The following is a 72089-nucleotide window of genomic DNA, read 5'->3' on the forward strand; positions in this document are numbered from 1 at the left end:
AGAAACAGTCTGAAACTGGAAAAATATATTAATATTATGGATAGCCAAAATACAAGCTCAGAAGTCAGCAATATAAAATAAAAAATGTGTGAAGCCTCAAAGGAAAATGTATACATATTTTAAGCTCAAAATGAACCCCTGGAAAAGGTCCAGAAAAGGATAGCAAAACAAATAACAACAAATTTTAAAGAAAAATTAGAACCCAAATAATAGAAAATACTCAATTGATTAGAACAAGCTTACTGAAGAAAACAGTTCCCTAAAAAATGATACATAATATCTCAAACAGGAAAATAACTCCTCAAAAAGGAAATATAAGGCCTCAAAGAAGAAAATGGATCCCCCAAAATTAGAATTGGACAAATGGATGTTAACAACTTAATGAGATAGCAGGAAACAATACAATTCAAAAGAAGGAAAAAATAAAGGAAATTTAAAAATCTCTCTTAAAAGGAAAAAACTCACCTAGAAAATAGATACAAGATAGATAATCTCAGAATTATTGAATTGCCTGAATGTCATGCTAAAAACAAACAAAGAAACAAACAAAAACCCTAGACATCATATTAAAAGAAATTATAAAGGAAAAAAAATCCTGATGTTCTTGAAACAGAGGAGAAAACAGAGATTGAAAGAAAGGACTATAATAGCCATATTCCAGAGATTCGGGTCGAATAGAAAATACTGTAATTAGACAGGAAAAAAATGTAAACGTTATAGAACTACAATCATTGCAGGATTTAGCAGCTTATATATCAAAGGACTAGAAGGCATTGAATATGATATTCCACAAGGCAAAGGATCCAGGTCTACAAAAAAATAAATCACCTATCCAGTGAAACTGAGCATAATACTCCAGGGGGAAAAAAATGGATATTAAATGAAATAGAGGAATTTGAGGCCTTCCTGATGAAATAGTCAGAGCCAGAAAGGAAATTCAGAGATCAAATTCAATATTCAAAAGAAGCATTAAAAAGTAAACTGAAAAAACCTCAAGGGAATCATAGAGTTAAACTAATCACATCCTTGCATAGATAAGTTGTAACTATGATTCTTGAGATTTTTGTAGTACCAGAGATATCTAAAGTACTTAATATGTTTAAAGCAATCAAGGGAAATAATGGGGTTAAACTGATTACATTACTAGTAAGAAGGTGATAAATCAGATGCTTAAGATATATATATATATATATATATATATAATATGTATATATATATATGATACTCAAAGTACTTAACATAGCTGAAGTACTTAGTATGCTTAATGTACTAAAGATATTTAAAAACTTTCTCACTATTAGGGCAATGAATGGATTAGGCAAAGAGCAGGGAGTGAGTTGAATAAAATGGAATATATAGGTATAGATATATTTAAATCAAGGGACAAGAATGAGTAATACAGTGTGACAAATGAAAAGGAGAGAATGTCAAATATAAATTATCACATATGAGGAGGAATAAAAGACTCAACATATAGGAAGAGAAGATTAGGGAGTGGAAGACAATGTTTGAACCTTAATTTCATTAAAATAGGCACAAAATGGAAATAACATCCACACTTGTTAGATATAGAAATCTATCTACCCAATATTCAAGTAAGAAAGATGGAATAAAACAAGTGGGGCTCAGACAGAAAAAGAGAGGGAAATTATAGAGGGGAGTAGAGAGCAACAAAAAATAATTTGAACAGGGAAAGACTGAAAAGAAAAAAAAGGATAAATGGAAAAAAATAAGATGCAAAGATCAGAAATAAGGGGAAAGGATCTGCTTAGGCAAAAATATTTTAGCAGCTCTTTTTGCATTGCCAAGAATTGGAAATAAAGCAGATGTCCATCATTTGGAGAATGACTGAACAATCTGCAATATATGGTTGTAGCAGAAAACTATTGTGTAATAAGAATGATGAACACAGTGAGTTCAGAAAAAGCTGGAAAGATTTATATGAACTAATGCAAAGTGAAGTGAGCAAAAACTGGAGTATTTGTAAACAGAAATAATACATGATGATTAAATACTCTGAAGGACCAAACTATTATCAGGAAAGCAAAGTTGCAAGATAATCCCAAGGGATTCATGACTAAAAAATTCACAAACCACAGCCAAAGAAGAAACTGTTGAAATCTAATTGTAGATTTAAGCATATCATTCTTTACTTTATTTCTTTCATTAGTTTTTTAAAATTTAATTTTATATATGATATATGTCTTCAGGAATGACATGGGGAATATGGAAATATGAAATGTATGAAGGCATGGATATAGCTTCTATTAGACTATTTACTTACCTTAAAAAGGTTTGGTTAGGGAGGGAGAGAATCTGAGTTGTAAAATGTAAAAAACAATTTTCAAATACTTTATGTGTAATTTAAGCAAAAGAAATTCAAAATTCCAAAAAACAAAATAAAAAAAAAACAAAATGAGGGTCTAGGTTAAATTATTAGTAATAATAGATAATAATAACATTATTCACATATGCATTCTTAACTCAGTTCTTAACTCAGCATGCAGTTGTGTCCTTGAATATAGAGGCAGAATGGAATAATGGAATAACATGTAGTACTAATCTCATTTTCAAAAAAATCCCAACATTTTCTAAAAGGATAATGAGGTTCTCAGACCAGGAATTAAAACTTACCAAATCAGATCATCTATAGCATGGAGTACTAAAAGATTTCTTCTATGTTTTGTCTTTAATTTTCATTACAAAATCATTATATAACACATTCATTTACATCATTCCCAAATATGATTAACACAAGAAGCGTTGGACCGTAATTATTTCTATGCTAATTCATGTTTTCTAGTTCTTGGGCATAAAATTGCTGCTTAATTAAGTAGGTCATATCAAGACTATATCAGCATGAGGAGAGATTCACATTAGAAAGCTCACTAATTTGATTTTATACCATAGCTAGAATAGTGATTCTCCATCTTTATGAATGTGAAGAAATGTGCTTTTTAATAAAAACCACATCAAGATAGAATGTATGTCACTTTCAATGATACATTAGATATTACTTTAAAAAAAGATGGCCTTAATAATATATATGGGATTATTATATGTACCATCTATATAGTATGATTTTCTGAGGCCCAGAAACACACTCTTCTATAAAATACCTCCTGTTCTATAACTACATCTTAAATTAGAAATATTTTTAGAATGCTTTTTTTGGGTTGATGCTTCTTTCCTAGTTTTATGCTAATATCAAATAAATCACGAGTTAATTTGATAAATAATGATATCTTCAATATTGAATCTCCCTCTTTTATATTTATTAAAAATAGATAAATAACTCAATGGGCCTTACCCTACCACTGATAGGCACAAAGGATTTGACCTGCTGTCTAGTGGCTTCTTACTTGAAAAGGATTACCATATTATTGCCAGATTTAATGTAGTTTCCTGATCAACTTTAGCTTAAAAATTCTAAATCCAAACAATCTATCTCAGATTTGCCAATAGCAAGTATAACAAGCCTGCTACACCACACTCATCAATTGCTATCAGTTATGCCAATAAAACTTGATTTTTTTCTGTAATTTTTTCCAAGGAAAACATTCATTCTAATAAGACTTTTAAAAATGATTGAAGAGCAATCAAGATGGCAGAAGAGAGGAAGCACTCAGCCAAGTTCTCTTAAAATTCCCCTCCAAGTAACTTTAAATAATTCTTCCAATCAATTTCTAAACTGTCCGAATCAACAAAAGGCCAGAGTGAGACAACTTGGGACTTTAGAAAGAGAGATCTATGAGAGAAGAGAATTTCCCCATTCCAAAGTCAGGGGAGGTAAAAAAAAGTAATAGGACTAGGTAGTGGTTACAGAAGCAGAAGGAGCTATAGGAACTCAGAAGTGAAATATGATAAGGAAACCTAGCAACCAGTTAGGAAGAAATCATATGACACTCCTGTGCTATCACTAGAGTATTTGACAATTTAACTGCCTATACTTTACTTCTGTATTACAATTCAAGGGAAGAAAGGAGAACTTTTGGTCAAGAAAAAGCAAGACCTCTGAAAAGTGTTACTTCTGGCTCTAAGGGAAGAGGGACTCTAAGGAGCAGTATCAATTACAGCCTTAAGGAATCAGGGGCCTGTTCTAGGTAAAGACTTGGTGAAGACATATGCGAGGAGAACAATGACTCTCCTAAGATCACACCACTTTGGAAACAATGAAAATTTCCAAATTCCTAAAAACAGCTGTGAAAACAACAATGCAAAAAAGACTTCAACCTGAGACAATGTCATTCACCCCTGTTTCAAAGGAGTAATGAATATTTAATGTGATAGGAGACTTTCAAATATTCTTGATCAAAATACCAGAGGTGAATAGAAAATTTGGCATGCAAATGTAAGACTCAAGGAAAGCATAAAAATGTAAGCATGAAAGAAAAACCATAAGTAACTCAATAAGATGAAATTATTTACAGTGATACATAAGAATTCCTAAGAACTTTATCATTAGTGAAGTAATTAAAATGAGTCAGCAAAGAGAAAGGGTGCATGTATAAGATAGTTATGTTGGACCTCCAAAATAATTAGGGACTGAAAAAGAGAAGGTGTAAAGGAAAAGTAGAATGGAGAAACTTTCTCATATAAAGAGGCTTGCAAGGAAGACCTTTTACAGTAGAAGATAAATTAAGGATTGTGAGCAATGTTTGAATTTTACTCTCATTGGAATGAGTCAAAGCACTCACTGCCTCTCTCTCTCTCTCTCTCTTTCTCTCTCTCTTTCTCTCTCTCTCTCTTTCTCTCTCTCTCTTTCTCTCTCTCTTTCTCTCTCTCTCTCTCTTTCTCTCTCTCTCTTTCTCTCTCTCTCTTTCTCTCTCTCTCTCTTTCTCTCTCTCTCTTTTTCTCTCTCTTTCTCTCTCTCTTTCTCTCTCTCTCTCTCTTTCTCTCTCTCTCTCTCTCTCTCTTTCTCTCTCTCTCTCTCTCTCTCTCACACACACACACACATGCACACATAGAATCAGTTGGGTATAGAAATCCATTTTACCCAATAAGGAAATAGCAGGGAAGAATGGCAGGGGGGAAAAGGAGTAAGAGGATAAAATGGAAAAACTAATTAAGGAAGGTGGTGGCTAGGAGCAAAAATAGGCTTTTTAGAAGGGAAAACATAAAACTAGAGAGAGATGAAGAAACAAATGAAAAGGGGGTAGAGAGAAATACACATTTAGTGATCACAACTGTAAATGTAAATGGGAGGAACTCACTCATAAAATAGAAGCAAACAGAATTGAATAGCATGTTATTTATAATAAATAAACTGGAGACAGAAAGACATATACAGGGATTTTTTAAAAAGGGATGAAGTAGAATTTATTATACTTTAGATGAAGTAAAAAAATACAGAAATAGTTGTTATGGAGGCAGAGTCAAGATGGCCTCTTAGAAATAGCAAAAGTTGAGTCCTCTGTGAAAAGCTTTCCACACCAATCAAAAACAAAGTGCTTCAAGGGGAAAAGAAAACCAAATACTATAGCAGGACAGAGCTAGGGACCCTCTTGCTGGATTCAATTTAAAAGGTACATTGAGAAAGCTGAATTCTCAGGATTAAGGAAATGATAGAAGGAAGGTTCCAGGACCCCTCACACACTGTGCTGAGCCTTGGGTGTTCAGTGGGATCTTAGGGCAAGGGCTCTAGCCTGGAAGGAGTGCCTTGCTACCAATTTATGTGAAGCTTAGGGCTCTGACCACTGCTGGAAGGGAGGCAGCTAGAGGAGAGGGGCAGAGAGGAGGGCAGTCTGTGTTGGAAGAAAGTAAGGGATACCTAAAGCTTGGGGTTGTTCCTAGGAATACCTAGAGTCCCAGATGACCAAACCCTTGGATTTAGTTTAACCAACTTGATTTCTGATAGATGGATCTCAGGCAGATGGTCTCTGTACTTCAGGGAAAAAGCAGTCCACTCCAAGGCAAATTCTCAAACCCAGAAATCATTAACCTTTGCACAAGATTAGGATTTTCAAGAGAAAAAATGCCAGAGCAAAGATTTTCCTTCTAGCTCAGCCAAAGCCAAATCCAGATTGAGTGACAGTTAACGCCAGTAAAAACTCCCAAGATTCTTTTCTCCTTGTCAGAATCTTCTCTGAGGTCTTGTATCCAAATTCTCCTCCTTTCCTCTTAAAGCCAATCCATGAAATTTACTCTATCCCTTACTTACTTCTTAAACCTGCTCAAAGCCTTCAGTCACCATTCCTCCATCTTGGGCCTCTGCCTGGGGAGGTTTTGTTCTCAGGGCACATCCAGCTCTTCAGATCAGATCAGCCAGGCTTAATCCAGTATGTCAATAGAGGAGATAAGAAACCTTCAGTGGGCAGGGAAGTTCAATATCCAACACCTCTCCCCCATCCACTTTACTGAGACCCAAGATAAGAACCCCGCTGACTAGAATCCTAGGGCTAAGGCTGCAACTGTGACAGAGTATCTTGATACTACCACAGGAAGTGCAGGGCTCTGATCAGGCAGCTGGCAGGGAGGTGGCTGGCAGAAAGGAGTAGAGAGTCATATAAAGGTAACTATGTTTAGACTCCACACCTTCTCTTTCACCTTCAGCTTTTGCTGGCAGCTGGGAAAGATCTGCCCTCATGGCTCATTAAGACAACAGGTCAGCTCTATTGGCCCAATCTAGTTAATCAGCAGAGCAGAGAAGAAGCCCCTTAAGGACAGAATAGCCCAAAGCCAAAGATTCAGCAAATAAACAGAGGAGCAAATTTACAGACAATGACAGGTGGGAAAGAAGTAAAAAAAAAAATGTGAGTAAACAACAGAATAAGAAAATATGAAATTAGGATCAAGAACTTCTATCCAGGTAATGAACAAAGAACAAATGGAAAAGAGGAGATCCAAGGAATACCAAGCCAAAACTCAGGAACTCCAGTGAATTGGACATAGGCTTTGGAAGAACTCAAAATACACTTAAAAAAAAACAATTAAGAGAGGCTAAAGATAATTGGAGAAAGAACTTAAAAAGCAAAATAGGTCATCTGGAAAGAGAGGCGCATGAAATAAAACAAGAAAATAGTGTCTTGAAAGCCAGAATTGACCAGTATGAAAATGAGGCAAAGAAAGTGAAAGATGACTTACAAAGAAAAACAAACCAAAGGAAAAGGATGACTAAACAGCAAGGATGAAATTCAATCTTTAAAAATTAGAATCCAAAACCTAGAAGCAAATGACTTCACAATGCAGCAAGAGTCTATAAAACAAAATCAGAAGATTGAAGAAATTGAGTAAAATATGAAATACCACTTTGATAAAACACAAGACATGAAAAATAGAGCCAGAAGAGACAATTTACAAATTATTGGACTACCTGAAAATCATGACAAAAGAAAAAACCTGAACATCATTCTATAGGAAATTATACAAGAAAACTGCCCTGACATTCTTGAACAAGAGGGTAAAGTGGAGATTGAAAGAATCTACAGATTACCTCCTGCGATAAATCCGCAATTGACAATGCCCAGGAATGCTATAGTCAAGTTCAAGTACTAAGGAAAAGATACCATAAACTGCTAAAAAGAAACCACTCAGATATCTTGGAGCCACAACTAGGATACCACAGGACATAGGTACATCCATATTGAAGGACCAGAAAGCATGGAATATGTATTCTGGGAATTAAGGGAACTGGGTAGACAATCCAGCAAAATTGACTATATTCTTGCAGGGTAAATCATGGTCATTTAATAAAATAGAAGACTTCCAAGCATTCCTAAAGAAAAGACTTGATTTAAACAGAAAATTTGATGCCCAAGCACAGAATTCAAGAGAATCAACAAAACGTAATTAAGAAAGGGGAAAAACAAACCCAATAAGGTACCCAATAAGTTCAAATGATTTGTATTTCTATAAGAAAATATGATATTGGTAAAACTTAAAATTGTTATTATTATCATGGTAGCTAGAAGAAGTATACTTTTTGAGGATACAGTGACAAACTTTATAGGATGATATATATATATATATATATATATATATATGTAATGATGTAAAAAAGACAATAATAAGAGTAAAGGGAAAAGAGACAAAATATGGTAATTTTATATTCCATAAGGAAGTGCACGGGGGAAGGAGGAGAGAAGACCAATACAATGGAAGGGGAAAAGAGGTTGGAGACAGATAATACTTAAATCTTACTTGCATTGAAATTGACTCAGAGAGGGAAGAAAAATAAAAATCATTAGGGCAGAGAATTGTATCATGCCCTATAGAAGGTAATAAACAGACTGGTGAGGAGGGGAGAAATACAATGAAGGGAGAGGTTGGGGGAGTTTTTTAAAAGACACTATAGTAAGAGGGGAAGGGGTGTGAAGGGCAGTAACATTAGGGAGGGCAATGGAGAGGGGATGAGTAAAAGCAAAAAGTTGGAGGGGAAAGTAAGAGGGATAAAAGAAAAGGCAGAATCAAAGGAGTAAGTCAAAATGGAGGGGAATACATAGACAATAATCATAACTCTGAATGTGAATGGGATGAACTCACCAATAAAAAGGAAGCAGATAGTAGAATGGATGAAAAACCAGAACTATACCTTATGTTGTATACAACAAACACAAGTGAGGCAGCTAAACATACACAGGGTAAAGGTAAGAGGGTGTAGCAGAATTTCCAGGACTGCAACTGAAACAAAGAAGGCAGGAGTAGCTATTATGATCTCAGACAAAACTAAAGCAAAAATAGATCTCATTGAAAGAGATAAGGAAAATAATTGCAACAGATTAAAATAGATCTCATTGAAAGAGATAAGGAAAATAATTGCATCAGATTAAAGGTAGTATAAATAATGAAGAAATATCAATACTCAACATATATGCACCAAATGGTACAGAATTCAGATTTCTAAAGGAGGAACTTAAAGATCTTAAGGAGGAAATAGTGTGGAAAGGAAACTAGACTAATAGTTGGTGGGGGAAGGGGCAACTGGGAGTGGCAGTTGGATCTTGTGACTAGTACTTCCTTCATGCTGGGAGTGGCAGTTGGGTTTTATGACTAGCACTTCCTTCCTGCTGGGGTTGAACTTCCTTCCTGGTGTTGGAGGAGAGGGGAGCTTGTTCAGCCTAGTTTGGTGTGGTGTGCCGCCTCTTCTTGGTTCAGCCCAAAGATTCATGCCCAATCACTTCTGAAGATTAGACGTGTTCTTGTTTGCTTTCTATCTACTGCTAATATTCTGAATTAGACAAAGCAGGACTGATATGGAGTAGACGGGAGTGGGAGAATCCCTATGCCAACCTCTGGGCCTGGCCTCAACTCTGAAGCTGAGGAAAAACTCCAATCCCAACTGGTTATGAAACGTTATATTATTTGAATTCACAATCAGATAAGTGGACTATCTTTATGGATGGAGAAGGAGCTGAACTTCAGTCCAGTCATTCCAGGACAAACAGTCCTTATCCGACCCCTGCTGCTTCCTCTCAGCAGGGGGCATCTCCCTCCTTTGCTTCACTGATAAATATTCCCTCTCTCACTTCAGCTCCTCTATACACCCATACAAACCTCCCATTATTCCCCAGGTTTTTCCTACCCCCCATTTCCTTTCCCAATAAATATTACAATAGTAAAAACATACTAGTGGGGGACCTTAACATTCCTCTATCAGAATTAGATAAATCAAACCAAAAAATAAATAAGAAAGACGTAAAGGAAGTGAATGAAATGTTAGAAAAATTAGAGTTAATAAATATCTTGAAAAAAATGAATAGGGATAAAAAGGAATATACCTTTTTTTCAGCAGCACATGACACATATACAAAGATTGACCATGTACTATGGTATAAAAACATTGCAAACAAATTTAGGGAATCAGAAATAATAAATGCAATTTTTTAAAATCACAATGCAATAAAAATCATGATCAAGGGGACTTCCAGGTAAGCATTGCAACTTGCATCCCCTCCTCAGATTCAATGATAGAGACGACCTCAAAAGACCCCCAAAAAACCGTCCTCATAAGAACGGAGGAACTCCACAGTAGGGTCTGGCTCTGCAGGTATGTGGGATTTGGGCATTTCCACAATATAAGGGAACTAAAAAGCTCTCACCCAAAACTGAGCTGACCTACCCTCCCCCACCACACCTACAGAGCCAGAGTTAAAGTCAATGTGTGCTAGAATCAACAAGTGAAGGAGGGGCACCCTAGGACTGAGCAACTGGCAGCCCTAGGTCTGGGGAGCTAACTAAGGCCAAAAAGGACCTACCCCTGTGAGCAGTAACACCCAAAACACCTGCAGGTGTGCAAGGGGAGCTCAGATCTTGGGTACTCAGAACTAGTACACCATAATCAATGAATGCAAGAAGGGATCCCCTGAAGTAAGCAAGGGGCACCCACAGGTCTTCGGAGTTAGCTAAGACCACCAAGGACTTACCCCTGAGAGCAGTAACACCCAAAACCCAGGCAGGCAGGGGAGGGCATACCCTGGACTCCCCTCAGAAGACAGCACAGTTGTGGAGAATCAAGAATTGACCTGAGGCAAAAGCCTTGATCATTAGACCCATACACAGAGAGCCAGACCTCCTCACTCAGATTTCTGATTGGAAAGGAGATATAAAAACCATAGAGATGGCAAACAGTGCCCAGGAACACTGTCCTAACAACAAGAAAAGCAAGAAGAAGGGGTTGACTTTGGATACATTTTATGGAGGAAAAATACAGAATACAGAGAAAATAGGAGAAGAGGAAACCCAAAAAAATGCTCCAAAACCTTCCAAAAGAAATGGAAATTCTCCACAAGCTCTTGAAGAATTTGAATTGGAGGTTATCAAAAAGATAGAATCCTTCTGGCAGGAAAAATGGAAAATAATGCAAAGGGATTTCAACAATCTGAGGGACAAAAACACTCAATTAGAGAAACAACTGGAAGCCTCAAAAAGCAGGGCAGACCAAAATGAAAAGGAAAATCAGACTTTAAAGGGCAGAATTAGGCAACTGGAAGGCAATGATCTTGCAAAAGAGCAAGAATTAATAAAGCAAAGTCAAAAGACTAAGAAATTAGAATCTAACATAAAATATCTCACTGACAAAGTGACAAACCTGGAAAACAGAGGAAGAAGAGACAATTTGAGAATCATTGGTCTACCCGAAAATCCAGAAATAAACAGAAATCTTGATATCATAAAACAAGATATCATCCAAGAAAACTGCCTGAGGTTCTAGAACAAGGGGGAAAAATAGGCATTGAAAGAGTTCATAGAACACCCTCTACACTAAATCCCCAAAAGACAAGTCCCAGGAATGTAATTGCCAAATTCCAAAGCTTTCAAGCAAAAGGAAAAAATCTTACAAGAAGCCAAAAAGAGACAATTTAAATATAAAGGAGTTCCAATCAGGATCACACAAGACCTTGCAACTTCCACACTGAGTGACTGCAAGGCCTGGAACATGATATTCAGAAAGGCAAGAGACCTGGGTCTTCAACCAAGAATCAGCTATCCATCAAAACTGACTATATACTTCCAGGGGAAAGTATGGGCATTCAACAAAATAGAAGATGTCCAAGTATTTGTAAAGAAAAGACTAGCACTCTGTGGAAAGTTTGACATCCAAAAACAAGGAGCAAGAGAAACATGAACAGGTAAATATGAAGGAAAGGGAAAGGGAGAAAAATGTTATCTTTCTCTTTTATTCAAACACTCTTCTATAAGGACTACATTTATATATATGAATATGTGGGGAAAATGTAAAGTGTAACTCTCAAAAATTGTATGCATTATTAGAGTAATTAGGAGAATCATTCATAGGGAAATATTGGGGCATTAAGGCAATATGTAGAAAGGGAGAAAAAAAAGAAAGAAAAAAGGGAGGGGAAAATCATTGATGGTACTAAGATATACTTGAAGAAATAGAAAAATAAATTAAATAGAATAACTTTTCTCACACAAAGATACACGTGGGAAGGGGAGGGGAATAATTCTCCTATAAGGAGAGGAAGAGAGTGATAATTGGTATTACTTAAATCTTACTCTCAGTGAAATCAACTCTGAGAGGGAAGAGCATCTAGATCTATTGGGATCTTGAATTCTATCTTATCTAAAAGGGTAAGAGAAAAGGAAAAATTAATGGCGGGGAGTGCAGAGGGAGTATAAAAAGGGATGGAAGGAGAGGGAGGGAGGGAAGTTAACAGACCCTTAAAACAAACAAACAAACAAACAAGAAGGGAACAAAATGGGAGGGGCTAGTAAGGGAAGCAAATCAAGGGTGGGGACTAGGGGGACTTATTTAAAGTAAATCACTTGTTTAAAAGGTTATAGCAAAAGAAAAAAGGTCATAATTAGGAGAGGATATCAAAATGCCAGGGAATTCACAAGTGACAATCATAACTATGAACATGAAGGGGATGAATTCATCCATAAAACATAGACGAATAGTAGCATGGATTAGAATCCAAAACTCTATCATATGTTGTCTTCAAGAAACACACATGAGGTGGGTAGATACTCACATGGTCAGAATTAAAGGTTGGAGTAAGACTTTTTGGGCTTCTACTGATAGAAAGAAGGCAGGAGTTGCAATCATGATATATGACAAAGCCAAAACAAAAATAGACCTGATTAAAAGGGATAGGGAGTGTGAATACATCCTATTAAAAGGTAATATAGACAATGAGGAAACAAAATAGATAAAGTACTGGCCAATCTAATTAAAAAAGAGAGAGAAGAAAAACAAATTAACAGTATCATAGATGAAAAGGGGGACCTTACCTCCAATGAAGAAGAAATTAAGGCAATCATTAAAAATTTCTTTGCCCAATTATATGGCAATAAATATGTGAATCTAGGTGGCATGGATGAATATTTACAAAAATATAAATTGCCATGACTAACAGAAGAAGAAATAGAATTCTTAAATAATCCCATATCAGAAAAAGAAATCCAACAGGTCATCAAAGAACTCCCTAAGAAAAAAAATCCAAAGGGCCTGATGTATTTACTAGTGAATTCTATCAAACATTCAAATAACAGCTAACCCCAATACTATACAAAATATTTGACATAATAAACAAAGATGGAGTGCTACCAAACTCCTTTTATGACACAAATACAGTACTGATTCCAATGCCAGGTAGATAAAAAATGGAGAAAGAAATCTATAGACCAATCTCCCTAATGAACATAGATGCAAAAATTTTAAACAGGATACTAGCAAAAAGACTTCAGCAAGTGATCAGTAGGGTCATTCAATATGATTAAGTAGGATTCATACCAGGGATGCAGGGCTTGTTCAATATTAGGAAAACAATCCACATAATTGACCATATCAACAAGCAAACCAACAAAAACCACATGATTATTTCAATAGATACAGAAAAATCCTTTGATAAAATACAACACCCATTCCTATTAAAAACAATAGAATGTATAGGAATAGAAGGGTCTTTCCTAAAATTAATAAACAGTATATATCTAAAACCATCAGCTAACATCATCTGCAATGGGGATAAACTAGGTGCATTCCCAATAAGATCAGGAGTGAAACAAGGATGCCCATTATCACCACTGTTATTTAACATTGTACTAGAAACACTAGCAATAGCAATTAGAGAAGAAAAAGAAATTGAAGGTATTAAAATTGGCAATGGAGAGACCAAGCTATCACTCTTTGCAGATGATATGATGGTCTACTTAAAAAATCCTAGAGAATCAACTAAAAAGCTAATGGAAATAATCAACAGCTTTAGCAAAGTAACAGGATACAAAATAAACCCACATAATTAATCAACATTTCTATATATCTCCAACACATCACAACAGCAGAAAATTAAAAGAGAAATCTCATTCAAATTACCTTAGACAATATAAAATACTTGGGAATCTATTTGCTGAGACAAACACAGGAACTATATGAACACAACGACAAAACACTCTCCACACAACTAAAACTATATCTGAGCAATTGGAAAAACATTAACTGCTCATGAGTGGGATGAGCTAACATAATAAAAATGACCATCCTACCCAAACTTATATATTTATTTAGTACCATATCCATCAAACTCCCAAAAAACTTCTTTACGGTCTTAGAAAAAAACCATAACACAGTTCATTTGGAAGAACAAAAGATCAAGGATATCCAGGGAAATAATGAAAAAAAATGTGAAGGAAGGCGGCCTTGCAATCTTAGATATAAAACTATACTATAAAACAGTGGTCATCAAAACAATTTGGTACTGGCTAAAAGACAGAAAGGAGGATCAGTGGAATAGACTTGGGGACCTCATCAAAACAGTCTATGACAAATCTAAAGACACCAGCTTTTGGGAGAAAAATCCACTATTTGAAAAAAATTGCTGGGAAAATTGTAAGATAGTGTGGGAGAGATTAGACTTGGACCAACATCTGTAATATTTATTGGGAAAGGAATTGGGGGGATTGGAAAAATGGGAGATAATGGGAGGTACAATCAAAGGTAATGGACTTCTCCACTGGTGGTAATGCAATGACCCTGAACAACCTAAAGGGGTACAGGAGAAAAAACACTATCCACATCCAGAGGAAATCTGTGGGAGTAAAAACATTAAAGAAAAACTACAGCTTAATGACATGGGTAGAAGGAGATATGAATGGGGAAATAGACTCCAAATGAACACCCTATTGCAAATACCAACAACATGGAAAGAGGTTCTGATCAAGAACACAGGCGATACCCAGTCAAACTGCGCATCAGCTATGGGAGTGGTCGGGGAGGGAAGGGAGGGAAATAAAATTATTTTTGTAACCAAGGAACAATGTATGAAATTTAAAAAAAAATTTTAAATCATAATCAATAAGGACTTCTGGAAAGGCAGATATAACATTAATCAGAAATTTAAAAATCTACTTCTTCAAAAGTTGTGGGCCAAAAAACAAATGAAAGAAGCAATGATTTCATTGAAGAGAAGGACAATGAGGAAACAACTTATTAAAAATATGTGGGATGCAGCCAAAGCATTACTCAGGGGAACTTTTATATCCCTGAGTGCATATATCAATAAATCAGAGAGGGCAAAGGTCAATGAATTGGGCGTGCAAATTAAAAAAACTAGTAAGAGAGAAAATTAAAATTCCTCAGTTGAAAACTAAATTGAAAATCCTCAAAATCAAAGGACAAATTAATAAAACTTAAAGTAAAAGAACTATTTAACTAATAAACAACACTAGGAGCAGGTACTTTGAAAAACCAAACAAAATAAAGTACTGGTAAATCTAATTTAAAAAAAAAAGAAAGAAGAAAATCATATTGACAGTATTAAAGATGAAAAGGTCAGCCTAATAATTAGGAACTATTTTGCCAACTATATGGCAATAAATATGACAATCTAGGTGAAATAGGTGAATATCAACCAAAATATAAATTGCCTAGATTAACAAAGAAGAAATAGAATACTTAAACAATCCCATCTCAGAAAAAATTAAAAAGTCTCTAGTGCCAGATGGATTCACAAATGAATTCTATCAATCATTTAAAGAACAACTAATATCAATACTATACAAAATGTACTACAAAATAAGCAAAGAAGGAGTTTTACCAAATTCATTTCATGACACAAATTCATATTTCAGGCAGACCAAAAACAGAGAAAAGAAACTACAGACCTATCTCCTTAATGAACATAGATGCAAAAATGTTAAATAGAATACTAGCAAAAATACATCATCAAATTATCACAAGGATTATTTACTATGATTAGGTGAGATCTATACCAGGAACTCAAGGAAGTCTTAATATTAGGAAAACCATCTATATAATTGACCATATCAACAACCAAAGTGACAGAAATCACATGATTATCTCAGTAGATGCAAAAAAAGCCTTTGACAAAATACAAAACTCATTCCTATTGAAAACACTAGAAAGTATAGGAATAGATGGAACTTTCCTACAAATTATAAAGAGAATATTTTAAAACCATCAGCAAGTACTATCTGCAATGGGGATAAGAATTTTAGATCAATCAAGAGATAGAGAATATTACAAAATATAAAATTAATAATTTTGATAAAATTGAATTAAAATGTTTTTGTACAAAAAAAACCCAAAGTAACCAAAATTAGAAGGGAAGAAACAAATTGCGAAAAAATCTTTATAACAAAAACCTCTGACAAAGTCTGATTTCTCAAATTATGTCAATTGTTCTATGTCAAACTATGTCAATTGTACAAAAAATCAAGCCATTCTCCAATTGATAAATGGGCAAGGGACATGAATAGGCAGTTTTTAGATAAAGAAATCAAAACTATCAATAAGCTCATGAAAAAGTGCTCTAAATCTCTCATAATTAGAGAAATGCAAGTCAAAACAACTCTGAGGTACCACCTCACATCTAGCATATTGGCAAAATGACAGTAAAGTCATCAATGTTGGAGGGAATGTGGTAAAATTGGGACACTAATTTATTGCTGGTGGAGTTGTGAATTGATCCAACACTTCTGGAAGGCAATTTTGAACTATGTACAAAAGGTTTTAAAAGACTTCCTGCCCTTTGATCCAGTCATACCACTGCTGAATTTGTATCTCAAAGAGATAGTAAGGAAAATACTTATACAAAAATATTCATAGCTTTGCTCTCTGTGTTAGCAAAAAAAAAAAATGGAAAATGGGAGGCTGTCCATTGATTGGGAAATGGTTGAATAAATTGTGTTATCTGTTGGTGATGGAATATTATTGTGCTGAAAGGAATAATGAACTGGAGCAATCCCATGTGAAATAGAAAGACTTCTAGAAATTGATGTAGAATAAAAGGAGCAGAACCAGGAGAACATTATACACAGAGACAGATATACTGTATCACAATCAAAGTAATGGATTTCTCTACTAGCAGTAATGCAACAATCCAGGAACATTCTGAGGGACTTATTTTTTTAAATTTTATTTAATTAGTCAATTTAGAACATTTTCCTTAATTACAAGAATTATATTCTTTCCCTCCCCTCCCCTGACTGCTTCCCATAGCCGATGCAAAATTCCACTGGGTTTTACATGTGTCCTTGATCAAAACCCATTTCCATGTTTTTGATGTTGTACTAGGATGATCACTTAGAGTCTACATCCCCAGTCATATCTCCATTGACCCAGGTATTCAAGCAGTTGTTTTTCTTCTGTGTTTCTACTCCCACAGTTTTTCCTCTGAATGTGGATGATGTTCTTTCTCATAAATGCCACTGAGTTGTTCTGTATCCTACATTGCCACTAATGAGAAGTCATTACATTAGATTGTACCACAGTATATGTGTTCTAAAATTCAGGCTTTTTGGGGGTGTACCTTTTAAGTTGGGTCCAGGAGGGTTCCCTAGTTCTGTTCTGTTGTTAGATTTGGTTTTCAGGCCCTTGAAACATTGTGTTTTCGATTGGTGAGGAAGGATTAACCAGTTCTGAACTGTTGCTGTTTCTAATCTGCCATCTTGACTCTGCCTCCCTGAGGGACTTATGAAAATAACACTGTCCATATTCAGAGGAAGATCTGTGGGAGTAGAAACACAGAAGAAAGATATATGATTGATTATATGGTTTGATGGGGATATAATTGGTGATGTTGACTTTAAAGGATCACTTAATTGCAAATAGTAATGATATGGAAAAGATTTTGAACAATGATACATGTAAAACAGTGGAATTGTTTGGTGGCTCAAGGAGAGGAGAGAAAGTAGGGGAAGGAAAGAACATGAATCATGTAACCAAAAAATATTCTATGTTAATGAAAAATGAAAAAATAAAATCAAATTATAGATCACCCCTAAATGAGATACCCCCCAAAGAAAAATGCATCTACCTAAAACCATCATCAAATATTAGGTAACAGGGATAATCTAAAAGATTTCTGAAAATGTCAGGAGTGAAAAAAAGATGTGTATTAACGCCAATGTTACATAACATAGTATAAGAAGTGCTAGCAATAACAATAAGAGAGGAAAAAAATTGAAAGAATCAAAATGGGCAAAGAGTTAATAAAATCATCTTTGTTTGCAGATGATATGATGGTATGTTTGAAAAATCATAGAGAGTTTTGTATATTCTTAATTCTGTATATATTAGAACTGTGTATATTCTTATTTCTAGCAGTACCATTGATGGTTCTGTTTCCCAAAGCTGATAAGACAAAAAGGAACAGAGCCTATATGTTCCAAAATATTTATAGCATTGATTTTTGTACTGGAAAAGAACTGGAAATTAAGTGGATTCCCATCCTCTGGGAAATGACTAAATAAATTGTATTACATGATTGTGATGGGATAATACTATGCCATGAGAAATGATCTGTAGGTTATATTTTTTGAAACTGAAAAAAAATGTATGGTATAATGAATATTAAATTGAGTAGAACCAAGAGAAAATTTATACACAGCTATAGATTTAATACATGAAGAATAACTTGTGAATGTTTCTTTCAGAGGATGAACTGAAAAATGGAAACATGAAAGACTTAATTTATATATATATATATATATATATATATATATATATATATGTTTGTTTCCCTGATTATGCCTTCTTTGATACTGGGACATTAGAGAGGGGCTGAGAAACTTGTAAATAAATTCTATTAATTTACAAAAAAATCATTTACTTGCTGTCTATTAGTCATTCTTCAATCTTGCTATATGATTAGAATTTTTTTATTTTCACTTAAATTTTTTGTTTTAAAGTTTATACCTCATTTTAAAAGCCAATTGTTGCTTATTATATGCAACAGTAGCTTACTTACAATGTTACATACCTTTCCATTGTTCTTTGGTGATTCTGAACTGAAATTCTTGGAAATTCATGGGAGAATCCCAATAACAAGAATCCTGGAAGAACATTATGCTTAAATATAACTTTGTTACAAATCATTTGAGAACATTAAAAATAATTTTGCAATTCCCCAAAGAATTAATTCATTTTCTCTTCAAATGTGGGCCCAACTCATTACTCTATATTTGTGTTTAGTATAATGCTTGTATATATATATATATACACATATATGTATATATATACATATATACATATATGTGTATATATATATACATATATATGTGTGTGTATTATATATGTGGATATATGCATGTCAAATCAGTTATTCTATCAATATATATTTGTTGCTTTCCAAGTGCTGGGAATACAAAGAAAGCATGGATTTTTGTGTATGTATGTACTGATTAATAGTTGGATGGGTGGAAATCTATATCTCTGAGTAATATCGACATTGGTGAGGTCACATATTCATTTTATTACCTGCATATATATGAAAAAATTTACCCTAAAAAAGATGTTCATTTATATCTCCTTTCTTTTTAATAAGAGGACTGGTTATTGTTGATTTATCATATTTCAGTTCAGAGAAACACTAAAATCTTTTAAAAGTTTAATTCACCATATGCTAAAATGCCCAGGGAGTTAACAAATTTGTCACTGAAGCCTATGATTGTTATAATTTCTCATGGAGAGCTTTAATATCATGCAGAAGTCCTTGAGGCCCATAAGTGTAGCTAAAATGCATGTTATCTTCTTTATTATGCATGAGATCCCTTTCATAAATTTGAAAGTTTCTTCATAGCTTTAGCACTTCAATAATGAACAACTGAAAGCTTAGCTTCATTGTTTTAACTATCTTCTCCACATTGGCTTTATATCAATGTCTAGACAATCAGACAAACTTCATGACCTACAGCTAATAATATTATCAAGGCAGCTTCATGTAGGCTGAATTATAAATGCCTTGTAGTCATTTATTTCACTACTTATAATTAACTTATGTAATGGAGAACTTAAGTATTCTAAAGGGGGCATTAGTGCTGCATGGATTCAGTAGAAAAATGTGGGTTTCTTATCCATTATTCATAATTATAAGGCAGTATCTTGCCCAGACACATCCACACACTGTAGCTCTTTCACACAAGATCAGACAAGGTTGTTAAATCACAGTTTATTTTTTTGTGAACCTAAATCATCCCTAGGGCAATCCAGACTGCAGTTTGTTTATTTATGCCTTCAGAGTCTAAACCTCCTATTTTAGGACATATTAGAATTGTTAGAAAGCTTCAATATTCTAAAACTTTTCTTTAATCTAACAAATAGAGAGGAGCAAATGGAAATGTGAGTTTCTTATCATAGGAAAATTTCCTAACACAGATGCTCCATAGTGGGTATATAGGATTATTTTGTCAAACTTACTTGCTTGGCCTTAATCATCAATAGTTAGTCCTATTTCTCCTAGAAGCCTGAGATTTGGCCTGGAAGTTCCAAACCAAATTCTTTCCTTCAACTTCCCCAATAATGACCTAGTGCAGCAAAAAGGAGTTTGCTGAAATCACTACTATATATATATATATATATATATATATATATATATATATATATATATATATATATATATTGCAGTCACAATTGAAGCAGATTTCCAGAGAAGGGGCTATAAAAACATTTGTAAACTTGAAGGAAACAAAAAAATAATTCTAAAAGTGACAAGATTCAGTTGTCCTTATGAGTATGAGTTTCACAGTTCTTTTCAGAGTAAACAGAGGTTCTCTTTCTCTCCAGATATGGGGCCCATTTTTAATTGTTTCTGAGTTCCCACACTCACATATCTAAGAAAAATTTTATTTCTTCAACATTCCACAAAGAGTCATTCAGCTTCCTTTTAAAAATTTCTGAAGGTATATAGATCAGAACTTGCCAAAGCAGTCAATTCCACTGCACAAAAGTTGAATGAAACTATGGCCTATGTTATCTATAATGGGAAGGTTATAGTGGCTAATTATGACAAAAAAAAATGATCCTTTGAAAAAAGAAATGACCATCCAGGGTCTTTGCCAAGAAAAATCCATCAACAGTATTAAAATGATAAAAGATATGACTCTGGAAGATGAGCACCTCCTGGCAGAAGGTGTCCAATATGTTAGTGGGAGAGAACAGAGGACAACTACAAGTAGCTCCAGAAAGAATGAAGAAGCTGGGCTAAAACCCAAAGGAAACTCAGACATAAGCATGTATGGTGACAAAAGAAAAGTCCAATATTGTGAGACGCAATATTGCATAGGAACCTAGAATGAAAATCTATGAATCAAAGTAAGCTGGATGTAGTCAAATAGGTGATAGATTAAATATCAATATCTTGGGTGGAAGTGAACTTAATGGATGTGAACAATGGGTTAATTTAATTCAGATGTTCATTATATATATTATATTATTGTGGACAAGAATTCCCTAGGAGAAATGGAGTAGCCTTCATAGTCAATAAAAGAATAAGAAAAGCAGTAGTGGAATATAATCTCAAAATAACAGAATAACAGAATCCAAGGCAGTCTATTCATTATCAAAATAAAAGGTCTGTGCTCCAGCCAATGATGGAAAAGAGGTTAAATTGGACAGTTCAACGAAAACCTAAGGTATCTATCAATAATATACATAAACACAAAAATATCATATTCCTTAGAGGAGATTGGATTGCTAAAAAGGAAATCAAAAGAGAATTGGAATAACAGGCAAATTTGACCTTTGTGTACAGAAAACAGGGCACAGAATGATGGAGTTTTGTAAAAAGAAATCACTGGTTAAAGCAAATGTTATTTTTCAACAACCAAAAAGGAAGCTCTAGACATCACCAAATTGTCAATATCAAAATCATATTCATTATATAATTTTCATCCAAGCTAGAAAATCTCTATGGAGTCAGTTAAAACAATACTTGTAGCTAGTTGACTGTGGTTCCAACTATGATTTTCTTTTTTGCAAAATTATAACTAAAATTGAAAAAAGTAGGAAAAACCATCAGTCCATATAAGTATGAACTAATTAATGTCTCCTATGAATATGAAGTATAAGTGATGAATACATTTAAGGGATTAAAGCTACTAGATAGAGTGCCTGAACAACTATGGACAGAGGTTCATAATATTGTACAAGAAGGAGCCAAAAAAACTCAAATGAAGAGGAGCAAGAAATTAAAATGGTTGTCTCAAGAGGTGTTACAAATAGCTGAGGAAAGAAAGAAAATGAAAGGGAGAAAAGAAAGAGAAAGATACACCAATTGAATGTAGAATTACAGATAGTAACAGAGAGAGATGAAGGTCTTCTTAAATCATTATTGAAAAGCAATAGAAGAAAATAATATAATCACAAAGATAAAAGATTTCTTAAAATTTGAGATATCAAAGACATAAAAAGACAAAAATGATAGAGACTTTACGGAAGTAGAAGAGATTCAAGATATGTGGCAAGATTATACAGATGAGATATACAATCAAGATCTTATTTAATATCATCAATAATCATCATTAAATGGTTATTGGTTTAGAGTCATATATCCTAGAAAAGGAAGTCAAGTGAGTCTTAGGAATTGTTAAAAATTGGGCTAGTGGAATTCCAGCTGAGCTATTTTAAAAATCTAAAAGAAGATACTGTTTAAGTGCTGCACTCATATACCAACAAATTTATAAAGTTCATCAGTGGCTAAGAGATTGGAAAAGATACTTTTTCTTCCCAATCCTAAAAAGTGGCAATGATAAGATTTATTCTAACAGCCAAACAATTGCACACCAGCAAGAAAATGCTTAAAATTCTGCAAAAGACTTCATCAATATTTGAACCAAGAATTCTCAGAAGAACAGAAGAAGAGACATAGGAAGTAGTGAACAAATTTCCAATATTCCCTGAATGATGGAAAAAGCAAAGGAATTCCAGAATATATATATCTTCTTCATTGCCTATATTAAAAGCCTTTAATTGTGTGGATTACAACAAAATATTGCAAGTGCTCAAAGAGAAAGGAATACTAAATCATTTTACTTGTCTCCTGAGGACTTTGTATATGGGTTAAGAGGCAGCAGTTAGAACTGAATGTGGAACAAGATTGGTTTAAGGTTGGGAAAGGAGTATGACAACTGTATAATGCCATTTTACTTATTTAGCTTATATGTGGAACACATCATATGAAATCCCAGAAGAGACAAATTAAGGATGATTGGAGAAATATCAACAACCTCATATATGCAGATAATACCACTCTGATGGCAAAAAGTGAAGAAGAATTAAGAAGCTTCTTGATGAAAGTTAAAAGGAAATTATAAAATCTTGACTTGAATATTAACATTTGAAAAAAAAATCTAAGGTCCTGGCAACTTGTCCATTACTTCCTGATGTAATGATGGAGAGAGAGAGAAAAAAAAGAACTATTGTGGGGGGAATGGAAGTTGAGAACTCTTAGTCCATGAAGCAGGAACAGCATTTGGGAACCGAACAAGAACATCTGGGAATTTCTCCAGAGGAGAGGGGTCTTAGGTGCGGAGACACAGAGAAGGGAGTGGAAGGAGGTGCTGTTTCTTGGAGTCATTCAAGACACCTTTGGGGATTTCTAACATTGAAAGAAACCCTAACCTCGTGGGTTCCTGTTTAGAACATCACTGGTTCCTGTCAAGAAACCTAATTTCTTTGAAGACTTTCATTCCATGAACGATTGAGATACTGGACTCAAATCAGTGAGCAGTGTTCTCTTCCCTTTTTCTAACTCTCCCTTGTTTATGAGAAAACCTTGTACTTCAGTAATTAGATTATTTAGAAAAAGATTTAGGTTGACCTATAATCCCTCTAACCTCTTCTCCTTTACCCCAATCAACAACTAGATCAAATAAGCAGTCAGATAGTGAATTCAACCTCTTTTACTTACATCTAGAGAGTAAGCCAATTGGCAGACTACATCTTGTCAGTTTTCAAGAAGACACAAAGGGGAGGCTTGTGAGCACCCCAAAGCAGTGCATATCCAGATTGATGTCCCTCACAAGCCTGCACAGCCCTCAAGGGCTAGCCCTAACCAAGGGGAGATCTCTATTTTGTCTCCCTCAAGTAATTCAAGGACTCGGGGAGGGAGTAGTGAGGGAAGCCATTTTCTTCAATCCTTTCTTCATTGCCTTCAACCCTCATTTCTCCATCTAAGGAGTGTAAGTCCCCAAAATTGCAGTGACAAATGGTAGAAAAAGAAATGGAAGAAGTGTCAGATTTCATATTCCTGAGCTCAATTACTAATGCAGACAGCAACAGAAGTCACAAAATTAAAAGACACTTGCTCCTTTGGGGAAAAAAAAAAACCCTGGACAGCTTGCTAAACAGCAGAGCATCACTTTGCTGAAAAATATTTATGTAGTCAAAGCTATGGATTTTTTTCCCCAATAGTAATTTGTGGCTGTGAGAGTTAAATTATTAAGAAAACTGAGTGATATAGAATTGACACTTTAAAATTATGGTGCCAGAAAAGACTTTTGAAGTTCCCTTGGAGAGCAAGGAGAGCAAGCAAATCAATTGATACATAGAGATTTTAATTCACACTATTCCTTTTTAAGGACCTATATGAAGATGAAGCTTACATAGTTTGGCAACATAATGAGAAGACAGGACTCACTGGAAAAGAATCTGATATTAGGAAACACTGAAGGCCAAAGAAGAAAGAGATGGCAGAGGCTGGGACAGATAGTGTCAAAGAAGTAACAAACATGAATTGTTTAAACTTTAGGAGATCATGGTGGATAGAAAAACTTGGCATGATAAGGTCCATGAGGCCTCCCAAATTGTAAAATACAAAATGGCTGAACAATAACAACAACAACAAAAAATGCAATATGGAGTAAAATTCACCTCTCCATAATGTCCATCCTCTATTTCTAATTCTGTTCTCTGACCTGAGATAATATATCTAATCTTTCTCATGATATGTCCATACCTCATTTTTATAAAACTTAAAAATATATATTTTAAATGTATTTAGTTGAATATTTCCCAAGTACATATAAAAATTTAAAATTCAATTTAATTTTTTTCAAGACTATCAAGAGTATAATTTTATTCCCAGGTACTTTTTTAATTAATAGAATGTATTTACAAGTATCTCAATCTGTTACTTCCCTCTCTGCATCATAGAAGGCATGAAAAAATATGTATATATGAATTATGTCTTTCATCTTTCCATCCACAATTTATTCTTCAAATATTTAATTTATAGTCATAGATAATTTCTTAATTCTACTCATTTCACTCATCTGTTATTCCAGGCAGTTTTTTCCAAGGGATTTTAAAATTTTAATTAGCCCGCTAATTGGTTTTTTTATGAAAATAGTATTACATCTTAACATTCATTTAAAAGAAAATTTTTACTTCCATATTTTCTCCCACTTTCTTGCCCTTTCTGCTTTCTAGAGAAGGCAAGCAATTTGATTTTAATTACACAAGTGAATACATATAAATGATATTTCCTTATTAGACCTGTTGTGGAAGAACTACAGGCAAAAATACACAAGAAAATTTTTTTTCAAAGTTTCAAAAAAAAAAAAAAGATTTCAATTTACCTTAGGATTTGAGCAGTTCTCTTTAACTCTGGAGGTAGATAGCATATTTCATCATTCATTATTTGGAATTGTCTTGTATCATTGTCTTGAAAAAAGTACGTAGCTTGGTTTTGAACAAGTTGAATATTTTGTTCAAACTCCTCTAGAAATACATTAGCTGCTCAATATTTTTATTAAAATGTATTACAGGGAATGGAAAATAGTACTTAAGATATGGTTTACAGTAGGCAAAAGAAACAGAAATTAGCTCCATTTATTTTTATTTTTTTTAAACCCTTACCTTCCGTCTTGGAGTCAATACTGTGTATTGGCTCCAAGGCAGAAGGGTGGTAAGGGCTAGGCAATGGGGGTCAAGTGACTTGCCCAGGGCCACAAAGATAGGAAGTGGCTGAGGCCAGATTTGAACCTAGGACCTCCCGTCTCTAGGCCTGGTTCTCAATCCACTGAGTTACCAAGCTGCCCCTGCTCCATTTATTTTGGAGATCACATTTCTCTTCATTTTGACACTAGAATTTTGTTTTGTTTTACTTTTTTTATTTTTGCTTTTCTTAGCTTTACTTGGTTGATATAGCATCCAGCTGACTTATATTTTAATACATCAATAACCCTAGAAAATTTTTAATTTGCTAAAGTAGCTCACCTATATTTTACTCAATTAATAATTTATTTAACCACTTCAGAAAAGGAAAAGAGCACTAGAGTCTCCCATTTGGGGCTACCACAGAGAAATATTGCAAATATATTTTTGGTAAATATATATATATATATATATATATATATATTTGCATTTCTTTTATTTCTGGTATATATAGAGCTAATAGCATTATAGCTGGGTGAAAAATATGTATGATTTGGTAAGTTTCTGGACATAACTCAAATGACCTTCCAGAATGACTTAATCAATACACAACTCCACTCACAGTGTATTAAAAGACCTGTTTTTTCATGACACAATCAATATTTATCATTTTTATTTTTTATCATATTCAATAGTGTGGAAAGGAAACTAGAAATAAGTTCTGAACCTTCTGTCACTGTGTTGAAACAAGCAACAGTGGTAATATCAAGAGAGAAGAAATTGTCAAGACTTAAAGTTGGTGGGGGAAGGGACAACTGGGAGTGGCAGTTGGGTCTTGTGACTAGCACTTCCTTCCTGATGGCTGGACGTCCTTCCTGGTGTTGGAGGTAGGAGGAGTGTTGGCTTCCCAATCTGGATTCAGAGTGCTTCTTCTCAGTTCAGCCCAAAGACACAGGCCCAATCAGCTCTGAAAGTTAGAACTTTCCTTGGTTACTTGCTGTCTACTGCTAAGTTTCTGAATTTGTATCTAACATAGATATAGAGTAGACGGGCATGGGAGAAACCCTCCACCAGCCTGTGAGGCCAGGTCTCAACTCCAAGCTGAGAAAGGCTCCAACCATATTTAGGGACATCCTTTGTCCCTCTTTCCTGATACCTCTCCAATACAAACTGGTTATTAAACTTTATCTTTTTTGAATTCACAGTCAGATAAATGGACTATCTTTTCTGGGACATAGAGGGAGCTGAACATCAGTTCCTTCATTCAACGACAAACAGTCCTTATCAGACCCCTGCTGCTTCCTCTCAGCAGTGAGCATCTCTCTCCTTTGTCTCACCAGCAGCAATATTCCCTCTCTCCCCTTAAACTCCTCCATACCCTGCTACAAACCTTCATTATCCCTTGTTTTTACAAACCCCCCATCTTCCTCATTAAATATAATAATAGTCTGATTGCTATGAAGTAGAGCCTCAAAGTTCCTTTATTTTGAATTTATTTAATAATAAGTAATCTGTGTGATTGTTATTGGATTAATTCTTCCAAAAACTACATATTCATATAATTTGATTGCCTATTATAAAATGACTCATACTTTTATAAATTTAAATCTGTACCTTATAAATCTTCACAATTAAACTTTTTATAGGAGAAACTTGTTACATATATTGTCTCCATTTCCTTGTTTCTCTTCATTTTTATAATAGATTTATTGTGTACAAATTTAAAAATTTTATATAATCATGATTATCCATATTATCTCATATGATGCTTTTATATACTTAACTATGAACTTATTGATAAAGACAGAATGTAATTTTTCTGTGTTCCTTTAATTTATTTATTATCTTTTAAAAATCTGTCAGAACCATATGGAGCTTATCTTGGCATGTGTTATATTTGTCTAACTCTAATTTAAACTGTATTATTGTCCAATTTTCTTAATATATTTTGTCAAGTAGTGAGCCCTTTGACCAATAACTGGGAACTTGGATTAATTAAATGGTTTATCACTTCATTTGTTTCTGCATTTTGTATAGCTAATCTGTTCTACTCCCTTCTCTTTCTCTTGTTCTATCTCTCTCAATTTGTGTATGTAAATATATATATATATATACATATATATATATATATATACAATCACTATGAAATTGTTTTACTAATTACTTCTTTATAGTATAGTATTGGATATTATACTGATACCTGCACATGAAAATATTACATTTAAGAAGATCCATATTTTTGTTTCCCTATATGAATTTTAGTTATCATTTTTAAGTATTGTTTTAGGCATTTATTGCAGTGGCAAAAAAAGAAATAAATTTAGCCACTATTGTACTTTTATCAAAGTTAGCTCAACAAAACCACAAATAACAAATATTTTTCCTAATATTTAGGTCTCTATTTTTTTCAAATGTTTTATAATTATTTATATAGTCCTGGTTGAATCTTGAAAAATACACTTCCACATATTTTATGTCATCTAGTTATTTTAAATATAATTTCTTTTTTTTAGTTCTTGTTAAATTTCATCATATATATATATATAATGTTGATTTTTGTAGATTCATCTTATATCCTATAAACTTTTAGTTGACTAGTTTTTTCTAAATACATATTAGCCAAAATTACAATTTTTTCTTTGCCTAAGCTTTTATTTCAATTCCTTTATCTTATTTTACTTCTATAGACACTATTTTGAACACTATGTTAAACTGAGGTGGTAACAATGCATATCCATGATTTATATCAGATTTTATTGGAAAGACTTAATGTTTATCCTCTGAAGGTCTGCTTATGAATTTGAATATTATGAAAAAGAGCTATCTCAAACAAATTTTTAAAAAGTAATTCTCTGAGGTAGTACTCAGGAAAATTAAGCAGGAAAATTCAAATAGCACTTACGAGGAAGTTTGTTAAGGATGGATCAGGTACATATAGGATACTGACTCAGAAAGAACAGAAAATTTAAGAGACAGAACTTCTAAAAAATTTAAAATAGGAAATGTTGAAATATGACATTGCAGTAGCTTTAGAGTGAGGATAAAAATAAGAAATCCTAGTGATTACAATGGGCATAAATCACCTATGTAATTCAATTGAAAAAATATTAAGCCCAACTATATACTATGTACACTGTTCTAAACATTGGAACACAAAGATAATAAATAATATGGTGTCTATTCTCAAGGATTTTATATTCTACTTACTGAAATGGATAAGTAAAATAGAAATATACATAGAGATAGGGAAGTTGTGTTTAATATTTATACACATATAGTTGGGGTTTTTCCCCCTAATTTCATGATCTATGTAAGGAATCATCCAGTATACTCTTTTCCTATCTTAATTATTGCCACTGATGGAAGTACAAAGTCACATTTTCTCCCCTTTTCTGGGTTTTCAAATGCCACAGGATTTGTTTCAAAATATCTACCCTGAATCTGCCATCATTTTGAAGGATGTATTATCCACAATGATTACCCATGGTGCCCCAACATTAAAGAGAGTGATTTGGGGGAGGATAGTTTTCAGGAGTGATTATTTCTGTTAGAGATCTTGATAGCTTCACAGGAAATGAATCCAGGCTTAGTTGGATCATACCATTTGCATAAGTAGTAAAGTGCACTCAAGTGCTTATGCAAATAGATTAGCAGGAGGGCTTAAGAAGAGAAAAATCAACCCTGGGTCAGCAATCCACTTTCGAAAATGTTAAAATCCTCCTAGGGCTGCCCCAGTTCCACTTTACTAAAGCAATAAACAAAGTCAAGGAAAGCCCACTTACTGGATAAGAGTTTGGAGAGTCACAAGATAGAGTTTTACCCTTTTTTACATGGAATAGAAGAATCTCAGAGGACAATACTCTATCACAGTTCCCAAATGCTTTATTTTCCAAGTAGAAGAGTCTTAAACAATCTTCAAGGGAAACAACCATTTTAAAGATTCTTAAAGTAACTTGGGAATCCAAACCTGCTTCTGAAAACTCAGAAAGCTAACTAAAGCTGACTGCAAAAATCCTCTTTGGATGACTGTAGATGGCCAGTCCTCTGGAGTTAAGAGAGGCATATTTTAGATTTTTATTTTTTAAGGCAAAAATATGAGCTTGATGTGGATACTCCCTTTGTAGAATTACCAGAAAGGCAATTAAAAAAAAGCTTTATAAAAGGGGCTTTACATTTGATGAAATTCTATTCAAGTGATTCAATTCAATCAGTTTTTAAAGATATAAGAAATTGAAGGAGTTCAGATCTCAAAGGAATTTTTTTTTTCTGACACCCATGTAGTGGTTGTGATGCCTTTATAAGTAAAAGGGAGTTATAAGAGCATCTCAGAGATGGAGTGAAACTTGAAGGCCACTTAATGCATTCCTCTGATTTTATTGATGAATTTACTTTTGCCACACTGCTATTAAATAATAAAGCAGGGGCTGAAATCTACACTTCCTGCATTTTGTTAATCTATAATTCCACAAGAAATAGCCCACAGTTTCAGAATGTAGATACTTAAATAGATGAGCACATGTGTGTTTATATTACATATTAAATCTATATCATAATTGATCATTATATTTGATATCTTTTGTTTTTATATCATTCACATTTCTCACTGTATACTTCCCCTTTCCCCTCCTAGAGAACCAAATATTATAACAATTTTACAGGAATAATGGAGAAAATCATCAAAACCAAACATATAAAATTGGTATTACTTCCAGTGCTCTACACTTGTGGTTCTTAAACTTTTAAGAATTTCTAAGTTTCTTTTCAATTCTCAGCTCTGAGGGTGATTTTGTAGGTATAAATGAAAATCTACATAGTACAACCAGGAGAATGATTTCACCATCATGACAAATGTAAAAGAAAACAATATTAGAGACTTCAGAATTCATATATGCACTCAAACATAATGGTGAATATGTCTTTTAATTTGTTGTTGGTATTGTTTGATAAGTGGTTTGATCAATATATTGAAGTATTTTACTTGAATTAACTATATATTTTTTTCTTCTCAAGAAAGTGTTTTACTTAAAACGATGTTGGGAAGTTTCTAGCAATTCAGAATTTAAATTAGCATATTTTATTAAAATTAGCATCAACAAACTATCTTTTGAAAATTCTATCTAAAGAGGTTTATATCTATTCTGACCATCGTTTTGAAGGTCATTTATCTTTTTCTTAAATAAAAGAAAAATGTTTATTTGAAAATTTTAATTAAAATTTAAAATTTATTTTTATTTCACAGCACATGATTTCTACCTATGTCTCTCTCCTACCTTATACAGAGTGATATCCCTTGATCGAAGGTTTTAAAAAAAGAAAAAAAATAACTTCAGCAAAACTATGTAACACTTCACATTTCCCTGACCATTTGTGGCTGACCATTCATTGATGGTCTATTCTATATCCATAGATCCATGGATATACAGTTAAAGACGAGATCTTGATGGTCACTTTTCAATGTATAAGAAGAATTCTTGTAGTGTCCTTGTCATTGCCTTGGATGTATGAAATGAGATATAGATATAATGACTTCAGTAGAAAATTATACAAAAAATACCAACCCTGAATATTCTAATATTATGGACAGAAAGAGGAAAGGAGTCAATAGGACAGAACTTACTGCAGTTAGAATCAATAGGATTGATATGTGGATGGAACCACCCACTAAAATTTTTATTTTCTGTAGATATTCCTATTATTTCCTTTAAAAAATCTGAAAACTTTGTGATTCTGGCCTTTAATTTAAAATTATTTTTTCTTCCTTTTTTTTAAATGACAGAGTATTGCAGATTTTCAGGATAGTTTAAAGAATATGTCTAAACATTTGCCTAATGCATGCTTTAAGCATAACAAAGTTATGGAATATTAACCCAATTACATATAGAATCAAGAAGTTGAATATTATAGAAAAATGATAAAATTCATAATGCAATCTTAGAAATATGTATGCATGTGGTTTTGCATGTATATATGTTACCTATTTCAGGAGTGAGGTATATGGGGTGCTCAGGGAAGAGTAATATCTTTGGTATGGAGGGCTTGTCCTGCCCTCCTAGGGCAGCTCTCCAACCTCTGAGCCTCACTGGACACCCAGCTCTCACTTGTGGCTCCCAGTAGCTGCTAGCATGGGGCAGCGGCCACACCCCAGGCAGCGGCTTCAACAGGCCGGCTAAACCTTGTGAGGGTAGCCATCAGGTCGTCGTAGACCCCTGGTGAACCAGGGCTTTGCTCACCCGGCATGTGAAGACTGCTTCGGCTTTACAGACGGAAGAAACCAATAAGAACCAATAAGAAGGTTCAATGGCTGAGATGGCGATGCAGCAAAGCACTGTGGAGTGCTTAGGAGCACAAAAGACAACACGACCATCCAATGCAGCTGAGGAAGTCTTCAGGTGTAACGACTTTTCATGCCACTGGACCCAGGCTTCCAATGCCAAAAGAATGGGACTGTCTCTGTGCACCGACTTTTCCACTTAAATCTTCATGCACAAGTGTCTTTGTGCACAAAAACGCACAAAGACAATAGTCATCCTCGGTTACCAAGACACTACTATAATAATAATTTCAGGAGTTCTTGGTCTTTTGCATGTATTTTATCTCTAGCAATAACATGAAGTCTATGAACTCCTCAGAATAATGTTTTCAAGTGCGCAGAATAAATTACATAGGATTGCAATGGTAGAATTTTTCCCAGTCAAGTTCACATACTTCCTAAAATATATGTACTATCTAATTTCTCTCTCTCTCTCTCTGTCTCTCTCTGTCTCTCTCTCTCTCTCTGTCTCTCTCTCTCTCTCTCTCTCTCTCTCTCTCTCTCTCTCTCTCTCTCTCTCTCTCTGTCTATATTCTAGCTACCCAACTAGCTATGTATTTCTATCTGAAAAGATTTTTTTTTAATTCAGGGAAAATGAAATACATAGAATGATACACAGATTTTTGGTCATGGCTAAAGTGGAAATTTATTAGTTTGACTAGGCACATTTGTAATTACTTCCCCACCCCAAGTAGTGGGGAAAATTGGGAGAATAAAAAGTAAATGCATTTTAATTCAGGAGAATAAAAATAATTTTAAAAATTCCATAATCTACATTAGCTATATTAATTGGAAATTTAGGGGTGATATAGATTATATTTCTCTCCTTTCTAATGTTTGTGATTTCCTAAATATTACAAATCACAAAACAGTGAATCCGTACAAAAAAATTGAGAGGAGTAGCAGAATGAGAAAATAAAAAATATGTATACAAGAAATTTTGGCTTTTCTTGAAGAACAAGAAATCATCTGTCTTCATGTATAAATAGTTGCTATTGGTTTTAGCTCCAAATGTATAGCAGATGACATATAAAGCATTCTCCATCTCTTAATATGTTCAAGGAACTCAACTTCTTGCCAAAGTATCTTCTAAACTGCTGAGGGAAAACATGATGGGCTTTCTACTTCAGGACACTGGACAGGATTCTCATCCCAACTATAATACAATAGAAACTTTCCCAAGGAGACCCAAAATAGCTCCCACAGAGTTGTAAGAGATGAGAATGAAGCCCAGATGGTTCTGGGCGGAAATGTGATTTGTTAGACATGAACTATTAGGATGGTCAAGTGTGATGACGTTCATACATTTTTTCTGAATCTATTTAAAAATCATTTTGGGATTTTTAAAAGGTCCATCTGCCCAAGAAATGTTTTCCCTTTTTTCTTTTATTCTCTAAAATTCTTACCAAAAAATCTCAGTTGGGTTAAGGCATTGTTTCTCAAGCCATTGTTAAACTGGAAATAGGTTACATATTGGAGAAAGTAACTCATTTGCACCATGCTTCACATAAACTGGACTAGTAAAAACCAAGAAATAATAATAAGAAGAAAAAGATATTTTGTGGAATTGGAATGATCCAGTTCTGAGCTATTAAAACAGGTAAACTAGCAATGAACATGGGGACTGGACAATCAAGATTTATACCAATACAAGTAATTATTTCAGTTTGAAATTAAATGGATATAAATCCATCATCACAGTAAGATAAAAAGGGTCCATATAGTGCTTTAATGAGCAAACATTTGACTTATCTGAAAAATAGAAAAGTATAGCCAAAGGCTACATTAATTTCAAATTAGAGCTCATTTCAAAGTCTTATGAAGGATGATGAATTCTTATGAGTTATGTTGTTGTTCATCCTTTGTTTCTGAAGACCAACAACATCATGAGGTGAATTGGATTTAAGTGAGTCAAAATTGCACAAAGTTGACCTCTTTCTCTCTTCCAGGGTCATCCAAGTCTAGTGTCAAGACAAAAATCAGGACAACTGGCAATGGTCTGGAATGCCATGAATGACCTTGGTGTCTTAAATATCAGACTCAGACATAGATACTCCATAGGACTTGCTGCAGTTTCCTTTGTGGCCTTTGAAACAAATTGTTTTCATCCACTCATTCCCCTAGGAGAAGTCTTCAAATTCTTGTGATAGTACCCTTATTCACTGATGGGTTTGAGCCCTATCCATTTCTTAACCTGGTTTATGCTGTTTGCTAAGATAGTTTTACTAGTATGTGGTTACTGTGCATGCTAAAGATTCTGAAGCCAAAGGTGAGTGAGTATCTCTGAAAAGGGCTCAACAAAACCACATACCAGAGGTTTCTATTCCTCCCAGAACTCCTATTTACGTTGCAGTTATGAGTACTATTAGCTGATATGCCAATGGCACTTAAGGATAAATAGGAGAAAAATGAAAATGATTTGCAGAAATTATGGTTAATAAATTATTTTCAACATCAAGGATAGTGAAGACTTTCAAATTTCATCCTTATATAATCACAGAATTAACTAATTGATAACTATTAAGCACCTAATAAGTTTTAGGCTTTGTGTCAAGTTCCAAGGATACAAAAAAAAAAAAGGGAAAGGACAATCCCTGACTCCAACAGGTTTACAATCTAGTGGAAGGGACAACATGCAAAGAAATACATAGATAGTCAGCTATGTATAATATAAATGGGGTTCAATTAGTTAGAACAAGACATTAGAATTAAGATGAGTTGGGGAAATAGGGGATTTTAGTTAGGAATTTAAGAAACCAGAGAGGTCAGTAGTTATTGCAGAAAAAGAAGAGTGTTTTAGGCATGGAGAAATGCTAGAGAAAATGCCCAGAGACAAGAGATGAAGTGTCTTGTTTGTAGAAGAGCATATAGGTCAGTTTTGCTGGATCAAAAAATATGGAAGAGAAAGTATGGTATAAGAAGATTGTAAAGTTAAGAGGAAACTTAGTTATGAAGTTATAAATATCAAATAGAACATATTTTATTTGATTCTAGAGGAAATAAAAAACCCCTAAAGTTTATTGAGTATGAGAGTGACCTGTCCTAACCTGTCCTTTGGGATAATCACTTTAGAGGCTGAGAGATATGAGGTAGGTTGACCTTCCAGCAGGCTGTTGCAATAGTCCCGGCATGATGTGACAAGAAACTCCTCTAGAGTAGTGGTTGGTGACAATGTCAAAGTAGAGAAGGAAACACATATGATAGATATTTCCAAAGTGAAATCACCTTGGCAACAGAATGGATATGAGAGGTAAGAGAGTGAAGAGACCAGAATGACTTTTAAGTTGGCAACTGAAAGGACTAGAAGGATGATGTTGCTCTCAACAATAATAGGACAGTGGGACTATTTAGGGGAAATTCAATTCAAAGTCCCATTTTGGACATTTAATTTAAGGTGACTTCTGGAAATCTAGGTTGAGTTATGTGAAAGGCAGTTGGAGATGTGAGATTGGAGGTCAGTGGAGAGCAGGAAAGGTGTATATGAGAATCATCAACATAAATGTATTACTCATCATGGAGGTACTTGCAGAAATGTCAGTTTAAAAAAAGAAAAAAATAAAATAAGTCAGTTTGCTTTAAATGTATAAAGATGAGATTTAAACTAGAAGAGACACACTTAGAAGAGTATTAACATATTGATATGTAAGGTTTCTGGAGGAAGAGAATATATAAAAGGAATGGAAAACATTCACAGACCTCACTAATCATGAATAAAAAACCACCATAATGTATTTAATTGAAAAATTTTATTTCATTAATTAATTTAGAATATTTACCCATGGTTCCATGATTCATTTTCTTTCCCTCCCCTCCTCCCTCACCCCCGTGGCTGATGCTCAATTCCACTGGGTTTTACATGTGTCATTGATCAATACCTATTTCCATATTATTAATATTTCTACTAGGGTGATCATTTAAAGTCTACATCCCCAATCATATCCCCATCAACCCATGTGATCAAGCAGTTGTTTTTCTTCTGTGTTTCTACTCCCAAAGTTCTTTCTCTGGATGTGAATAGCATTATTTCTCATAAGTCCCTCAGAATTGTCCTGGATCACTGCATTACTGCTAGTACAGAAGTTAATTACATTCGGTTGTACCACAGTGTATCAGTCTCTGTGTACAAAGTTTTCCTGGTTCTGTTCCTTTCACTCGGCATCAATTCCTGGAGGTCATTCCAGTTCTCATGGAATTCCTCTAGTTCTTTATTCCTTTGAGCACAAAAGTATTCCATCACCAACAGATACCACAATTTGCACCACAATGTTAATAACCACATAAATTTGTACCTATTCCCTTACCTTTATAATATGAGTTATCCCTGCACAAAAAATACTCAATGAACATATTAATAGAAAAAGACACATTTTCAAAAATGATATTCAATAATGGTTCATATTTTTACCATTAACAATTTAATTGAAGTTTTATGGAATAAAAGATTTCATTGTACTTATTATTTGTTGATTTTAAAAATATTAAATTTGGTTGAGGATAGCAAGGTGTCTCTCATTCAAACACTAAAATCATCAAGATAAAGGAAAAAAGGAGGCAAAGTTCATTTCTTAGATCCTCTAGCTTATCTTTTATCACCTGTCCAAACCTTTATAATAGCTATTTCATGACATCTTGTATCTTTACTTCTCTTCCACAACTATTTTGGTAGATGGCTTTCTAGGTATTAGTATTTGTAGGTAGTAAAGTATTTGAAAATCTGATAATTACCTGCCTTTTTACTTAAGAAGTTACTACCTAAAAATTTGCAAACCAATGATATTTTTGATTAGGGCTTATTTCTGGGCTTCTTAAAAACTATAAGGATGGTTAGTTTATTCCAGTTTCTTGTTCAGCTGGTTTTTTTTCTCTCTACAAGCTGGTCCTTGGGGATATTCTCTTAGGTCTCTTTACCATCATTGCACCCAAGTAATTCACTTTTCTGCTTTTGGAGAAAGACTGGTCCTATTATAAACATTTTATGAGCTCTGACATTTGTCTAGTTTATTCAGATGTTTTGTTGATGAAAAGAACAGACTTCTAACTTCATTCTTCACTGAATATAATATTAATAGCTAACATTTATGTAACATTTTAAAGTTTGCAAAGCGCTTTACAAATATTAGCTTATTTGAATCTCACAATAACTTGTGAAGTAGGCACTATTATTATATTCATTTTGCAGGTAAAGAAACCAATTATAAGATGTTAAATAATGTGCCCAAGGTCTAACAGCTAACAATTATTTGAAAGAGTATTTGAACTCAAATTCTCTTCCCATTTGTAAATCTACCACTTGATCTATCATTCCCTACCTGTTAAGTTGAAGTTCTGATTTGGTACCATGCTTTAGGTATTTTTATCTCTGATGTCTTTCCTCTGGGCTGGCTGGCTTTCTTTTGTCCATTGATAAATATGTCCTGAAGTATTCATTTGGGGGAGGTTTCCAGGGTAGTTATACTTCATTCCACTCCTGACTGTGCTTTTGACTTTCTGAACTTCAAAATCATTCCCCTATGTGGGAACTTTTTAGTATCTGCTGGCCTCCCTTTCAGTCCTCCCTTGTGTGGTTTTTCTGCCACTAGAATGTAAGATCCTCGAGGGCAGAGATGGTTTTTCTTGTTTGTATTAACATCCCCATGATTTCGTGCAATTCCTGGCATGTAATAGACATTTAATAGCTGTTTATTGCCTTGCTATATTATGCTACTGAATCGCCTAACTGAAAAATGAATAGATGAGGAAACAGAGGGCATTCTGTATTCCTTTTCTTTCCCCACATAATTTACTAAGTATCTTACCCCAGAATTACTTTATGGAGTAAACAACTCTGAGAAATAATGATGGCCATAATGACAGGGATATCTGACTTTTGCCTAAGAAGGAAAGCTTCCATAATGGAATAGCAACTGTGATAAAAGTAGCCACAACATCCCTAGAATTTCAGTAGGTTTGGTCCTATCCTTGATAGACCTTATTTGTTAATGCTGTCTATATCATCACTTCTTAGGCAGCAAACTCTGAAAGGTAGACTCTTAGAAAAAATTCTTGCAGACAGACTTAAGAATTCTCTTGGTTTTATTGAAAAATAGAAAAGCAACTTTTCGACCTTAGTTGGGGCTTACCCAAATTCCTAAACAACATCAAATTCTCAAAATCAAAGAACCACATCTCCCCAGTGTTCTTAAGACCAAAAAAAAAAACCCAAAAACAAAAACATAATTCTAAATGGTTATGGGAAGGTTGACAGTTGAGAGATCATTTGGGAGGAGTGAAGAAATCCATTATGAGAATTAGCAGCAGAAAACAGTGATTGTTGTTTGTGGCAAAATTAGCCTTTGATAAATGTAATACTATATGTTGATTCAATAAAACATATCGGGTATCCTGTAAAATTCTTCTCCTTTCCCTGGATTCCTTCCTCAGTGCATCAAGCCTCACCACTGCAGACTAGAGACCACACACAACATGGGACACGTGCACATGTTTGGATCCAGATTCATTGCAATATGGCATTGGACCAAACATATATTTCTGTGTAACAACAGTTACTGTGGCTCATTTAAAAAAAATGTTACAGTTAAACTCTCTTCTCTTCAAATTCTAATATTCTATGTTTACAGTGAACTCCAGTTTTGTGTTTCCTTATTGAAAGCAATTAAATGCATCTATCCTTTAATAAATTTCCTTGAACTTGGCTCTCCTTCATGAAAACTTCATGTAAATATAATCATGTCATTATCATGTTTTCCTCATGTCTTAACTCACTAAGCAGCTTTATGGCATGCATGTACACATACATGTATATTTATATAGCACTATGAAAAACAAATTAAGAATGAAGACACATGCGTGTCTATGTGTACCTGTTCATCATACATGCATGTGTGTATGTGTCTTTAATAGGAGAGTTTTTAAGTTACAATTTATAGGTTCATAAATAGAATTAAGTGAGTCTGTGAAACAGGGTGGGAATAAAATACATCTTTATTTTTACTAACCGCAAACTGAACTTTAGCATTATTTCAATTATGGATGTGAGTGACAAGAATAATTCTAAGAAGATACCAGAGGCATTTAGAATATTTTTCTAAGGAAGGAAATATGAATTTTAAGTGACTTATATGTGTCATGCATGCTGCTAAGTGCATGAAAATATAATCTCATTTGATCCTCAAAACAACTCTGCCAGGTAGATATTATGATCATTTCCATTTCACAGTTGAGAAAATAGAAACAGTAAAGAAATACAGAGATGAGGTGACTTGTCTTGTGTCACATAGCATCTGAGGCTTAGCTTTATTTTTTTAAAACCCTTATAGTTCATCTTAGAATCAATATTGCATATTGGTTCCACAGCAGAAGAGCAGCAAGGGCTAGGTAATTGGAGTTAAGTGACTTGCCCAGGTTCACACAGATAGAATGTGTCTGAGGCCATATTTGAATGCACTCTCCTGTCTCCAGGTCTGCCTCTCAATCCACCGAGCCATCAAGCTGCCTGCTGAGGCTTAACATTAACCCAGGTTTTCCCAACTCCAGGAATAGCATTTCACATACTGTGCTATCTCTAGAAAAGGTTCATAGTTTTCACTAGATTTCCTAAACTGTCCATGATGCCAAAAATGCTTAAGGGTAGGGGGGGAGGATGGAGGAAGAGAAAAGGGAGGAAGAAAGGAAGGAAGAAAAGAATGAAGGAATGAATGAGCAAAAGAACAAAGGAACGAAGGAATGAAGGAAGGATGGACTTATTAAACTACACTTTGCCAGGCACTCTGAAGAGTATTTTACAAATGTTATCTTATTTAATCCTTAAAAAAACACCAGGGGGCAGCTGGGTAGCTCAGTGGCTTGAGAGCCAGGCCTAGAGATGGGAGGTCCTAGGTTCAAATCTGGCCTCAGACACTTCCCAGCTATGTGACCATGGGCAAGTCACTTGACCCCCATTGCCTAGCCCTTACCACCCTTCTGCCTTGGAGCCAATACACAGTATTGGCTCCAAGACAGAAGGTAAGAGTTTAAAAAAAACAAAACAAAACATTGTCAAGTATGTGCCATTATTATTCCATATTTTACAGTTGAAGATATTGATAGAGGATAAATGATTTGCCTAGGACTACACAGATAGGAAAAAAAGACCTGGTGCTGGCAAGACCTGGGTTCAAAACCTGCCTTCATTGTATACTAGTTTTCTGGTCCTAAAAAAAAGTCACTTAACCATCCCCAATCACTATTTTCCCATTGTTAGAAACAAGGAAGATAATAGCTCTGCAGAACTGCCATGAGGATCAAATGAACTGTAAAAGCAGTTTGTCCCTGTGTAAATGTGAGCCATACTAATTGTTTTGACTAAAACTTTTGCAGTATAAACAGGCCAGTTTAAGACAAGTATAAATAATATTTGACCACCTTGAAATCATAAAAATTTACCCTAAAACAAGCATCAGTTTCAAATCCATTGTGATTGTCCAGGTAGTACTTCTCAGTAGCCTGATTTAAATTTCACATTTCAATCTATCATCCTTTTAATTTAGAGCTATTCAAAGAGTTAACTCAAATGAAGATTGTATTGTGTCGATTTTTATCAATTGTAGAATGTTGTATATGCCACCCAAAGAAATAGGAACAGAGCCCTAAGGACACAACTTCAGAGAAGAAAAACATGTCAATTCAGTTGTCCATTCCCACCCACCTCCAAATATTACCATTTTTTATTCAGTAATCATGGTGCTACAGTTCATGCTCTAAAGCTCTAACATCAAAGCAAGCAACCAAAGAAATTGGTGTTTTCTTTAGAGGTGAGGAGGAGAAAAGTCCCAGGATCTATTATTTAAGGAAAACTTCAAATCCATTCTTCAGAGGGCAAATGGAAAGGACATTTCAAGCCAGAGAGGTTTTAGTTCTTTGAGAAAGTCATTCTATAAAAGTAATTCTTTTCTTCTTACAGCAGGAAACTTAAATGTACAACTGTGAAATTCTGTCCAATAACAACATTTCATCTATTACTTTCTAAACTGTGTGTTAGGAGACCAACATAAATGGAAAGAATAGAGAAATGCTCAATTTCAGTTTGAAATTCATGGAATCTCTCCATGGCAATGGTACAGGTCTCATGTTTTTATTTGATTGTTGAAAATTCAGACAGTTAGTCAGGTTCACATTTTATTAAAAAGAAACTTTGAGTACTCTTTGCAACAGTGGATGCTTTGAACTCCCATCCACTTTCTTGGCTTCAAGGGTCATCTTCATCAATTTAAATGGATTTAATTAAAAAAATAATCCAAGACTTAGATGACAGAAATATTTTTGTTAAATCAGAGCCACTTAGCAACTTTTCTGATTTAATTAGCCCTTCTTAAAATTTTCTAAATTTAATACCTCTGTATACTCTTCCATATTACTTAGTATATGGAGTTATTTATGTGTGTGTTTGTATGTGTGTGTGTGTGTGTGTTTGTGTGTGTGTGTGTGTGTGTGTGTGTGTGTGTGTGTGTGTGTGTGTGTGTAATAGAGACATTGTTTATTAGTGGTCAGAAATTCCCATTTTCCCCTTTCATCAATTTTGATTCTCTAGGGGTTTAGCTGTAAATAGTATGGTAGTATGCTAGCCAATGTTGTAGCTCCAGGTGTAATTGTGGGGAAAAGCCCTTTTCTAACCCTAATCCTGCCTTTGACATTGTATAGGGGAAAAGGACTATATCAGTCAAGTTAATGTCTGTAGGGACATCTTCATGGTACACAGTGAATTACAGGAATAATGATTCAAATAGTCCTAATAGATCTTCAGTCTGAACCAAATGAACAAAAAGAATATCAAGAAAATGAAGAACAAAAAGAATATCAAGAACATAAAAGACTTAAAATGCAGCAGTTTAACTAGAATAAAAGTAGTATCTTATTGGTACATTCTAAATATGTGCTGTACTCTGGGGTGCAATGGACTATTAGTTATGAGAGCCTTGGGTATAAATCCTTACTCTGACATTCTTTGTATGTCCACAAACAAAAGATCTTACCTCTTTTTTTTTTTTTAAACCCTTACCTTCTGTCTTGGAGTCAATACTGTGTATTGGTTCCAAGGCAGAAGAGTGGTAAGGGCTAGGCAATGGGGGTTAAGTGATTTGCCCAGGGTCACACAGCTGGGAAGTGTCTGAGGCCAGATTTGAACCTAGGACCTCCCATCTCTAGGCCTGGCTCTCAATCCACTGAGCTACCCAGCTGCCCCCCTTACCTCTTTAAATCTCAGTTTCCTCATTTGTAAAATGTGTATAATATTACTCATAATAGTTACCTTGTAGGTTTGGTGAGCTTTTAAGGAAATCACACATACAAAAAAAGAAAGAAAAATAAGATCATAGATTCTGAGCTGCAAAGGAACCCAAGAAGCCACCCTTCTTTTTATAGATGAGAAAACTAAAGAAGAAAGAGGTAATGTGAATTTCCCAAAGTGATACAACTATTAAGTATTAGAGGCATAATTTAAACTCATCTTCCATTCCTGACTCAGAGTGAAGCCCTAAATCTTTGTGTCATCTATCTCATTACAAAATAAGATACTTGATGTAAAATACTTCAAAAATCATTAAGTACATATAAATGCTAGTTGTTATTAAAACTATGTTAATCAGTCATTTAAATATTGAAAAATTTAACATTGAACAACTTATTTACTTATAAATATATAGTACATGTATAATAAATATGTATTATTATATTATATAATTTATGCTAATAATTGACTTTTTACTTTTATATATATAAATTAGCATTTTATAGTGTTGTTTCCAATAATCATACACATTACTATCCCCCTCTTTCCTCAACTTAACTAAACAATTCTTTTAATATTACCTTAGTTCTGGTTTATTTGGAATGGGCTGTATAAGTTTGAGAGAAGTAGAGATTTAATAAATTATCTGTGAACCTAAGCCAATGTCTATAGAATCGCTGGTTAATTTAGATTCCAAAGAGAGATTCTAACAATGTACCCTATTCAAATGAACTAATTTACAGTCTACTTTATTCCAAGTGATACAGGATTTTATTAATTCAATAATAGCCAACTTGAGATGTGGAGGAGTTTGAGGAGTATCTCTACTAAGAGTGAAACAAGAAGGTTTTGTCTCCTTTACCCACAACAATGTTGTTGATGACATCATGAAGCAGAAGTATCCATCTAGTTAGAATCACTGTATCAAAGAGAGCACACATAGGACTAGCTTTGAGAGTTAACAAAGATAGTAACAAAGCATTCAAGGGAGAATTAGTCCTGGTAGAAGATAAACTTTAGAAGCTGAACTTCAGAGAGGAACCAGACCAGGACACTCAAGTAAGCAATCTGCCCAGTAGCTCTTTTCCTTCTAGAAGGGGTAGTGTGCACACTCTGTAAAAAAGGGAAGGGACACTGCACCTAACAATACCATTGGCATCCATTTCCTCAGGTATGTGATCCCAATGTGTGTGACTTGCTGCCAGTGACCTCCAAGTTCTATTTACTGTCTTGATTGATATTGTGTAAATTTTTAGGGGAACAAATCCTATTTTTAAGAGTGATGACTGGAGATTTGTAGCTATTATTCCTACTATTACTATACTAGCCTAGTAAATTATTTTGCTTAGCTAATTGTGTTTGGTGCTACATGATTAAAGCTGAATTTATTAATGCAACTCATAAACTAAAAGTTTTAGGATTACTAACCACAGAATGCCTTTGAACCAGAGAATAATATCCCATCTCCCTCCTGACTAGCAATGTAGAAAAGGAAGCCCAGATGATATTCTATGTATTCAAACTTGTTTACTTAGAGTAAAATAAAATTGTATGTAATAAAGCTGAAGATCAGATTCTAGAATGATTTTTCAAATATCATTCTAATAACCTCAGTAGTATCTACATTGGTACCCAAGAGGGGGACTATTACAAAAAAGAAAGATTAGAATGGTCGACTAGAGACCTGCATTATAATTGTATACCTGCCATTAACTTTCTATGTAATTATGGCCAGGTCATTTATTTTCTATAGGATTCATTTTGCTTATTTATTAAGCAAAAGTTTGAAATGAACATTCTCTAAAGTCTCTTCTTCATCAAAAATGCTAAGATATATACTACTTTTACAAAAATGATCAAATTATTAACACTTCCATTTTTATCTTTTTAGGTCCTGAAGGTAAATTTTATGTATGTATATATGTATAGGTGTGTATGTCTAATAATTGGTGGGCAGTTAGTGGCAAAACGTGGTTTTTTTTACAAATTTCTTTATGACAATGAAGATAAATAGCATCAACCACATAATCTAGTCTTATTAAGTTCATTTTTATAAAAATCAGAGAGTCTTACTGTCACAGTGCAAAAAATTCAGACAGTCTAAAGAAAATATTTCAGGTGCTCTTTCCATAGTGTTTTGAGAATCATACCTGATTGACAACATAGTGGAAGAAGAAATATATAAGTAAATAAATGTTCAAGCTGAGGTAGCACAAGCTTCTTAGGAAGATAAAAATAACTTTTACTTGAGTTCAATTTTGAGCCAGAAACAATAGTCACAATTGGGTTAAATGACTCATGTCCAATCTAAATGATTTTTTTAGTAGACTTCAGGAAATAAAAACATTTTGAAAACACATAATGTTTTTTTCACTGGTCTATTTATCCATGGGACAATGCTATGGATATTGATTCACATGGACAGAAAAATTAAATTTCTACAATTGCTTTAGACAGAGCCATTACTTTTTCCAGCAGTGAAGTTTTGGTCATGTGTTTTGGGATTCCCTTTAGTATCAAGGCACTAAAAGTCCATCTCCAGTGAAAATTATGTGAAGAGATTCAGCAAAAACTAAATAGTTTTCCAGGATGGTGGCAGCTGTCCACAATAAATTGGATGGAGAAAGAACTTAAAATGAGTTTTTTTTAACTATTGAAAATGTTCAAAGAAGATAAGAAATATTGTCTCTGTGATTAGGGAAGGGTGAAGTGTGCAAATCAGCTACCCAAAACTGAATAGAGGTTTTTTTCCCCCTCTCTTCTTTAAGCAAAATAACAATAATAATATCCTTATTATTGTTGTTAATATTATTTGTAATAATAATAATAAGGATTTCCTTTTAATATTGATTAATCCACTATCTACTATTCATTAACTCAGATTTAATTCTAAACCAGAGGAATAATAATACTAACTGGGCCTGTGAATTCATTGAAATAGGGACCTCTAGGTTAAGAAAAGTCCTGTGACCAACACAACTCTACACTTTCTTTGAAATTTAGTCGAAGAGAATTGCCTAGAGTTCTGGGGAATTGCTATTTTTAAAGGGCACCCAGCCATCATGTTTCAGAGTCTTGAACTTAAAGTGTTCCTGATTCTGAGGCTCATTTTTTTCCCAAAAGAAAGTGAATTCTAGAAGCTCAGCATTGAAAATTACCTCTGAGATAATCTAGTCCCATACTCCTATACTATCCAAAGCAAATAACCCTCTAGCCTGTGACATGGAAATCACTTTAAAAGACTGATATATATTAATTTAAGGTCGCCAAGGAATTCAGCTATGTAATTCCTAAATGAAAACTCAAATCAGCAGTCAACCTTTTATGGAGTTTAATTACAAACAGGAGGGAGAAAGGTATGAGAGAGAGAGAGAGAGAGAGAGAGAGAGAGAGAGAGAGAGAGAGAAGGGAAGAGAAGGGAATAGGGCTTAAATACCCCAAATACACCCTCTGTTTAGGCTGGGCCAAAAGGCCCAAGCCCTTAGATAGCTGAGGCAAAGAAAAGAGATCAGTCCCTATCACTCACGTGACCAAAATGGAGAAACAGTCTCAGGGACCTCCACCTTCAGCTTCCTTTAGAGCAAGCTTCTCATAGCACAACCTCTCAGAAGAAAACCTCTCCAACCACCTCCAGAGCCACCTCGCTCAGAGCAAAACCTCCTCTCAGTCCTCAGACCCCTCCATCTTTAAGGAAACCATCTCAGTTCCCTCCCCTCAGTTCTCACATCTACCAATCACTGTCCATGTCTTCCCTGTGCCAATGGTGGCTTTAGCTTAACCCAGGACTGCCCAGAGGTCTGCCCCTTTGCACATGTCTGTTGAAGGTCATATTCTCAAATAATTAAATCTTGATCCTTTGCTGCAGCCCTGTATTTTCCAAGACCTGGTTCTGTCATTCCAAGTATCTCTATTGTATCAATTCTAAAATCAATCATGACTCAAAGAACTTCCTGTTCTATGCTTAAGCATAGGTCAAAGCCCTTTCCATTGTTTAGCAAAAGGTTTCTATCGTAAAGTAGTCTTAGGTAGGGAGGAGAAGGACCCTCCCTAACTAATGTTGGAAATGGGGAAATTTCCAACATTCATAAGTCTAAGAAATTTTAAGGTTTACAATCCCCCCTGATGATCATTGGGAGACTAGTCTCCCCATTGATCATTTAACATAATCATTTTGTAGTTCTAAATGCACTTCTAACTATAGATATACACAATATTCAATTTTCTAAGAGAAATTAGAATAGTGAGAGAGGAAATAGAAAAGAAAAGAAAGCAAAACCAATGTTTTGCTAGGCGCATTGATAGAAAGCCAAATTAGGGGCAGTCCCTTTTGGCATAAATGTGTACAATTACAATAAATGTTCAATCAAAAGTTCAGTCCAATCAATCATATCCAAAGTTCATTCTTGATCTTCTTGATGAAGTGTAGGTTTTCAGCATCTTTCTGTTCATTCTCTGGATATAAAAGTTTCAAGCTTCTTTCTTGAAGATCTTTTCTCGAACAAAATCAAAATCTTTGATTTTTTATAACAGTAAAATCTTAAACAAAATTCAAAATTCTTGGATTTTTTTAAATAAAAATACAATCTCAAACAAAAAAAATTCAAAAATTCTTAGATTTTAAATTAAAATACAATCCCCCCTGAAGTGAGTATTAAAAAAAATATCACGTTTAGCTCAGAATGCAATGTTCAGTTATGGGGGTGTATGTGTCAATTATCAAAAGAATAGAAAAATAATCAAAAACATAAGAAAAATTCAAAATAGGCCTTGTATAGGTCCAGTTTAAAGTAATTTCTATCCCACAAGTATGTAGGACAGAATGCAGTAATATTTCACTTAGCCATTTATAGCCAAGACTACAGGAAGTTGCCATAATATAAGAAGAAAAGAATTAGAATTCTATTTTGATGGGGAAATGTCATTCCCTCGTCTGATTTTTTTTTTTCATCAGGGATATAGGGAGCCAGCATGATAGTCAAGCTTTATACTTGTTTGAGTACTTCATAAAGAGTGTAGATACAAGGAAGTCCTACGACTTAAACATAAGTTAAGCGTCTCAACCTCGAGTCTCACTTTAATATTTCTTGTGTGCTCTATTGGCACTATTCAGGTTTAGTCTGTGCTCCTTGTTTTTATCCCTTTTCCTGGAATCAGACACAAACATTAATCACAGTCCTATAATATTTTATCAATAAATGGCAGGTTCCCATAGTTTAAAGCTTTTAGGCAAGCAAGAGTATATATATTAACTTGTATTACTGCAGGAAAAAATATTAATATTAATATTAATTATGTGTACCTTCAGTACAAAAAAATGAGAAAAAAAATCAAATATTCTGATCAAAAAAGAAAAGAAAAGAAATAAGAAAAATAAGAAAAAAATCAGTAATTCAATATATTCTTGAAAAAAACAGCATCCATTTGTCTATGGGTTATTATCTCCAATTCATATGATAAGATATAGTCACAATTCATATGATAGGATACAGTCAATCAGTCTCAGCAGAAGATACTTTCTTCACATGTGAGCAGTGAATCCAAGATTCTCTTTCTCCAATCTTTATAGATGTTGGAGTAGTTAATAATATTTGGAATGGTCCTTCCCATGAAGGTTGAGTTGCTCCAGTTCACTTGAAATTCTTGATATAAACTTTATCTCCTGGGTTCAGGTCATGCAGAGAAAAGTCTAATGGTCCAGCTTGTACTGCAGCTCCGGATTCATGAAGTTCACGTAGTTTGTGCTATAACTCCTGTATATAGGAAGCAATAGTAGTATCTCCCCCTAATAGCGATGTATAAGCCGGGGAGAAAGGCTTAGCCTGTATAGGCGGATGTCCAAAAAGCATCTCAAATGGTGAAATATGTAAGTCTCCTCTAGGCCTGCCTCTAAGATAAAATAGGGCCAAAGGGAGAATTTCAGGCCATTTTAAATGGGTCTCAGTGCATAATTTGCCAATCATAGTCTTAAGTTCTTTATTCATCCTCTCCACTTGGCCTGAGCTCTGGGGGTGATATGGAACATGGAATTTTGGAGTTATCCCCAAGCAAGAATATATTTGGTTTAAGACAGAATCGGTAAAATGACTCCCTCTATCGGAGTCAATACATGCTGGCAGGCCAAAATGAGGAATAATTTCCTTTAAAGTATCTTTGCAACAAAATCTGCTGTGGCTCGGGTCGTAGGAAATGCTTCTGGCCATCTGGTTAGTTGATCTACAATTACTAGACAAAATTTATAACGTCCAGCCTTTGGCATTGTTATGAAATCTATCTGTAGATGTTCAAAAGGTGTGTAAGCCAGAGGACGTCCCCCAAAGGCTTTTCCACAATATGCATGTTGGTTATATGCCTGGCAGATAGGGCAGGCTGAACATACTTTAGAGGCTATAGTAGTTATACCAGGGGCTATCCATACTCTCTTGACAGAGTCCACAATGCCCTGGGTGCCAAAATGACCATTTTTGTGAATAGATTGGCAAATTTGGTTATAGAAACTTCTAGGGGGCAGGGGTTTTCCTTCAGATGACACACATACTCCATTAATCTGTTTTGCTTTAAATTTTTGTTTCCATTTTTCCACTCCCTTTTCATTATAGAAAAGTGATAAATTTAAATTATCAGTGGTTGTTAATGTTAAAATTAATCCAGATCCTTCTATGGCTGCTAGTTTTGCAGCTGCATCTGCTCGGTCATTTCCTCGAGAGACAGGGTCAGAAACTACGGAGTGTCTCTTGATAACGTGATTATTCACTGCCCTTAGATCCTGTACAAATCTATAGATGTGTTTGCCATCGGGCCCTTTTTTTGGTTTTTTAATTGGCAGGATGGGCGTGTTGTATTCAGATTTGCAAGGGATTATTATTCCCTGTTCTATTAATGAGTTAATAACTGGTGTAATACCCTCAATTGCCTCCTTTGAGAGGGGATACTGAGGGATAGAAGGAGGTGGGCTAGATTTAGTTTTTATCTGCACAGGAACAGCCGACTTAAGTAAACCTACATCAGAAGAAGATGTGGCCCAAAGAGACTCAGGTATATCTTTAGGTATTGCAAAGACGGGATGCTCTTTTTTCTCCTGACTCTCTGAAAGAATTACAGGGAGTAAATTTAAAGATTCCTCTGGTACTTCTAATGATAATGAGCCATCTGGGGAGCAGGTTATTGTGGCTCTGAGTTTGCATAGAAGGTCCCTCCCCAGCAAATTTAAAGGGGAGTCAGGCATCAAAAGGAAGGGGTATTGTACCTCTAGGGGTCCTACAGACACCATTCTAGGAGGAAGTCTTTTAACTCTTTGGGTTATTCCTGATACTCCCATTACATTCTCTGAGCCAATAGAATAACATTGTAAATCAGGTGTTCTCTTTAATACAGACCAGGAAGCTCCGGTGGTCTAATAGACAATCATAATAGGTGTTACCCACCTTTAAGGTAACATAGGGTTCATTAGTATGGGGAGGGCAGTGGATAGGGACAACGGGTAGTAGGACATCAGGGTCCGGGAAATCAAAGGTTGTATCCTCTGATTCCTGTGCCCCAGCCCCCCCAGACACCATCATTGTATTTGGGATATTCCTTGGGCACCCCCCTGAAGGGCACCTCTCTGAGGGTCATTAGTACCTCGAGTATTTTTTGGACGAGCGCCATTTCTCATATATTGTTGTTGTTCATTATCATAATTTTCTTCATTTGGAACATTGTCATTATTTTCCCAATTCCTATTTCTATAATTCTGGTTTCTAAAGTTCGTATTTCTATATTCATTATAGTTATTTCCATAGTCATTATTATAATTTCTAGAATTCTGGTTTCTATAACCATTATCATCATTTCTATAGTTATTATTTCTAAAGCTATTATTAAACTGTGTATTCCTTCCAATCATCTTAAGAAAGGTTCTACATTCCATCATTTTGTGGCCCTTCTTCTCACAGAAGTGGCAAGTAATGGATTGATAATTGGATTTCTGGAGAGGGGCAATTGTCGTTGGTTCGTTATCATGCCCACTTTCTAATTTAGTCATCCTATCTATTAAATATCTTATTTTTTTCTTCATTTGCTCCATGTAATCATTATTTTCTTTCTCCTTTTCTTTGTTTCCCTTTAAAACATATATAGCTGTTTTTCACAATTCTTCAAGTTCCATATCTAACCATCTTGGACATTGTGTTCTAAAATAATTCTTAATTGCTTTGCAAGAGTTATTTACAAAGATCCTTCTAACTTGTCTTAAGCTACTCTCTTTAGTTAGGTCCCAATCTAAGTATCTGTCCCCAAACTCGATTATTCTATCCATAAATCTGGAGGGTGTTTCTTCTTCCTTTTGCTTAATTTTTTCAAGTTCCATCCACTTATCTGTACTGCCTGCACATTCCTTCATTGCCGTGAGGATGGCCTCTCTACAACGGTATAGTTGTAGATAATCCTCAGGATTGTTATAGTCCCATTCGGGATCCTGAGATGGCCAGTGTGCTGCATTATGCCCCCAGGTTTTGTTGACATGAGCAATTATTTTATTTTTTTCAGGTTCAGTTAAAAAAGCCTGTAGCAAGTTCTCAACGTCCTTGTAAGACGGATTATACTGAAAAAATGTCTCCCATCTTTTTTGTTACTAGAAAAGGATCTTGTTCATATGATTTCCTTTTAATATTGATTAATCTACTATCTACTCTTCATGAACTCAGATTTAATTCTAAACCAGAGGAATAATAATACTAACTGGGCCTGTGAATTCATTGAAATAGGGACCTCTAGGTTAAGAAAAGTCCTGTGACCAACACAACTCTACACTTTCTTTGAAATTTAGTCGAAGAGAATTGCCTAGAGTTCTGGGGAATTGCTATTTTTAAAGGGCACCCAGCCATCATGTTTCAGAGTCTTGAACTTAAAGTGTTCCTGATTCTGAGGCTCATTTTTTTCCCAAAAGAAAGTGAATTCTAGAAGCTCAGCATTGAAAATTACCTCTGAGATAATCTAGTCCCATACTCCTATACTATCCAAAGCAAATAACCCTCTAGCCTGAACTTGAATGTACCAGCAGTGAATGAAACTCTGCTTTGAGAAGCAGTCCATTCCATTTGTATAGCTCTAATTATGAATAAGTATTTTTTCTTATTTTAAACAGAAACTACTTGTCATATAGCTTGTAACAGACAACATAAAATGAAGATTTCCTAATGAAGAAAAATCAATCTATTATCACTTCTATATCAGTACTTTTCTATGGGTAAAAAGAGATTCTCGCATACATATGCTAAAGAAGCAAGGCCAGATTAACTTCAACTTATGTCCATGACTCTCTAATCCTTGAACTTGAATATTCTGTTATAGTAACCAGTCAAAGTAGGAATTCTAATTAATTCTTTATCTGCTATGGAGAAGACAAAGCAAATAAACTTTATATAAAACATTTTTTCTTGGAAAAATCATTGTCCTCTGTCACAGAGAGAATGTGGTTTGCCAAGACTGTGAATTGCCAAAACTGTAAAGGTTTTGACCAAACTGTAAAGATAATTTTTAGTGTCTTGATTTAAAATCTAAAATTATGTGGTTGCCATGGGAAAATTCCCAAATATGAAAATACCCAAGTCAGCTGGGTTTTTTGGAGATTTTAATTAATACAAATGAAGGAATTAAGGGAAGGGGGGAGAGAGAAAAAGAAAGAGAGAGAGAGAGAGAGAGAGAGAGAGAGAGAGAGAGAGAGAGAGAGAGAGAGAGAGAGTAGCCAAGCAGTAGGAAAGGGCCTAGGCCAAAATGGCCTAAGCCTGAGCCTAAGGGAGAGTGACTCAGTCTTTATCACTCATCACAAACTGGGTTCTTCCACTCTGAACTGAAATTAGCCTCCAAACTGAATTCAAATTGTAACTGAATTAAATTGCCATGAACTTGTTCCTTCACTTCCTTTTAAAGATATTTTTCTCTTTTTTCACCTCCTCTAAACTTTCACATCTACCAATCACAGTAGAGGCTTTTTCCCAGGACTGCCCATTCTTAATTCAAACCACTCTTTAGTTCTCACCTTCTCTGGTTAGATTAAATCTTCTGAGTACTTCACACCTCTTTTGTTAAGCTTGCCTTTTGTAAATTGCTTGAACTTTTAGGGATTAATTTAACTTTTTATAGATACTTAGCACCCTTTTGTATTAGATCTAAAAATAGACCTAGCTTAAGGTTTTAGCTTCACTATAAGTATGAGTTAGGGACTTTCATTTTTCCATCAGGAGTTTGCAACTTTATCTCCCCCTAAGGCACTGTCTGAGTAGGGTGGAGTAATTTTAAAAGTTCTCAATACATTTCTGATTAAGGACCTCCATTGTTAAAATTTGGGAATAGCTTGACCAAATCTTCTAAGGTACAGTCTGAGCAGTTTTAAGATTCACACCTCATAGCTTTCCCTTCCACACTCCAGATCCAAAGACTCTTGAGTACTCTAACTTCCCAACACAGATACACCCATATGCACACACACACACACACACACACACACACACACACACACACACACACACACACACAGGGAAATTATCCTCTCAGCACTGTATAAAATACTCGGTCAAATTCAGTTGAGTATTGGAAGATGAAGACAGAGACAGAGACTAAGAATTCCAAGGACCAGAGTATAACATCAATGTGACTTTACAATACAAAAATATATAAAATATGAACCACATTCATAGTCATTCTGCACTTGGAATAAAGACATGAAATGACTTCTGCTCATGTGCCCACTCAGTGAGCACAGTTCTACTGAAGGAGTTCCTGATATTCTTCTAGGAAAGGTCCTTCTATTCTGTGTGACTCCCATTACCCTATCATGTTTCAGATTCCAACCAACATAAAGATAGTAACAACCAAAGGTGTTTATAGAAAAGAATATTAAGTCCAACGTTGTTATATATGTATAGTGAGCTCCATAACTATCAAAGATGATATCATTGTGTGGCTCAACAAGGGAGGCATAAAAGACAACTCTATTATCTTCTCTCCTTATCCATATCCAAGGGAGATGACCAGTACTTTGTCTATTTTATTTGTTTTTTCAAAGTACCAGCTTCTAGTCTTGATTATTAAATCAATGGTTTTTTGACTTTCAATTTCATTGATTTCTCCTTTGATTTTTAGGATCTCTAATTTAGTCTTCAAGTGAGGATTTTTAATTTGTTCACTTTCTATTTTTTTATTTTGCATGCCCAATTCATTGACCTCTGCCCTCCCTAATTTGTTAATATATGAACTCAAAGATATAAATTTCTCCCTGAGTATGGCTTTGGCTGCATCCAATAAATTTTGAAATGATATTTCATCATTGTCATTTTCTTCAATGAAATTATTAATTGTTTCTATGATTTGTTCTTTAACTAACCAATTTTGGGGAATTTTATTGTTTAATTTCTAATTAATTTTTGACTTGCCTCTCCATGTACCCTTAGTAATTCTTATTTTCATTGATTTGTGATCTGAGAAGGTTGCATTTATTATTTCTGCTCTTTTGCACTTGTTTGCAATGTTTTCATAGTCAATCTTTGTAAATGTACCATGTGCTGCTAAAAATAAGGTGTATTCCTTTTTGTCATTATTTGTTTTTTTCCTGTATATCTACTAACTCTAATTTTTCTAAGATTTATTCACATCTTTTACTTCTCTCTTATTTATTTTTTGGTTTGATTCATGTAGTTTCATAGAGGAAGGTTCAGGTCTCCTACCAGCATAGTTTTTCTATCTATTTCATCCTTGAACTCCACTAGTTACTCCTTTAGAAATTTGGGTGCTATGCCATTTGGTGCATACATGTTGAGTACTGATATTTCCTCATTGTCTAACCTGCCTTTTATCAGAATGTAATTATCTTCCCTATCTCTTTTAAATGGATTTATTTTTACTTTGGCTTTGTCAGATATCATGACTGCCTTCTTTTTATCAGCTGATGCCCAATAGATTTGGCTCCATCCTTTTACTTTTACCCTATGCATATCCATTTTCCTCATGTGTGTTTTTTGTAGACAGCATATGGTAGGGTTTTTTATTCTAACCCTCTCTGCTATTCCCTTGCATTTTATGGTTGAGTTCATTCTATTCACATTCAGAGTTATCATTATCAGCAGTGTATTTACCAGCATTTTGATTTCTACTCCTAGTCTTGCCTTTCAGAGTTATGATTACCAGCTGTGTATTTCTACAAGAAATTAAATCTACAAGAAAAACCCCTATCCACATTCAGAGGAAAAACTGTGGGAGTAGAAACAAAGAAGAAAAACAATTGCTTGAATACATGTGTCTAGGGGATATAGTTGGGGATGCAGACTCTAAATGAACATTATAGTGCAAACATCAACAACATTGAAATAGGTTCTGATCAAGGACAGAAGTAATATCCAATGAAATTGCTTTTCAGCTGTAGGAAGGGCAGGTGGAGAGGAGGGAGGAAAATAATGTGATTATTGTAACCAAGGAATAATGTTCTAAATTGAGTAAATAAATTAATTCAAATGGGAAAAATTATTTAATTAATTCAGAGTGAGGAAAAAAAAAGAATATAGTCAGTTTTGCTGGGTAGTTGATTCTTGGTTGTCGACCTAGTTCCCCTGATCTCTGGAATATCATATTCCATACCTTTCAGTCCTTCAGTGTAAATGCAGCCAGATCCTGTGTTATCCTCACTGTGGTTCCATGGTATCTGAATGACTTCTTCTTAGCAGCTTGTAATATTATTTCCTTGGCCTTGATAGTTCTTGAATCGTGCTGTAACATTACTGGGTGTTGTCAGTTGGGAGGTGATCTGTGGATTCTTTCATTCTCCACTTTTCCCTCTTGTTCTAGGATATCGGGACAGTTTTCTTGGATAATTTCCTGTAGTATGATGACCAGGCTATTTCTTTTGTCATGGCCTTCCAGGAAACCAATGATTCTTAAGTTGCCTCTACCGGAACTGTTTTCTAAATGTTCTGTTTTGTGAATGAGGTGATTTATATTTTCCTCAATTTTTTCATTGTTTTGATTTTGTTTCATAGTTTCCTGCCCTGTGAAGTCACTTGCTTCTAATTGTTGTATTCTGGTTTTAAAAGACTGAATTTCATCCCTGGCTTTTTGGTCATCTTTCTCCTTCTGGTATGATTTCCTTGAGGTCATCTTTCATCTTCTTTGCCTCTTCTTTCATTTTTTTTTGCCTCATCTTTCATTTTCTTTGCCTCATCTTTCATCTTTTTTGCCTCATTTTTAAGTTGATTAATTTTGGCTTTCAGGATACTATTTTCTTGTTTTTGTTCAAGTGCCTCTGTTTCCAGATGAGTTATCTTGCTTTTTAAGTTCTTTTACCAGTTGTTTTCAGCCTCTCTTAATTGTTTTTTGAATTGTATTTTGAGGTCTTCTAAACTCTGTGTCCAATTTGCTGGAGTTTCTGTGTTTTTGCTTGGTGTTCCTTCATCTTTCTCTGTTGCATTTACTCTTTGATCATTGCCTAAGTAGACACTGTCAATTGTAATTTCTTTTTTCTTTTTCTGTTGTTTGCTCATATTTGGCCCTTCTTTCCCCTCTGTATTTTCTTGCACTCTTGCTCCTTTCATTATGTGTTGGATCTATGGTTTTGGGATTTTCTGTCAGTCTCCACCCTTAGAGCTTAGCAAGGCACTCACAACAGTCTGTGGAGGAGGGGTGTTGGAGCTTGAGCTTCCTTGCCCTATGAATGCTTTGATGGGATTAATCCCAGCTGAGTGGAACTTGCAAAGTTGGATGTGCCATGAGGCCAAAACCCTGGGAAGGGTGGGCAATATGGAATGTCTCTGCTGCTGTGACTATGCTGCCAGCTCTGTGCTTTTTCTCCAACTGCTTTCCCACTACCTGTGTTCAGTGATCTGAGCCTGGCACAGCTTTTTCTGCAAAGTACTCCCTCCAGATCAGCACCCTTGCCTGCCCAGAGGTTCCAGCTACTCCTGGAGGCTCAGAGCTGTAGGTAGAGGAGGGATTCTGGGACCTTCCTTCTTCCTTCCCCTTAAACCCCAGTGTTCTTGAATTCAGGCTTTTTGGGGTGGGTGTACCTTTTAAGGTGAGTCCAGCAGGAGGGTTCCTTTGCTCTGTCCTGTTGTTAGGTTTGATTTTTCAGTCCCCTAGGAGCATTTAGTTTGTAATCGGTAAGGAAGGGTTTTCAGAGGTCTGAACTTTCACTTCCTCTATGCCATCATCTTGACTCTGCCTCTCTTGACACACATTTTAAATGTATATTCTTATATAAAGGCTCTTGCATGAAATTATTGGTTAAACCATTATCTTAATGACTATGTATGCCAGAGAACAAAATTAAGTCAAATGTCAAATGTTGTTTTGCAATTATATATATATTTCTATATGTTTATCTTTCTACAAATATAATCACTTTGAGTGTCTAAGAAGAAGTATACAAAGGGAGATGATTTACAGAGAAAAATGGAAGGACAGAAGGAAAGTGGGATTATCCAGATGGGAAAGGCATCTGCCATTGAGTAGCATTTGTCCCCACATAATTGGGGGCATCTTACTTGTATGAAAAGGTTATTTTAATGTTAATAATGCACTGAGGGCTCAAAAATGGAAATATTCTAATTATGGAGGATTCTAATTTTGTGAAAGCAGTACATGGAAAACTAAATATGAGGGAGTATATTTTATTCTTCCTTAAACAAATGGTATGTGAAACAGTGAAGCCACCAATTGTATTTTCTTCAAGGTAATCCATCTCATTACACAAAAGGAAGAAAAAGCTCTAATAAGGCATTGACTTACTTGATGTAGCTTATTAAAAGGCAAGTTTAAAATATTCTGGATTAAAAGATATTTAAACAGATCTATTCTAAATTAAAGCAGCTTCTCCCAGAGATGACCTCTGTTATGAGTAAGTTTACTTTGAGAACTAGTGTGGTTCTTGTATAGAAGTTATGTTTCATAATTTACTGACAATTTGGAAAGATGGAATTAACAAACATGAAGAGTTTCAATTAAATAAATTAGATGTTGATATTCCCTTTTTCTTTTTTTTCAAATACCAAGAGAAAGGCAAATCAGTCCATATTAATACATATTTATCTTCTCAATTATCCATATTGAAAAAATATCATGGCTCAACTCATCCTAACTCCTGCATGTTGCACCTGTTAAAAGTGTAAATTAACACACACCATAAAATAGAGCATCTGATTAAATTTATTTTAATGTCATAAGAATAAAATTAAGAAGTAAATATTTTGCCAATATAAGAAACTCTCAGATAAAGAAATGCTTTGTAAATTAGATCTTTAGAAGGTTACCTGAAATACTGAGGTATTAAATTACTTACTTCAAATTGCATAGTAAGTATAAGTTATTGAGCACTTGAATCCTGATCTCCCTGATTTAATAGTGGTCAGCTCTTTGGTCACAAAACCACACTGTTCCTCTTAATTCAACCAAATTTTCTGAAGTACTTTCTTTATGTAGAATATTTTCATCATCCCCAAGGGAAACAGAAAATTTCAAATCAAAATAGCCATACCCCTATAAAGCTTAAAATGGCAAAAGATCTCCTAAATTAGATTTCAAAATCTGAAGTGATTTTCTGAAATTACTAGTTCCCCAGGGTTCCAGTCAGTATGCTGTTGTCATGTGTGTGCCAAAATATTAAGGAATCCCTTTTATGTTGCATTTAGAGTTTCTCAGAGGTTGTCTTACAATAACCCTTTAAACAAGATAATAATCAAGGCATTATTTTTCTATTGATTTCTATTATATTTTATAAAATGGCATATAATATTTATATTTATTATTTACAACCTAATTTACAGTTTACATTTTGAAGTTGTATGAAATGAGACAGAGCTATTAAATAATAAGTTTTAGGTCACAACAGTTTGTGAATGGAAAGATTAAGACACAAACCCAATTCTTCTGACTCTAAGAACACTTGTCTTGAAGACACCTTTGCTCTATAACAATATTCTATTAGATACAAATGCCCTCATATGCTCAATTTGAGACCCTGTACTTCTGGGAGGTTGTGGTGATTTCCAACAAATTAGGATTAGTATGGATGAATGACAGGTGAGTTTAGGGGGGGGGGAATAATATGTTTAATCATACCCAAGATTAAAGTTTTGTCTTGAGCATATTAAGCTTGAATCACCAATAGGACAGTTAGATGAAGATATATAGACAACTATGCAAAATGTATTATCCAGCAGAAATGTGATTCATGAACTGATATTCAAAAGAACAATTAAAAGTTCTAATTAGATTTGGTCTTTAGTGAAATGATTAAGCAGAAAGCTGCCAGCAGGGCCAAGATGAAATCTAATGTGAGTTTTCTAGACAAAGTGTGAATTTCTCTATTCCTAAATCCTCATTCCCTGTTTGAGTAAGTGTTTGTTTAAGCACTAACCAGTTCATCGCAGTTCTGACTTTTAATCTACTGTCATTGGACATTTTTAAAGAAAAGTTAAATAAGTAGATGATTAACAATTAGAGATTTCATCTTGTTTTATTAAATCAAGATAATCTGTATTTAGCAAGGACACACCTGAATCATGGGAGCAAACTGGTTTAATACTAATAACCACTGAAGTAGATTTGCATGGCAGCTACTCTTTTTTTTTTTTAGTGATTAACATAAGTGGAAGAATTTTAACTATATCAATATACTTTTTATTGTTTTCTGCTATTTTTGTAATCAATGTTCACTCTCTCACTCTCTCCTCCCCTTTTCGTCTCCCCCAAAAGGTAAGCAATATGATATAGGTTGTACATATATTGTTATATAATACACATTTCTGTGTTTTTCATGTTGTAAAAAAGACACATTCCTTATGCTAAAGAAAATTAGTAAAGGAAATAATATAAAGAATATGCTTTAATTTGCATTTGGACTCTCTAATCCTTCTATGGTTAATGAATATACTTTTTTTGTTGTTCTGAGTTTCTTGAATGAATTAGTCATCCTTCCCTTCCTCCCTCCTGACCTTTTAGTAAATGACTGAATCTCTTAGGAAATGGATGAATTATTTAGGAAATAGTTGCTTGTCCTTCGTTTTTTGAAGAGGACCAGTGATATCATAGGTATTTTCTTGACTTGCGTGTGAATTACATTTAAGTGAGGGAGAGTTGTACAAAGTCATCAGCCTCTGTCATCCAGTCATTCAAGTCCAGGGGCAAAAACAAACATAAGATAATTGGCAATGGCTTGGGATACAGTGAATCATCTTCGTATCTTCCATTTCTGACCAAGTCTTATTGCTGGACAGCTCTTCCTTCAGTTCCCTTCATGACTGTTGGAATGAATTGTTCTCATTCTCCCATCTACCTTAATACTCTCTGCCTTAACACATAGCATACAGACACAGACACACACATATATGTTTGTTCACATATATATATATGTAATACTAACTGCATTTTAATAATAACAAAGAATAGCTGAAGACTAGTTTATAATACTTTTGAGGAGTCCCAGTGATGTTCATCAGAGAGAGAGAAACTCAATGAAAATAGAGACTTATGAAAAAGAATGCTATCCGACTCCAGAGAAAGAATTGTTGGAGTAGAAATTCAGATAAAAGCATATGATTTATAACTTGTTTATTTGGATTTTTGTTTTAATGTTTTGGTTTGATGAGATTATTTGCTTATAAAAATGAATAATATGGAAATATGTTTTGCACAATAATACCATATAACCCAAATTGAATTACTTGTCAGCTCCTGGAGTGGGAGGGAAGAAGGGAGGGAGATAACATGGATCATATGATTTTGGAAAATGTGGAAATTTGCTATTAAAATTTTTTTAATGAATGGATTTTTTTAAATCTCAAGAAAGAAAATTTAGTAACTCTCATTGGTTATGAGTTTTCTTGTGTTCAACGGCTGTAGACACCTATAATAATTTCTTTACTCTTTCACCTCCCTCAGTGAAATAAAAAAAAAACCTCTGAAAAATAATAAAATAGGTATAATATGCATTGAGGAATGTATAGTTTCTTTTCATGGGAAGTAAGATAGGGATCATGAAGAAAAATATACTTTAAAGCAAAATGACTATTAAATCTAATCCCTTTATTTTACATATTTGATGAATAAAGTCTAAAGAAGTTAAACAAATTAGCTTAAGATACAGTGTAAGTTAATAGTGGAAACAAGTAGCAGCTGTGCCATGAAAACAGAAAGCAGAAGAAATTTCAATCTGTGGCTACACCCCACCTTTGATTCCTGTTACCTATTTCACTTGGTGGTGGCATGAAAAATCATGCTTGTATCAAATCAAGTCATGACTATTACAACCTTATTGGCAGTTGGTAATTCCAGAAGTATTGCTTTTAATTTGGGAAGTCAGAATGATATTACTGCATTCTCCAAATATAGCTAGAATGGGCATTTGGAACTTTGCCCAAGGGGGCAAATTTTAGAGGATAACCATTTAGATGATACTGACAACAACTGCGAACTTTCAACAGCATAGAAACAAGATAGCTTAGCATATAATTAGCTAAAACAATTTGTTAAAATACCAGATGGCAATCTGGGATAAGTTCCATCCCTCTGCCATCATACCTGCTCCTTCCTACAATTTCTCAAATGAGAGCACATCATGCTGTTTGCACCAAGACTATTTTATGTCATTTGCTCCTGGCATATAAAGCTTGGTAATAGTTCTACTGAATGGAATTACACTTTTACCACCATGAAGTTGTCTGCCCCAAATTTCCAAATAACGTATTAAATAGCTAGTTATCTGAATCAAATAACCTAAAGGGAAGTCTAGCTGCTCAGATCAATCCATGAGGGACAAGTGATATTGGGGGGGGTAGAAAACCTTTATCTGCTGGGGTAGGAGTGTGGGGCTCAAACATTATTATGTTTAAGAAGTGTGATAGCATCTAGTTAAAACTGAGCAAAGATATGCATTTTTCTGGGAAATTAGACTGAGAAATAGGTTTCACCTTTGCATGTGACATACAATTAATTCATTGACTTGTTGTTACAGATACTTCTTTACTAGACAGTTGGAAATGCATTTCCCAGATGGCATTGAGCTTCCTTTTTGTCTCATTATAGTCTTAAAAAGGTGGGTAGCTTGAAGAGATTACAAAACTTACCACCTTATATCTTTTAAAATAAATAATGAATGATCAGAGCAAGGAGTTCTTCAAAGATTTATCATCATTTAATTTTTGTGAATTGACCTTTGAACTGTGTTTGTGATGATAATTTAATTAGGGCAGAAGGATTCAATCTCCTTGGAAATATTTTATAGGATATGTTTATGGATCATTACTTATTACCATGTGTTAATTATTAATTAGAAACTATTAAAATATAACCATCTTTTGCATCTATATTTACTTTCATTTAGAGTTCATTTATATCTACATTTATAAACTGTCTGATTTTATTTTTAAATTTCCACTAATTTATATTCAAGATCACCAGCAAGTTCAATTATTTGAACTTACATCATCACATTTGGAGTAAAAAATCATTTTTGAAGCTGGATATAGAGGAATCATATGAAATTTAGGCAAGGAAGTTACTAACCAAAGACATTTGTTTAGAACCTAAGAGCATTATCAAATAACTTTCAAGCTTACATATTGCCATACTACAAATTGGAAACTCTTCTAAGAATTATTTTAAAACCCTTTATATTTATATATTGTTTATATCTTTACAAGCACTATAAAGTAAATAATTTCTAGAGATTTCTCTTTTAAAATGAATTCATATTTTCATTGGAGAGACAATGAACACATATAGAAGTAGAGGTTTCTTTACCTACTATGAGACTTCCCAGTTATCAGTTTGCTGGAAGTCAGAAGAGAAAGATGAAATGAATGGCTGTTTTCCCTTTTACCTTTCATCCCCAGCCCACTTGTTCCCTTTCTTGAGTGCTATATAAAATTATCTTCAAGTATTACCTTTGCACATTATTTGGTGTAATGAATCTAACAAAATCTAAATTGATTTTGGCAGGCAGGATGACATTAAAGGCAATGACCTTTTATAAAATTCAGCAATTTATCTATTTCCTAGTACAGTTCTCTATGGTGATGATGATGATGATGATGATATTTTATGACAAAATATTATTCTTTGTCATGAGGCCTTGAGGCATGCTATTAGAGGACTCAAAAGCCTACTCATTTATGAGTTATATAAATGTAATTACATATGGGAGAATTATGCATGTGCAGACAACTATAAATTCCATGCAATTTGAGGCACATCTAGATAAAAATTGAGGCACAACATATGAGAACTACATAGTGTATATAAGATGCCATTATAACAATGATGGAGGAAGCAAAGAATAATATATTAACAAGGAGCTTATAAATCAGAAAGTGAGATAGTATCAAACACTCAAATAGACTTCTTTTCTCATCATTTCAGAAGTTTTCTCTAATAATACTGACTCTAACCGAACCATTTTAGCCCATTCTGTACAACATTTTTCTATGTAATTCCCCCAATTCACTATAAGAAATTCACTCCATGGGCCAGAGGTCTTCTCTTTCTCTCAGTGTCATTAAGGTATCAGTGGAGTACACTATCCATTCATCTGAAATTTATCCCTCAATATATAAATCCCCTCTGTAATACAACTCATTGAAGAAATCCTTTTCTCTTGTCTTTCGTGCTGATGATATGTTGCAACCCATTCACATTCACCATGTTCCCTTCCATTGCCTTCTATACAACGCTTAGCCATAGTTCTTTGTAGGCTGTGGTATTCCAGATCTTGTTGCCTACAGTATCATCTGAATAATATTTGTGGTGAAATGATGGACCTTTGCTTGTCTCATAAAGTTGGTGTCAATAAAAGTGTTTTGAAAGCCATTTCAGACTGCACTCTTCCTCTTTCTCAACAGGACTCAGTCCACTTATTTGTATTGTCTGTCCCAGACACAACTCTATAGGATGTACATTCAGAGGCAAAATTTGAGCAAACTATATTCTTTACCCATTTGATTTTTCCTCTGCAGATGCTATTTACTTAAAAGCAAATTGCTTTTAAGTAATTACATTTATCTTTAGAAAAGGTCTGTAATGCTATAGAGTTAAAATCTATAAAAAGTGTCATCTACAAATACAAACAATTGGAGGTTTTGATCATGAAACTAGAATCCCTTCCCAAACTGGAGTCTGTGCTAGATCTCTTCTATCACAGTGGCAAATGTTTTGGAGAGCATTTCTCTTCCTATTTTATGCTTCACATTAGACATGAAGACCTTTAAATGAACATAAGTAATATGCACAGCATTTAAAAGGATAACAATTTAAACACATTTAGAAACCTTAGCCTAAAAACTCCTATTTTCCAAAAAACAAATAATAAGCAAAATGGCATCTTTCATTATCTATCTACATTTTAATCACATGTGACATGACAAAAGCATGGTTATTATTGAATAATTTCTGTTAATGCCTGCTTGTTCCCTCCTAATACTCATATTGAGGATATTCTCAGTTCATGATAACCTGTATAAATTTTTAGAACAAAGATTAGATATATAGGTCCTATATAAAAGTCCCACTGTGATATTTTATCATGTCTTGGAGGTGATCATTGATTCTATTAAAATATGACATTGAAGACCCTTCCATTGTGGAAAAGTTTAAAGTATGGCTTTTGGAAACAGCTGACCTCTGCTTCCCAATGATCAAACTAGCTATTCAAAAAGATATATATGACAAGTAAATTGGCCCCTTGGTGATAATTTTTTTTTTACCATTTCAATCCATTAAATAAAGAAAAATAATAACAAAAAGATTGTTCATGCAGTCTCTTTCTGTTTCTTTACTTATAGTGATAGAAGTGGAAAGAGAGGAATGTATAGAATACTAAGAATTATATAATTTTTAAAAAATTAAGAAAATTTAATTTGACTATAATTATTCCAAATATGAGATCCTTGTCCATTGTCCAAGTGGGCATATTGCTGAAGAAGATGAAAAATCCATTTTGATATAAATAAAAATGAAACCATAAGAAAGAAAAAAATGGGAACTAAAAAGAGGATCATTATATGTGTTTCGTGGACATTAAAGGAAGGAGTTGATTGAATAGGTTTTATCATATTCCCTAAATTTACAAGAAACATTACTTCATAAGACATTTATTCAGCACAAATATCAGTGGTAATAAATAAAAAGTATTTCAAAAAGACCACCATGAAAATAATTATAGTGTATATATTGTTGTTAGTTGTTGAAGAAGAAATCATAGAAAATTTTAGGGACACTGATAGCCTCCAATTTAAATGAACCTATATGATGTAAAGATTAAAATTTAGGGGAGACTGAGGCAGGTAGAAATTAGTTTCTCTCTGCAAGGAGTATTATATTTTTTAGAGGTTTATTAAAGGTTAAGGATTAAAGAAAATACAGGATAAGAAACACGTGCCTAGGCCAGAAAGGTCTAGACAAGATAATCTCACATCATGGAAGAGTTGCGTCTGCTCCAAAACGGAAGTCCAAAAGAGACCACAAAAGCCTTTGCAATCAGGTTAAATCCCTTCTCGATCTCGGCCCATCTGAGAATTCAGTGAGATTACAAAGCATTTTGGGGAAGTGGAGCAAGGAATTGTGGGGATTGAAGTCCAGAGTTCAAATCCAATTTTACAATGATAGCATTTGTTGACTTCAGTGCAGAGGTAGGAAAATATGGGGATGAGATAACATGTATGGAAAATTATGGTTCAAGAAAAATGAATGAAGGAGGCTAAAATCTTGAAGATTATAAAGAACATCAGTGTCCCCGTGTTATAAAAACTATCTTTAACAAAACAGAGCAAATAAGGGAAAAAAATTAGTAGATTTTTGGCCTGAGCACCAAACAACATCACAAATAATTAAATTAACTATGTTTGAACAGACAGGAAAAAAATAAAAACAGAGACATTTTCCCTGAGTCAGCTGACTGTGCATAGGCTAATAATAAATTCATTAGATCAAAGATCAGAATTTAATTAAAAAAGAAAGGATTGTAATGAGAATAGATATGATAGGAGATTATAAAAAGTGGAAAATAACATGTTTCCATAGCTTTTTAGCTATGGGAAAACAGATATATTAATGCATTTAGTTAAGCTGTGAAAAGGTCCAGTCAACCTGGAAAACAATTTGTAACTTTGTCTAATTACAACTGTGCTTATCCTTTAACTCAGCACAATCCCTGACAACTACTGAGTCTAAAGCCCAAAGAGATCAACAAAATAGGAAAATGATCCATATATATAAAATATTTAAATCAGCTCTCCCTTTAGTCACAAAGAATTCTAAATATGTGCTTATCAGTTGAGCAAATTATGATATATGAAAGATATTTAATTCTATTTTACCATTAAAATGATAACAAAGAATGGGGAAGTTCCAAAGAAATCTGGGAATAATTGTATCAACTGATGTAAAGTGAACAGATAAAGGAGAACCATGTTTATACTGATAATGACATTGTAAAGACAAACAACCTTGAATGTTAAGTTTGTTGATCAATGAAATTACCAACCATGATTGCAAAAGTGATGAAATATGCTCTCCAACTCTTCCTAGCAGAGAAGTTAGAGGCAAGAATGTTGTTAGGTTCAAATTAGGTAAGGAGTGAGGGACATTTTGTAAAACATAAACATTATATAAATGCTCAGGGTTGCTGTTGTCAGCAGCAGCAGCAGCCAATAGTGAACAGAGCTCCCGTCTTGTGCTAACTTCATTTCCTGGACCTTCTTCTGCATTACTGCCTAAGCTCACACAATATTTAGACAGTAATATGAGTGTCCTGATAAATGTTTAACAATTGGGCTGTCTGGAAAAATAAATAAATATATATATATATATGTACTTTTAAATTTAATATTTGTTATTCACCTTTCTGAAGTCTAGACAATCAAACCATAAATCAAGTCCTGATCTGTAACAATTGCCCATCTATACAGTTCAAATGTTCACCCTGAAAATTTAGCAATATGATCACGAATGGTAGTTCTTTTCTCAGCACACCTCTAGTGACAGATGTATAATGCAGAAGAGAAATATATTATTTTAGACTGGACAATTAAATAATTTACTTGACTATGCATGTTTATTTCTGTAGATTTTTTCCTGTTGAGAAAAAATAAATTATTGTTTATTAGTTGAAAAATAATATTTAAAATATGGCATGCAATTGAGAAGGATTAATCCTATATGATTTTTAGAGTTGAATATAATGAACAATAGAAATAATATTTAAATCTGTTAAAAATTCATCCCAAAGTAAAAGATTATGAGTTGCTACAAGGAGACTAAAAGGGTTCTGTAACCAGAACATTTTAGATGTATTTACCAAATAGAAGAAATTATCACCAAAATCAAACCATATTAAAATATGAATTTATTTGTAAAATCTTTAAAATGATGCATCTTTATGAACAATATTATCTTATAAAGCAGAGAAAAGCAGTGGTAAATTAATCTAAAGAAAGCTTGAAAAGATATGCATCTAGGCAAAGTCATCATCCCAAGGGCATTAAAAGATGAAAATGTACTACAAATAGAAGAAAAAAGTGGAAAAGATTTACAGAAATAATTACCATAGTTTCTTCCTATCAAAAATAGTGGAGACACCATTCTTGTACCCCAATATCTTTGTACTGGATGTGCTAATAGAATAGAAATGGCATTAAAGAGAAAAATAATCTAAATTGGATCAATCAGTTTAAAACTGTTCTAAGACTTGTGAAGTATTCTACAAAGAGGACATCCCTGTTGGAGACACTATTATTATAAGGACATTGAGAGATTGTTTTACTTAGGAGAGAATGATACCAAAAGGTGAGGAGACAATATCTAACTTTGTCTTCTTCCAGTGATGAGTATGAAAAGATGAACGGCTTCTTACCTACATGAATACCCTACCATGCAAAAGAGATAAAATATATAAATGTATGTATATATGCTTGCATTTAATTATATATACATAAAATATATATACATACATTTATTTATTTATACATAAAATATATACATACATACATATATACATAAATATACATTTATATATATATAAATAGCATAATATATATATAAATATTATATATATATATATTTATAAATTGCCCCATATGTGTTGGATACTGTGCTAAGCACCAAGGATTCAAAACGAGGGGAAAAAGTAATCTCTGAGAAGTTCACAATCTAATTGGGGAAACAAGAAACAAACAACTATGTACAAACAAGTCCAATATAGTATAAATAGAAAACAGTTAAGAGAAAGAAAGCATTAGAATTTAGATAAGGCCATCCTGGGCCTCCAATGTAAGAATTAAACAGATTGAGCTGGATAGAAAGTTATTAGAGGTGAAGGATATAGTGTTAGCTAAGGCTCAAAGTCTCATATGATTGACATTTTTGGAAACTGGAAAGTATTTTGGGTTGGCTGGAGTAGTAAATATAGGAATTTTAAAAGGGGGATAATATAAAGGAAATAATGGAATAATTCTAGATTGTGGAAAAGCTGGAATGCCAATCTCAGTCTTGACTTTTTTAGGTAGATTTTGAAGAGCCATATTAACCTGATAATTTTTTTTTCAATTCATATGACTTTTCTTGAACCTTTGTTTCTTTTTTAAACCCTCACCTTCCATCTTAGAATCATGCTGTGAATTAGTTCCAAGAAGAGTGGTAAGGGCTAGGCAATGGGAATTAAGTGATTTTCCAAGTCACACAACTAGGTAGTTTCTGAGGCTAAATATGAACCCAGGACCTCCATCCAGGTGTACCCCAATCTCCTTTTTAATGTTGCTTATTTCCTCTCTGACTTTCTCATGTTTATTTTTTTGTCTTTTCCCTCACCTCAACCTTTTGATCTTACACATCTCCTTCTCCTCCCCATGATCCATTTTAACTGTGACCATTACAACTGCTTTTGTATAAAAAGAAAGAGAAGGAAATGTATTTTTTTTAAACCCTTACCTTCCGTCTTGGAGTCAATACTATGTATTGGCTCCAAGGCAGAAGAGTGGTAAGGGCTAGGCAATGGGGGTCAAGTGACTTGCCCAGGGTCACACAGCTGGGAAGTGTCTGAGGCCAGATTTGAACCTAGGACCTCCCATCTCTAGGCCTGGCTCTCAATCCACTGAGCTACCCAGCTGCCCCCGGAAATGTATTTTCTTTTTTTTTCTTTCTTTTTTTTTTTAATATATTTTATTTGATCATTTCCAAGCATTATTCGTTAAAGACATAGATCATTTTCTTTTCCTCCCCCCCACCCCCCATAGCCGACGCGTAAGTCCACTGGGCATTAGATGTTTTCTTGATTTGAACCCATTGCTTTGTTGATAGTATTTGCATTAGAGTGTTCATTTAAAGTCTATCCTCTGTCATGTCCCCTCAACCTCTGTATTCAGGCAGTTGCTTTTTCTCGGTGTTTCCACTCCCATAGTTTATCCTTTCCTTATGAATGGTGTTTTTTTTCTCCTGGATCCCTGAAAGTTGTTCAGGGACATTACACCGCCACCAATGGAGAAGTCCATTACGTTCGATTATACCACAGTGTATTAGTCTCTGTGTACAATGTTCTCCTGGTTCTGCTCCTTTCGCTCTGCATCACTTCCTGGAGGTTGTTCCAGTCTCCATGGAACTTCTCCACTTTATTATTCCTTTGAGCACAATAGTACTCCATCACCAACATATACCACAGTTTGTTCAGCCATTCCCCAATTGATGGGCATCCCCTCGTTTTCCAGTTTTGGGCCACCACAAAGAGCGCAGCTATGAATATTTTTGTACAAGTCTTTGTGTCCATTATCTCTTTGGGGTACAGACCCAGCAGTGCTATGGCTGGGTCAAAGGGTAGATATTCTTTTGTCGCCCTTTGGGCATAGTTCCAAACTGCCCTCCAGAATGGCCGGATCAGTTCACAGCTCCACCAGCAATGAATTAATGTCCCTACTTTGCCACATCCCCTCCAGCATTCATTACTTTCCTTTGCTGTTATGTTAGCCAATCTGCTAGGTGTGAGGTGATACCTCAGAGTTGTTTTGATTTGCATCTCTCTGATTATAAGAGATGTAGAACACTTCTTCATGTGCTTGTTAATAGTTTTGATTTCTTTATCTGAGAACTGCCTATCCATTTCCCTTGCCCATTTATCAATTGGAGAATGGCTTGATTTTTTGTACAATTGATTTAGCTCATTATAAATATGAGTAATTAAACCTTTGTCAGAGGTTTCTATGAAGATTTTTTCCCAATTTGTTGTTTCCCTTCTGATTTTAGTTATATTGGTTTTGTTTGTACAAAAGCTTTTTAGTTTGATGTAGTCAAAATTATTTATTTTACATTTTGTGATTCTTTCTATATCTTGCTTGGTTTTAAAGCATTTCCCCTCCCAAAGGTCTGACATGTATACTATTCTGTGTTTACCCAATTTACTTATGGTTTCCTTCTTTATGTTTAAGTCACTCACCCATTTTGAATTTATCTTGGTGTAGGGTGTGAGGTGTTGATCTATTCCTAGTCTCTCCCACACTGTCTTCCAATTTTCCCAGCAGTTTTTATCGAATAGTGGATTTTTGTCCCAAAAGCTGGGATCTTTGGGTTTATCGTATACTGTCTTGCTGAGGTCGTTTTCCCCCAGTCTATTCCACTGATCTTCCTTTCTGTTTCTTAGCCAGTACCAAATTGTTTTGATGACTGCTGCTTTGTAATATAGTTTGAGGTCTGGGACTGCAAGGCCCCCATCATATGTGTTTTTTTTCATTATTTCCCTGGATATCCTTGATCTTTTGTTCTTCCAAATGAACTTTGTTATGGTTTTTTCTAAATCAGTGAAGAAGTATTTTGGTAGTTCAATGGGTATGGCACTAAATAGATAAATAAGTTTGGGTAGGATGGTCATTTTTATTATATTGGCTCGTCCTATCCATGAGCAGTTAATGTTTTTCCAATTGTTCAAGTCTAGTTTTAGTTGTGTGGCGAGTGTTTTGTAGTTGTGTTCATATAGTTCCTGTGTTTGTCTTGGGAGATAGATTCCTAGGTATTTTATTTTGTCTAAGGTGATTTTGAATGGGATTTCTCTTTCTAGTTCTTGCTGCTGAGCTGTGTTGGAGATATATAGAAAAGCTGATGATTTATGTGGGTTTATTTTGTATCCTGCAACTTTGCTAAAGTTGTTGATTATTTCAATTAGCTTTTTGGTTGAATCTCTAGGATTCTTTAAGTAGACCATCATGTCATCCGCAAAGAGTGATAACTTGGTCTCCTCCTTGCCTATTCTGATGCCTTCAATTTCTTTATCTTCTCTAATTGCTACTGCTAGTGTTTCTAGTACAATGTCAAATAGTAGAGGTGATAATGGGCATCCTTGTTTCACTCCTGATCTTATTGGGAATGCATCTAGTTTATCCCCATTGCAGATGATATTAGCTGTTGGTTTTAGATATATACTGTTTATTATTTTTAGGAATGACCCTTCTATTCCTATGCTTTCTAGTGTTTTTAATAGGAATGGGTGTTGTATTTTATCAAAGGCTTTTTCTGCATCTATTGAGATAATCATGTGGTTCTTGCTAGTTTGCTTGTTGATGTGGTCAATTATGTGGATGGTTTTCCTAATGTTGAACCAGCCCTGCATCCCTGGTATGAATCCTACTTGATCATGGTGAATGATCCTTCTGATCATTTGCTGGAGTCTTTTTGCTAGTATCCTATTTAAAATTTTTGCATCTATATTCATTAGGGAGATTGGTCTATAGTTTTCTTTCTCTGTTTTTGACCTGCCTGGTTTTGGAATCAGTACCATGTTTGTGTCGTAAAAGGAGTTTGGTAGAACTCCCTCTTTGCTTATTATGTCAAATAGTTTGTATAGTATTGGGGTTAACTGTTCTCTGAATGTTTGATAGAATTCACAGGTGAATCCATCAGGCCCTGGGGATTTTTTCTTAGGAAGTTCTTTGATGGCTTGATGGATTTCAATTTCTGATATGGGATTATTTAAGAATTCTATTTCCTCTTCTGTTAGTCTAGGCAGTTTGTATTTTTGTATATATTCATCCATTTCTCCTAAATTGGTGTATTTATTGCCATATAATTGGGCAAAGTAATTTCTAATGATTGCCTTAATTTCCTCCTCATTGGAGGTGCTGTCTCCCTTTTCATCTTTAATGCTGTGAATTTGCTTTTCTTCCTTCCTTTTTTTAATTAGATTGACCAGTACTTTGTCTATTTTGTTTGTTTTTTCAAAGTACCAGCTTCTTGTCTTATTTATTAAATCAATAGTTCTATCACTTTCGATTTTATTAATTTCTCCCTTAATTTTTAGGATTTCTAATTTGGTTTTCTGCTGGGGGTTTTTAATTTGATCGCTTTCGAGTTTTTTCAATTGCATTTCCAATTGATTGATCTCTGCTCTCCCTTGTTTGTTAATATGAGCTTTCAGGGATATGAATTTGCCTCTGATTACCGCTTTGGCTGCATCCCAAAAGGTTTGAAAGGATGTTTCGCCATTGTCATTTTCCTTGATGAAATTATTAATTGTTTCTATGATTTCTTCTTTAGCTAAATGGTTTTGGAGTATCATATTGTTTAATTTCCAATTGGTTTTAGATTTGGTTTTCCATGTACCATTACTAATCATTATTTTTATTGCCTTGTGATCTGAGAAGGCTGCATTCATTATTTCTGCTTTTTTGCATTTGTGTGCTATGTTTCTGTGACCTAATGTATGGTCAATTTTTGTGAATGTGCCATGTGGTGCTGAGAAGAAGGTGTATTCCTTTTTATCCCTATTTATTTTTCTCCATATGTCTATTAATTCTAATTTTTCTAAGATTTCATTCACTTCTTTTACCTCTTTCTTATTTATTTTTTGATTTGATTTATCTAAATTTGATAATGGTTGGTTTAAGTCTCCCACTAGTATGGTTTTATTGTCTATTTCTTCCTTCAATTCTCCTAGTTTCTCCATTAGAAATTTGGGT

This window comes from Monodelphis domestica, chromosome 8, assembly GCF_027887165.1.
Source record: "Monodelphis domestica isolate mMonDom1 chromosome 8, mMonDom1.pri, whole genome shotgun sequence".
Classification (NCBI taxonomy): Eukaryota; Metazoa; Chordata; class Mammalia; order Didelphimorphia; family Didelphidae; genus Monodelphis; species Monodelphis domestica.